This window comes from Strix uralensis, chromosome 5, assembly GCF_047716275.1.
Source record: "Strix uralensis isolate ZFMK-TIS-50842 chromosome 5, bStrUra1, whole genome shotgun sequence".
Lineage (NCBI taxonomy): Eukaryota > Metazoa > Chordata > Aves > Strigiformes > Strigidae > Strix > Strix uralensis.
In genome coordinates this window covers 83,766,376-83,838,464 of record NC_133976.1, presented here as the reverse complement: position 1 = coordinate 83,838,464, position 72,089 = coordinate 83,766,376, and the positions used below count along the sequence as shown (strand labels likewise).

At 38.9% G+C, this 72,089-nt stretch overlaps 2 long non-coding RNA genes across 2 annotated transcripts; one reads left to right on the top strand and one right to left on the bottom strand.

The window, feature by feature from the left end:
* Positions 1–20,881: 20,881 nt before the first annotated feature.
* LOC141943849 (uncharacterized) lies at positions 20,882–34,569 on the bottom strand. Its single transcript, XR_012629074.1, has 2 exons — positions 34,111–34,569; positions 20,882–21,253 (listed from the first exon to the last, which is right to left on the bottom strand). It is a non-coding gene; the product is annotated as an uncharacterized LOC141943849 (long non-coding RNA).
* A 3,824-nt stretch (positions 34,570–38,393) lies between these two features.
* On the top strand, positions 38,394–70,080 carry LOC141943848 (uncharacterized). The gene is made up of 3 exons (XR_012629073.1): positions 38,394–38,471; positions 38,643–38,852; positions 69,973–70,080. It is a non-coding gene; the product is annotated as an uncharacterized LOC141943848 (long non-coding RNA).
* Positions 70,081–72,089: the final 2,009 nt, after the last annotated feature.

Below are 72,089 nucleotides of genomic sequence, written 5' to 3'. Positions count from 1 at the left end.
TAGCAGAGTGTTGACCGTGGTGGGTCTCACTTTCAGACCTCAGAACATCTACACTCAAGCTGAAAATAAGCATTCGTGTCACAGTGTGTATGTGGATCTCCCAGGGCGGGGAGGGGAAATGGATCATTAAACTGTTACTTTTTACAAGATTAGGATTATTAGTCCCATTTTCCCAGAAGACTTCTGCCTACATAATAATTTCACACCAATGTGAAGTTCCTGTGAATTTCCCATTGCTATTAAATTGTGATATTCTGGTTTTGTTGTTTTTTTTTTTAATCTGTGATGTTCTGGCAGCAAGACTGCTGAAACTGCCTAATGAAACAGGTGCTGTTTCTCTATGTATGCTAGAAACCTTGATCCTACAACCTTATGCTCTACTTTCAAACAGGAGTTCTTTACAATATCAATGTCAAAGCCTAGAATGGTGAGATACAATGAACATTTCAATTTTTATAGTTAAAAAAGCAGTTTAGTGGTGACTTTAAGGCTAAAACAGGAATGCAATCAAACCACCAAAACATGCAATACAGCTCATAGCCCATTAGTTAGGGGAACCTTCTGGAGTGTGGGAGATGAACCAAGATCAGATTGACATCTCCTATTTTTCAGGTGAGTATCCTAAATTGAAGTTAGTGAGTAATGCAGCTCACTTTATTCAAGAAAAATCTGAACAACTTCTCCCCTAATACCAAGTAGGGTTTGTTTTGGGGTTTTTTTGCTTAGTTATTTTTTACACTGCTGTGTAGGGATGGAAAAATAATTTCATGTCCAAATCTGTTTTGAAAAGAAAGATCTAGGTTGATTAAGGTTTTCTTCTCTTCTGTAATTACTGATCTTGCAGCATTGTCTAATGTGTTATATTAATATATAGAATATAGATTTAAATATTATAAATATACATTTAAGATTTTTGTATAATATAATATAATATAATATAATATAATATAATATAATATAATATAATATAATATAATATAATATATGATATGATATGATATGATATATGATATGATATTTATAAATATATATTTTTATTAAAAATCATCCTCCCTAAATTATAAACTGAATTAAAATGTTTTTAAAAAATTTTAAAATAATTTTTAAAACACTATTGTTTCTAGTCATTGTCTTTTAATTCTTTAGTCTGGTTTGGTTTTTTCCCCACTCTAGTACTATAGAAAGTTATTTAAAATTAATTGTGAATGAAGACATTCTCAAATTCATCTTCTTACTATAACAGACACCCAGAATGTCAGGGAAACTGAAATCAGGGAAATCAGGAGCACCTGTAATGACAGTCACCAAGGATTAGCTCAGGTGTTGGGAGACTGTAGAAAAATCAGTTCTGACAGTGGTTTGATTTGGTTGCTTTTGCTTCTTTTCTTTGTGTCTTTCCATCTTTGCATCTCTGTGAGCTGGAAGGTCAATTGCCATTTCCCTTTTCACAGAAAAAGCATAAAATCTCCTTGCTCTGTATTTGCAAGGAGATGTTTCTTTTGTGCTTTCTTTCCTTTTTTTTTTTTTTTTTTACACACACCCCCCTTTGATTCCAATGTTTTTGAAAAAATGGGAAATATATGAGGCTCAGAGAAGTCAAGACACAGACTAATATCTTGGTGTGCTTAAAAAATCATACAAAGTAAATAAGATTTCTTGATGTCCAAATCATGAATCATCAATTGTTGGGAGTTTGACCTCATAAAAATTTCAGTGTCATTTAAAAATATATCTGTATTCTTCTAAGGGCTTGAGTTTCAATCAGTCAGGCCTTAAAATAGGCTGTCCTTTTATTTCCATTAAACTACAAGCACATGATGGTTATCTGGATTTCTAAATACCTGATGTATCAATGGAAATAACATAAGTCTGGAGATGCTCTTGTGGACAGAGATACCCTATCTCAGAAAGTCTTTCTGAAACAAGTTGTACCCAGACAAGACTTCTGCTGCTTTCCATCGGGGCAGCTCAAATCTGAACCTTTGCACAGTCATGAATGCCTCTGCAGGGCTGGGTCCTTAGACACCTACAAATTATAAGATGTACTGATGAGTACAATCTGCATACACTTTGCAGCATCTAGGTTATGAAAAAAATGTGGCATTAAAATTCCCCACACAGGATTGCCTTGTTCTTGTTCAACAGCCAGCCATGAGAATTTTTCATTTCGCATTAATGTGTAAGAGGAGGATGGGGGGTGTTTCCACGGCATTTTTTTCCATGGGGCTGAGAAACGGGATACAGGAATGAAGGTTAAAGCTGAGACTCTGGGCCCGGGGAGGGAGCTGAAGGCCAGCCCAGGGATGACACGCTTAATGCGAGGCATTCTTCTCGGTGGAAAGACTTTGGCACACATTCCAGAAGGGCTCGAGCTGGCATTGTGACTTGGAAATATCACAGTCCCTCGCACTTTGAGAGGGTACTTAAATTGACACATTGGCTCCCTTCCAGGAATATTACAGTGTATTAGTAGAAAGGCAAGGCTTTCCTTTCTAAGAAGTCATTGTAATTTTTGTAATTCAAGATCTAGCCAAAAATGGGCACAAAGTTACACTGTATAGCTTCAGTCCTTTATGACTCAGTTTTTCATGTTATATCCAAACAGTGGGACAGGCTGCTGTCAGAACATGCTGGACTTTTTATCCAAGTCTCCATATTTCACTTGTCATAACAACCTGGACTCAAGGAGATACTTGCTTGCAAGTCATTGCCAACTGAGTCTCTTCTGCTGCTGACACATCCTCAGCCCTGTCCCCCCTCCACCCAGGAGTCACCGAAAGCCCCCAGGTATACACCTTCCTTATGTCTTTGCTGCTGCCACAACATTAACTCCCACTACTAATTCTTGTCAACATGTGAGGTGATCTCAGGGATCCCATAAATTCATGCTTCACCAATTTCCTCTGCTTTATAATTAGGCTTCCATCCATTAAATAAATCAAATACATATGCTGTCTGTTGGCTCAGAAGTAGCAACAGAGGTACATGGAAAGCTTACAGCTATCTCTTGCCTGCTCATGCTGCCTAGCAGAGCAGAGTCAGGCTGCAGGGTCCCAGCAAAGGGGAGGCAACCAGGGACTTACTGTGCAGGGAACTGCTCTAACAATTCAATGCAAGGCATCAATCTTGCAGACACATTACTGGTGTGATGCTTTCCACATGTAAAACACTTTTGTTGAACTGCTGTTGGTTTAGGTACTCACAGCGTAAAAGAGATAGTCATCCCCCTCTAGCTGCAGGAATTACATTTCAAACTGTGGGTGAATAGGAGGGACAGTATTTATCTTCTGGTACAAAGTCTGCTTGGTAGAGAAATGGCAATATATTGGAGAGAGAAAAGAGCAGGGGATTCTTGTACACACTAAGACATCTAAGCTTATATTTATTTATATAAACGTTTAAACAGTTGCAGGAATATTATCAATAATATAATTTTTATTTCTGAGAGTATCTGTTGAAAGCTAACACTTTACTTAGACCCCAGTCATATTTGAATAATATCCCTAGCTGTTTGAACAGTGTCCAGTTATTCCTTGGACCAAGAAGTAGTTCAGTTGCTCTAAATTGAAAACTGTTTTAGCATCATTTTGATGGGACCCCATAGACCCCAATGAGTCTACATTCTGAGTTTTCACAGCTGAAAATGGAACTGGGTTTTGGTTAACAGAATATTCTTGGTTTAGTAACCTGGTCCAAACAGTGACACCATGACTGTGCTGTTTCTAATTACCTCAAAACCATCCCTGATAGAGGAATGGCTCACGGGATTAAGAATAATCGGAGAATTATGACAACAGACAGCCCCTGCCAAACCCCTTGGGGCATTGTACAGTCTAGTTAGAAACAAACTAAAATACAGTTAAAACCACTTCATAACAAGCTCTTAAATCAAGCAGATAAAAGCAATTAAGTAAACACCAGGGAGGGAGAAGAGTGATTAAACTAAAGGAAAACATTGGCACAAGAACAAATGGGTATAACCTAGACAGGAATACATCTAGGCTGGAAATTTGATAAGCATTCCGAAGTTTTCAAGGACAGAGGTTCTTGCTACAGCCGTTCAGCAGAAGCAAAGGGGAAGTAAGGCAATAATCCAAGCTGGTTTTAAGGTAGAGTTCCATGGGTTTGTTACAGAGATTGTATGATGTTCCCTGAGATTGCAGTAGGTAGGGCTCAATGACCCTGGAAAATCCCTTTCAATCTGCTGTCCTATGGTTCTAAAGAAAGGGAATTCAGAGTTAAAAAAAAACAAAACAAAACAAAACAAAAAAAACCCCAAACAACAAACAAGCCAACAAAAAACCCCCAGACAGACAAAACCACCACCAACAAAAAAAGAGATGAAAAACTAGTCCAGAAGTTAGCTGTCAATCTCTGACCTCTTTTTTCTTGTAGGATGGGTCATTTGTCCAGCAGCCGGTGGCTGCAGACAGGCATTAACGCTACGGGAAGAACTGCTCAGTAGAGACACAATGCTGACTCTGAATCTACCATTATCATTGTATTTTGGCCCAGCGTGCTGAAAACTGTTCATCTCTAGGAAGGCTAAACCCTCCTGAATTGCACCCTTGCAATGTTCAGAAGGGCCACCCTGTCTGTCAAGCATCACCGTTCTCTTTACTTAGCTCTAATGCTGCAGATCCAGCCATTTTGATTGAATGGCTGCTCTGGGCATCTCACTTTCCTCCCACATCACTCTCCAGAGCTCTTCATTTCAGCTCCTCCACCTGAGCCATTTTATCTCTGTTGAAGGTCTCCTCTGAGAGACTCTTTTATTAATATTGCTTATTCTGCTAAGTGCCCAGGAGGATCATCTATCTTCTTCTGTTGGTGTGTTCAATTAGCCTGAATCTTAAGAACACAATTTTTCCCACATGTTACCCCTCCTCCTTTCTCCTTCTGTGTTCTCCTCTTCTCTTCCCCTCTACCCCATGTCATCTTTCAGGAAGCAATATATTGTGCCCTCCATTTACATCTCTGGCTTCAAGCCCATTTTGAAACCGAAATCTCCATTAGAAATAGAGACACAAATGATTAAACAAATCTTAAAACAGGGACAGGGTATAGGAAAGTAATTAAATACTCTGCAAACGCTGTAAAGCTGTAATGAAACTGCCATGCCATCGAGCTAGCAGCTTGTGGAAGGTGCTACCCAGGGAAGAGTTCAATCCTGACGTTCAGCCACAGGGCGGAATTCCTACTGGCTTGAATTGCTCGTCTGCAGCTGGAGGAACTTCTTGGCCGGTGTCACTCCTACACGCTCTGGGCACGTATCAGGCTTTGACTTTTCCATTAACCTTATCACCTACCACATAACAGCCAAAGTTCTTCTAGAGCTGTAAAGATCCACTTAGCCATAGCAAGGAGGGGTTGAGGGGGGAGAGGGGCTGAGAACACTGCATGGTAGATACATTGGGTTACTCCAATTGTATTTTAAAGAAGAGGCTTTACGTGCTCAAAAAAAAAATAAAATCACTTCTTGACAACCCCCATTCTGAGCGAAAGGCAGACACCTCTGTTAAAATATTTTGGGGTTTTTAGGCCTAATATGCCTTTTCTGTTTTTAATTTTGTTGTGCATGCTGTTGCTATTACTGGACCACATCTTTTTCAGGGAACAAACAGTTTTCAAAAATATTGAACAGTGAATTCGTTTTCTAGGCCTATACCTCTTAACAGAATCAAATCATGGTTTCCTATAGCAGTCTAAGTCACTCTGCTTGCTGGTGTTGCAGCTTCTGCTGGTGGTCAGGAGGAAATACAGCACTGGTCTGCATAAACTAGGTCAGATATTGATGTCAGAATGATCACTGAATGAAAAGACTACAGTCTCTTTGTCTTTTATTCTTTCCTCCCCACTTGCTGGGCAGCGTAGTGGGGGAAGGAAAATGGATCCAGGTGACCTACTATATCACTTCCTACATATTGGACGTCATGTGGAATAAGGCAAAGCTATGCTTCTCTTTTGCATTGGGAGGGAAGCATATATAGCTCAGCATGCAGGGTAATCAGTGATGTGCTGAGTCCTTTTCCCATCACAGCTGATGGAGACCTGGGAGCAGATTATGACTAAAAAGCCTGAACCTGCTCTCAGCCTGCTCCAGTAGCATCACAGCTGTGCAACTCTGCTTGCATCAGGTCAGGGACAGAGCAAAAGCTGAATCCACAAAAACCCAGAAGGAGAAAATCTTGCTGAAATCAAAAGTATTATACTGAAAAGAGTAATTTAAAAAAAAAAAAAAAAAAGGGTTTTGTTATATAATTTTTAGTTCTTTTCTATACTTTCTGTTTTTCTTTGTGTGTAAGTATGTATGTTTAAATTGACCTTTTTACTAATTTCTGTTTAACCTGAAGAAGAAAGAGCTTGAATTTTCTGCTTGTTTTAGTTTTTTTGTCTCCTCAAATGCAATTTTTTGATGCAGACTACAAGGGGAAAAATATAAAAGAGAGAGAAAAAAGAGAAAATGATCTGAAAGTCAGTTGTTAAAACAGGTTTTTTAATAAAGAAAATAACAGGCTTCACTTCTTAATTAAATGATACATCATTGCAAGTTTGTTTGTAAGGAAATTTCATCCAAAATTGGGAGAAAAGTATTTATCCAAAGGGTATCTCCAGAAGACCTTGGATACATTTGGATAACACAGTCAAAACAATAGAAAACTTAATTGACTTCTGTTTCTGTGGAATGCTCCCCTGCATTATAGCATCTTGAATTAAGCTTCATTCTCTGTTTGGTAAATTCTGTGTTTTCAGGCAGCCATTCCATCTGTCTTAGTCAACTTTTACTTAAGCTATGTATCTCTCTCTTCGCTATGTGTCAGTTCCTCCAGCCCCTTGATCAACATCATTTTTTCCCTCTGAATTCCATCCAGTTTGTCTCTGGTACATTTGTATACTGAGGTTCCATCAACGAACAAAGGAACCTAAGTGCATCTTTGTAAATATGTCTAAATGCTGTGCAGCTGGAACACATTAAGAAAAAAGATTGAAATTACTAATTTTCCTAAGGATTGTTACAAACAGTGGTATCTTACCTTATGTGCAGGATGTTTAAAACTTTCCTCTCCCATCTAAACACATAGGGCTTAACTTTACTCCTTAAAGTAATTCCCTCAAACTCCTTAGGATTACTTGTATGAGTAAAGATAAATCATTGAGCAAGTTCTTACAAGGCTTTGTACATTTTGTATGTGTGAAATGGACAAGTATCTGCTAGATTTGACATACTATGTTTTGATGTGTCTTTCACAAATTGAAGGAATAAGTGTTAATGGAGGTGATATTCCCTGAATAATTACCAGAGCCTGGGAAATAGTTTATAACACTCATTATATTAAAATAATAAAAAAATATTAAATTCCCTTTTCTTTTTGTACATTGTTTCTTGGTGTATTTTTATTTTCATGTGACTTCCAATTACATTTTAAGCACTTTACAAAGGGGCTTGGTTTGGCTTGGAATCTGAAATCAGTTTTTACATAAGCTTCTTCCGTTGCCTTATTGCTTGTTCTTAACTCATCTGGCCAGCTTTAACTTGCTTTGACTTCAGAGGTCATCTAAGGAATTGCTGCCAAACCATGCCATATAACCTAGAATGTGACAGGTAACCAGATTCTTCCTATGCCTGTCTTCTCCCTCAAACATTACTTTTCTTTCTGGCATAGCTGCAAGATGCTGGTTTTATGCCAGCAAAAATTCCCAGTACAAATATGGGTCTTGTTCAAAGCAATTTCTACAATGCTAGGATCATCAAATGGCCTGAGACAGTCTCAGTATCTTTATTTTTAAAGTCTTCTTAATTTTCCTGCCTTTTTTTGCCATGCAGTTTTGTGCCTGCAGCCGTTTAGAGCAACATTTTTGCAGGCACATAATGAACCTGCTGAAGATCTTCCTTAGATCCCAGTTTGTCAGGAGACCTTGTTCTAGTTCTGTTTAGGCAAGCCCAGGCTGTTTGTTTTCCTAGACAGATTTATTATCTTTAACTGTGTGGTGGCCCCATTTGTGTACAATGATACTGAAAATACTAAATCATATACCTCTAGACCAGAAGCCGCAATACTGCTACCAGATTCCTTACTTTACACCTATCTTGGGTCTATTAAAAAGAAAGTAATGCTCAGCATCAGCCATGTCACTTATCAAAGTACAATCATGCAGAAAACTGAGTTCCTGTTTAGTCTGGAACAGAATTATTTTGAGGTTTTTTTCAGATGATAGTACTAAGCAGTTTCTTCTGAACTGACCTCAGGCCTTTCAGTTTACAATCTAATTGTTTAAGACATTTCTGGCTATTTTTATTTTTTTTAAAATGGTTTGCCATGGCAATGACTTTTCTTTTGCTAACTGTCTGAGGTACAGCCCATAAAATGGTGGACTTAATTTCTTGTGTATCACTGTTAATAATAACTTTATCTATTGAGGAAGCAATTTCCTGAATCACAACTTTATCTTGCAATAAAAATATATTAGTGGTCCTTCTATTGCATGATGATTTAACCTATTTAAAAATCCTCTGATGACAGATACATGATCAGAAAGGAGGATTTACCTCTTCATACAAGGTTTCATGGAATTTTTTAAAAACTAAATTAAATCAAATCTATAAAAGGATATAGGTTGTTCCTGGACAAATAAAATATACTTTCTCTAAAACTAGGTAATCAGTCTTCAAGCATCAGTTAAGCCCAGAAGTTGTATTTTGGCTAATGGACATTAGATGATAGATATTAATGAAACATGAGATTTGATGTGCTAGGGGAGACCAAAGATCCATCTGGCCCAGTATGCAGGGAAAGAATTTCAGTACAGGGATGTGTAGAGTAATCTGTACTCTGGGATGCTGTATTATTTTACAATCATAAACAAAAAATTCCAGGTCTGGAGGCTGTGTCTGTAAGATTGTGTTTAATATCTGCCTAGTCTCCAGGAATTTCTCTTGTACTTTTTTAAGTGTGTCTAAATATTTTGTGTACATAATCTCCTATAATAATGAATTCTGTAAATTGATTGTGTATTGTGTGCAAAAGCATCTCCTATTTTTCATTTGAACCCTGACTCTGGTATTCCCAAGTTCTTGTTCTATAAGAAATAATGAATGATCATTCCCCAGTCACCTTATTCACATCATTCATTACTCAATAGATCTCCATCACAGCTCCCTTCTGACATGCCTTCCAAGCTGGAGACTTGTAGTCTGTTCAGCCTTTACACGTGTGGAAGCCATTTCGTTTCTCTGACCACCCTTGCCAACCTTCTCCAGATCTGTTCTAGTCTTTGTGGAGTTCCCCCTGAAGTGCAGTGACCTGAACTCTGCACAGTATCTCAGGTGCCTACACAGTGGCATAATAAAGATTTCTCTTTCCTTCTCACTGCTCTTTGATGCTTTCAAGATAATGCCCTTAATGTCACTCAGGTATCTTACCTGGGGTCAGGAGCAGGGGATACTGGTCACACCAAGAACCTACCTTTATTTATGAATCCTGAATAAAATTTTTCCCATGTACATTATTTTACATCTATCAGAATATCATTTCAATATTTCTCCCAGCCAGCCTTCTCACTTCTGGCTCATTTGTGAACCTGCTGGTGACCCTGCTGGTAATTTCCTGCAGTCACATCCCTCTTGACTCTTTCATGAAATTATAAAAGGTCTGTAAGACATTACATGCAGCTGAAGTATGCAAAACTTGATACAAAATCTAAAAAACATCTGAAAAATAGAGTGAATTTCCATCCATATCTCTACATATTCCCTCGTGTATTTAATCTGTGTGCGTGTGTGTGTGTGTGTGTGTGTGTGTGAGCAAGATATAGACAGAAGCTTTATACAATACAATAAGGATCGTTGTAACTATTTGACTATGGACAATGATCCGGGGGAGAGCAGTGCATATGTTCAATATCTTCATCAATGACAGAGATAGTGGAATGGAGTGAACCCTCAGCAAGTTTGCAGATGACACCAAGATGAATGGTGTAGTTGATACACTTGAGGGAAGGGATGTCATCCAGAGGGCCTTGACAGGTTTGAAGAGTGGGCTCATGTGAATCTCATAAAGCTCATCAACACCAAGTGCAAGGTCCTGCACCTTGGTCAGGGCAATCCCCAATACCAGTACAGGCTGAGGGATGAAGGGATTGAGCAGCCCTGCAGAGAAGGACTTGGGGATACTGGTGGATGGAAAATTGGACATGAGCTGGCATGTGCACTTGCAGCCCAGAAAGACAACTCTATCCTGAGGTTCAGAAAAAAGGGGTATGGCCGGCAGGTCGAGGGAGGTGATTCTCCTAGTCTACTCTGCTCTCATGAGACCCCACCCGGAGTACTGCATTCAGTTCTGGAGTCCTCAGTACAAGAAGGACATGGACCTGTTAGAGTGGGTCCAGAGCAGGGCCATAAAAAATGGTCAGAGGGCTGGAGAACCTCTCCTATGAAGACAGGCTGAGAGAGTTGGGACTGTTCAGCCCGGAGAAGAAAAGGCTCTGGGGAGACCTGATTGTGGCTTTTCAGTGGGGACTTATAAGAAAGACAGGACCAGGGCACAATTTTAAACCGAAACAGGGAAGATTTAGAATGGACATAAGGAAGAATTTTTTTATAGTGAGGGTGGTGAGACACTGGAACAAGTTGCCCAAAGAAATTGTGGATGTCCCATCATTGGCAGTCTTCAAGGTCAGGTTGGACAGGGCTTTGAGCGACCTGATTTATTGAAAGATGTCCCTGCCCATGACAGGTAGGTTGGACTACGTGATCTTTAAAGGTTCTCTCTAACTCAAATAATTCTATGGTTCTATAAGTCTATTTTTTCACAACTTTATTTTCAGCAGAGAATGACAGAAATAGAAAAAAAGAGCCAACCAAAACTTTAAGAAATTTGAAAAAACTTTGTTTTTCATATCTCTTACAGAAATAAATAAATATCAAGGATAAAAATGTACTTAAACACCAGACAAACCAGACTTCCTAAAGAATGTACTAAAATTTGTTCAATTTAAAATGAAAGCCAGTGGTTTTAAAAACTCTGACAAACATGGACAGAGCATTGGAAAATTCTTTACTTTTTAGACCTTATTTAACCCCTTCTCCTGTCAAGGTATCTGCATAAGAAATTCTGTATCTGTTAATTTACATTTAAATTATCTAATTCATTGCCACTAGAGGAAAACTCTGAAAGCCATGCTCACTACTGCATGGTTAGGCGTTGCCTAAAGACTCTAATAGATCAGCCTTATTAATAGTCCTCCCCTTCCTTCTCAAAAAACCTCCCTTGTTCTTTGCATTAGTACACCATTTTATATGTGACTTACACATAAAAATCAGGCACTGTGAAATTTTATTTGTATGAGCAGTCCCTTCTAACTTCAACGAGATCACTTGAGTGAGCAAAAAACTGATAAAACATGTCCTGTATCCGTAATACTAACGGCATTTTTCAGACTGAGTGATTCTATAGTTTGAAAAATTTCATTGTAAATTCATAAGTAAATAATTTTAATCTGAATGTCCATGAATGACAGGTAATAATCTCTTAATAATTATACCAAAAAAGAGGTTTTAATTTTATTGCAGAGGCTGAAGTGGAATTCTAAAAGCCATCCAAACAGTGACAAAAGGAAAGCCATAAAAAGACAGCCTCTGATTTTGTAAATATCTAAATGTATGGGGAAAAATATCTGTTTATAAGGAATTTAAATAATACTAAAGCAATTACTAATTTTTAGGACTACACACAAAAATAGGGCAAAGAATGGTCTTTTTTCCTTAAATACAGTGCATAATAACACACAAATAATGTAATATAGAATAACAAGTTTCTAGTGAAGAAAATTAAATGCACTTTTGAAAATGTTTCTTGTTGAGATTTTTTTTAATAGAAAACATTTTGACTTTTTGAGAATCTTTTTCATTCAGAACTGAATTTAATTGAGCCTTTAAAATGGTTAAATATCCAAACTGGAAGACAAATCACTTCAGGATTGACAGAGCAGCTTAGTTTAACTAAAGTAAACAAGTTTCAGGGTTATTAGGGAAAACAGAGAAAATTTTTTGAAATCATTTGAGGTTGAGGAAAACAAAATTTAATTTTTTAATTTATTTTTTTTCCTCAGCACAAATCCAGGAAGTCAACTAGTTATACAGGACAATTCATAATCTATTAAACTAACTTGGAGAAATTATTCAGGGACACCATGATTTATTTATGAAGCTTTTTACTTTTGCTCTTATGGAAAAGGAGATATTTGTATACTCTGTTCCTCACCAGTTCAGAACATCATTTTGCGAGCTCTTGGAATGCTTAAGAGGAATTAAGTGTAAATCCAGCAAAGTACTCAACCATGTGCATAGTGTTAAACACCTAAATAATCCTGGTGAAATCAATGGGATCAAGCACAACCCTGAATTTGTTGGCATGCTTCAGTGCTTTGCTGAGTAAGAGCCTTAAAGAATATTTAGATGGGAGGTAAAATGTCTTTTTATCTTTAGTCAATTCAAGATCCTGGCTGTCTGAGTGATGTTAAGGCTGTCTTTCAATGACAGCTATCCTGTACTCAACATATTCTACTTCAGATCTGACCTCTGTTCACTGCTTGAGGGATAGATGAACAAAGCTTCCTGATTAGTAGGCTTTAGTACTCTTTGTTGGAAGGAAAAAAACATCAACCACATCTTATTGAGGGCAGAATGAAATTATCTTCCTATGGCATGAAGAATGTGTTTGGGGCACAGAGCCAGAAGGAGGAATAAATCTGCTAGAAAATGCCACTGAAATATTCTGTTCTTACGAAGGTGGTATCAGCAGGGATACCTTTGTGTGTTTGTCTAACCTCATCTGCCTATGACGAGACATAACTAGCTTAGGGTGCCGGTGTCCAGATGCCAAATTGTGTGAATTTCCTAAACACCTCTAACACATGTGGCTGGTCTGCACGGAGCTGGAGTTGCCACAACCTGGACCTGGCCCCCATCAGAGCACTACTAAGGTCCAGTTCACATGCAGTGTGGATCCCATGCCCCACATTTTCAAATACTGACAGGAGTGGGTGTCCCCTTCTCAAAATGTTATGTCTGCCAAAGGCAGTGGTACGGGGTTCACTTTTTATGGACAGATGAGTAACACATTGACATAGGAAGCCAAGGACGTGTCTCCAAGATCTGCCTCAGCATAAGAGAATCAAAACCCCACAAGCTCAGAAAAGGGCACTATTTAGGTTATAAGCAATAATAGGCATGTGTTTTTCTTGTTCTCTTAAAGCTCTATAATTGTACAGAGATTTATAAGGTTTGGGATGTGCAGTTATAGGAGGAAACAAGACTCCAGAGACTCCTGGTCATACATGTGTCTGGCTAATGGATGGTTTCTATCCACACTGAACATGCATTTGGCAAAACATAAGGATAATTCTGAAAACAGGCCAGAAAGCACCTTTAAACTGATAATTGAGAAGCATGTGAGAAATACAAATTGAAAGCAGAGAACTCCACTCCCCTACTTTGCAGAGGACTGCTCTTATGTCAATAGGAGATGGCCCCTCATGTGGCTGAATGTCAAATGAGACAAACATAGTTCTGCTCATCTGGAAGAAAAAAACTTTAATACAGGCTAGTTACAGTTCTGATGGACGGTCTTGTTCAGGTGTGCTGACCCTTGCTAGTGGGTTGACTTGTTTAGGGGGGTTCCCAGTAAGTCTGGGGGCTTTTTGACTGCGCTTCTCAGCATTCTTTCTCACTACAAGCAGAGATAAAATATCCAGCTCTGTACACTTCATCCTTTGGAGATAGCCCATATTACTCATAAAACAAACCAATTCTTCATCCTGCCTTTTGAACAAATACAATTGGGTTGACTTTTATGTTCAAAAAAGGGCTTAAACCTCCCTCCACCCAGCATTAATTAAATGTGGACCTTTTGTTGGATAATTATTTCTTGTGATATTCAACACTACATTCAATTCCCATTTCTTTTCCCAAATATAATTGAAGGTGCTGAAGGTACTGCCCTCTCAAATGCTAGAGGTGGTTTCTATATGGGGATAATTAGACAACATTTTCCAAATTGTGTCACAATGTGGGGCTTCAGCCATTCCCACCTTTGTACCACAATGACAGGGAACTGTGTGCTTTTAACTAGGACTAGTGGGAAGTTTTCTCTAAATAAATCATATGCTCAACAATCACCCCACCAATCGGCAATGTGGGGGTTGTAACAAGCAGTATTACACAAAAGAAATTTTCTTGTGGAATGGTATCTGGTTTATTTCTGTGTTTACCCATTTGCTGTATGACCTACTGTGTTGTCAGACTATGGCAGGAGATAGGAAGATGACTTTGTTCACATTATCTTAGCTATTGCACATAGCAGCAGAGGAAAGGAGATGAATTTCCAACCTTGATGAGAGGCATGACACGTCTATGACTGGAAGTCATCTATAGTGCCATGGAAGAGAGGGAAGGAGATTCATGTAGCAGGAAAAAGCTGGGAAACACCTGAGAAAGGCAGGGACCAGCAGACAGTCTAACCTCAGGGGTGGTCAAAAGGCATAGATTTTCTAGGAAATTGAGAAGAGTTTATGGAAAAAAGGAAGATACTAATATCTGCTGGTCTGAGAACAAGTCCAAAGGGAAGAATCTGCTTCAGAAAGAACTGATCAGTTGGCCAAGGGAGTTTTATTTATTCATTCTTAAATTTTGATTTTATCTTATCTAGAGAGTTTTCTGTACTATTAAAAAAAGTGGCTTTGTACTAGTTATGTATTCTGATAACACTGAAGTTTAGATCTGAAAGTCCTCTTACTGTTTTCAGCATGGCCACTCAAAGAAAAAGGTAGAGATAAATTCATCTTCAGCCTCAGGTTATGCGGGGTTCTTGCCATGCCTGCCAAGACAAATTTTTAGCATGCACTTTTTACACAAAATTAAAATCTCCTAAATATTGAAAAAAGAACATTTTGTTAATTTCCATGAGCAACTCCCTTATTAACTCTACCCTTTATTCTTGTGGAAATTAATGTCAGTCTTGAACACATGTCTTAGTCTTGACAGCTGGGCTCAAATGTGTCTAGTGTAAGGCATGCAACAGTAAAAGAAATAAATAATAGAAGTTTCTACTGAAAATGTGGATGTGACAGCATAATTAGAAGGACTTCTAAACGCTTCTGAAAACATTACTATCTGGGCAGGTAGGAAGTGCTGGGTTACGTGCGTTGGAAATAAAAGGTGCTAGAAATCACAATCAAGTAGCTCTTAGAATCGCTCAAAGGAAAAAACTATGTGCTGAGAAACTACGTAAAATGGAAATTATTTAGGTAAAATGTATGCAATCTGTTGTTGAATGGGAACATTTCATTAGCATTTCACAGTCTATGAGCTGTCAGTGTCTAAACAGATTCTTCTTTAGTTGGTATGTCAGGAGCTAAGATATTTGAGCAGGAGGATCAGGGCTTTGCTCCTCACATGTGAGCAGAAAAACATTCTATACCACTGAAGTTTGCATCTGGAGTTTCCCAAATGTCTGTGTATGGAAAGCAGCATAGTTGCAAAATTGCAAAGTTGCAAATAAGAAAAAACATTTAGCTTTTTGAAGAGGGTAAAAGATTTTGAAAATGCAGCTTTAAATTCCTCTTGCTTTTATGAGCTGATAAAAGACTCCAAAAAGAGCAGGCCTGATTTCAGGATTGGAAACTGCCTAAAACACAAGTACATTATTGTAGTCCTGGTTCCGTGCATTGTGAGCAGCTTGGTGTGCCAAGTTAGTGGAGGCAAAAGATTTCTCATCAAATCTGGGAGCAAAAACTCGTGTTTGTATCTAGCTAATTCTTTTAATTATATGGTAGCAAATTTGTTTGTGATATTTCATGCTTTAGCCACAAAGATGAAGTTTTCACACTTAGGGCATTTCCCTTGTTCAGGTGTTTAAAACAGGAAGCTAGCCACCTCTGACTTCTTCCATAATCACTAAAAAGAGAAAGACTCCCCCAGAGGATGATATAGATCAACTGTCTGTCTTATATTCTCCAAACCGTTCTTTGGAAAAGTGTTATTCTGTGCCCTTGGGCAGAGAGCTTAGGGGGAAATGAGTGGTACTTAAATAAATGCCTCACTCTAACACAAGGCGTCTGACTTTCTTGGTCCCTGACAGGTTAAGCACACACAAACTCTGCAGTGACAAATTTCAGTTAACCTCTGGCCACATTGCCCTTCTCTAAACAGATGGAAGGAAAAGGACTGCAGTCTGTCAGTAGATTGAATCCTGTATATTTACCCAAGTAGTATAATGTCATAGAATCATCATAGAATCACAGGATGGTTTGGGTTGGAAGGGACCTTAATGACCATCTAGTCCCAACCCCCCCGCCATGGGCAGGGACACCTTCCACTAGACCAGGTTGCTCAAAGCCCCGTCCAACCTGGCCTTGAACCCTTCCAGGGAGGGGGCAGCCACAGCTTCTCTGGGCAACCTGTGCCAGTGTCTCACCACCCTCACAGGGAAGAATTTTTTCCTTGTAGCTAATCTAAATCTACCCTCTGACAGTTTAAAACCGTTACCCCTTGTCCTATCACTATACCCCCTTGTAAAGAGTCCCTCACCATCTTTCCTACTTATTTCCCATTTAGCTAAACAGTAACATCTATTTTGCTGTGTCCAACATCTCTTGCCCCATTTTCCCTCCCTGTACTGTTCTCTTTGTTCTTCTTTTCTAAATTGTGTGGAGTATCTAACACAGATCAGAGAGAGTGCAGACAGTATATCCATACACACGGCCCCCCAGCTTCAGCAGAGCCTAAATGGCTTATTAAGCATAATTTAGAAATGTGTTTTCAAGAGAACCACCTGAGAAAACTCAGTGTGATTAGCTGCCTGCAATGCTTGGTATATATTGTCTCAAGAGAAGACTACACTTCAAGTTTCACTATCTAGCATTACCAAGATCATCATTGTCTACCTGTAAAAGATCCTCACTAGATATGGAGGGCATAAGCAAGCAAAACTCACTTGACTTTCACTGACCTAAGAGCAATATGGTCACACTTCTGCGAAACTGGTGGATTTGTTTTCATGACTATGCAAGAAGGAAGCATTGTTACATGAGTCTGGTACATCTCCCTAGGTTTGACTCATTTGTCTTTGCCAAGATATGGCATAAACATGCTGCATACTCTGATTGTTTCTTGGAATGTGCAAGATTATATATGTTCAGAGCCTTTTTGATAAATTATTAACTAAAAACTTTGTTTCAAAAATCTTAGACATTGTTCTGCTTTATTATTATAAATGTATAAATATTTTTTTATATAAATAAATATATAAATAAATATAACCTCATTAAGTGTTTTAAAAAATGCTTTTGGTGTTTCTAAGCACTACCATAAGGAAAAGGTGCAGATCGCCCCAAAATTCTGTCTAATGACTTGGCATCTAATTCTCATCCACTTTGCTTCAGCACTGTGAAACTGGAGGATTACAGCCTCTAGAGACCTTGTGTTGAATCTGACCGTGGAAGAAAAATTTGCTGTTGTCCTGAAAGCTTTCATAGAAAGCAGGGCCTAGAAGAGTCTTCAAGAGGCCACCTGAGCCATTCCCCTGCTCAAAGGCCACATCAGCAATGCCAGCAACACCACACAAGAGATATTTATCTAATCTGAAGAACTTCCCATAATGGAGACTTCACAGTCTATTCCGGGGATTAGCTGTAATACAGCTGATCACTGTTTGGATAGTGTTCCACCTTTGTTGTGTTTGAAGTCCATTATTTTTCATCCTAGTTACAATGCCCAGGGAGAAGAGGTTATGTCTCTTTTTGCAGCAACCCTTTTACACTTGAAAGTTGCTGCTGTGATTGCCTTTACTCCTCACTAGGATGAACACCCCCAGCTCTTTAGATCTTTGCTCACAGGTCACGTATCTAGGCATCCAGGTGATCTTTCTGCTCTACTCTGGACTTTCTTCAATTGCCTCCCATTCTTTCATGAGCACAAAATGTTTATTTTCACCCATGTGCAACTAAGAGCAAAAGAGGAGCAAATGACTAACAAATCAATGCATCTGTGATTTGTATCTCTTTCCAAGGTATTCGATGGCACAGCAGAAAAACAAGGAAAAGAAAATTAGAGGCCTGACATTTACTTGAACCGGTCCTGCCACGTGGCTCCTTGCATACTGAGAGACTGTGTGTGGAGGAACAGCACGATCCAAGTTTCCAGAAGTGCTAAGAAATAAGCACTAAAAAGCGGTACAATTTTCACTCACAGAATTATTGCCTTTGTGGAGTTCAGGAGGCGGCAGGGAGTAGAGGGATGGTTTCTTGTTTCGCTTTTTTGCCTGTGGCAAAACATTCCTCTATTAATTCATTGCTGTTTATAAAGTGGTTTGACTTCCTCAGATGAAAGGCATGACATAAGTGCTTGGTATTAGATGATTATTAATTATTTTTATTCCTTACTATTTTTCAGGCCAAGGACTTATTATAGGTCTCATAAAGTTTAGCACTTCAGCCTTTGTACTTTGAATTAAAAAAAAAAAAAAAAGAAGAAAATAGAAAGAAGTTCAATCTCTGTAACATAACAAAGTTCTCTGCTGTGCAGTCCTCAGAGAATTTATATTTAAAGGAAGAAGTAGAAACAGAAACCAAAGGGATCTCAATGGAAATAAAAAATGGAACATTTTTAAGAAAGAGGTCACTGCTTGTCAGATTGATGTAGTTCCAGTGATTTTGTTTGGGTAGTCTGTGGTTAACGTTTTCAAATTCAAGCTCTAAGTTAATAAACCTTTCTATGGTACCCTCAATAAACCTTTATTTGAGGACTTGAAAGCTATTGTGTATGTAACATGGACAGGCAGTCAAAACCTGGAGATGTGGAGGAATAAAGTTATGTGAACACATTAAAAAAGTCTAGGCCAGCACCTTGGCTCATGTAAATCATCTTTGCTACTTGGAAGTGAGTAAGGCTATGTTTTTTTATGTCAAGTGAGTTTATAAAGCTGTCAATATTAGAAACTTAACTTACGCACCCAATCCAAACTGAAATAACAAAATAAAGAATCAGAGAAGTGATTAAAGGATATTATTCCTTCAAACTTCATGTGCATCATTGTCACCTCGAACTAACAGAATTGTCATCCAATTGCCCTTTTTAGTTGATGAAAGTAATTTTCCCCTTCAGGCATATTCCATTTGTTGTGATTGACACACAGGTTTCCTTATTGTCTTAAATCACTAAATAGGTATTTGCTGCTATTGTCCCTGGAATATATTCATTTCACCGCTGACTGGAATTTTTCACATACAACTAGAGCAACTCATTTTCTCTTCATGTAGAATGTGCTTGCATTTGCAGACTCAGTGGCATTTTTCCATTGACTTCTGAATCAGAATCCAGTCTCTGCACTTTGTAGGAGGAATCTTACTAAAGACAAAAGGCAATGCACAGCACTGTTAGTCCTATTTGGCAATGCCTAAACTTGTTTTACATCCCACAGGGAAAACTGCAGCCAGCCTCATCTGAGCTGGGAGGGAGCTGCAAGGGAACACTATTTTTAGAAACCTTTCTTCCTAGGGAAGCTTTCTAGGTAGGGTTTACAGTTCTTCTCAGTTGCTAAAAGCAAGTACAGGGTAAACTGAGCTCACAAAGACCTTGTTGTTAGCGTTGGCTGCACTCTTAGCCTGTTTTTATTTTGACAACAAAAGAAAGAAAACATTTACTTAAAACTTTAAAAAGCAACTCTAACATCACTGTGCCTAGGGAACATGGAGAAGGGCTGCTAGCAGCTCTAATCAGTTCCTAATTCAGAAGTGATGTGATGCTGTTAGACTTTATGCTTTCATGCTGTGTAACTGGCTGTTTCACCCTTACTTATACACTGGCAGCTGGATTTGAGGAGTGAGCAAAGGTTTTAGCTACTTTTACAGAAAGACAAGGCTACTGGTTTGCTGAAGCATCCCCTTCAGCAGATTGCCTGACCTTGTCATGTCCTAAGGATCATTCTGAATACAAACAAGCATTGAGGCAGCTGGAGGAAACACCAAGGGTTTCCAGACTTTCCAGACACAAAAGAGTGGACTAGTCAGTATGTTGTGGGGTATGCCAGCTCCCATCTACAACTGGATACTTTGAAGTAGTATGTCCTTTACCTCAAAGCTCTAGCAGCTTAGTCCTGGTCCTTAGTTAATGGCTAGTTTCACTTCCTAAAGTGGATCAAGAAAGAGTTTTCATTTCCTGGTGCGTTGAGTGATTTCTGGAGCACCACAGTCTTTCAAGATATTGAAAAGCCTTTCTTTGGGATCTGTCTGTGAGCATGGAGATTCCTCACCTCTCCCCCTCTGCCCCCCATTACTTATTAGAGTGAGCAGATTATTTTGCCATGGGAAAGAAGTTTTGGTTCTTGTTGGGTATAATGTGTGTGCCACTGTATGAGTGTCATGTTTAATTCACTGGATGAACGCTCTGGCCCCCAAATTCTGCTTTTGGTTCCTAGATTCTCACATATGCAACCCCAAGAAGGTCCTCCTCAGACCATCCCCATATCTTTCACTCAGCTGAATGGAAATGCCTCTTGTTAATGGCCTTTCCAGTGCAAATTCTCAAACTTAATAACATTTCCTGCTGTAACTACCAGGTACATAGCTCTTAAAGAGTCAGAACTTTATAATCCCTAGGCAGTGTTTTTTTCCAGTTTGGTTACAAATACAAACCACCCCTCTGAGAACTATAAGCAAGCTCAGTTCCATGTTTCCACATTCAATGTTCTTGTAGTTATCAGAGTAAAAATTTGTTGGGCTATATACAGTATTGCAGCCAAAATTAAACTGCACGTAGAGGTTTTCCAAGAAGAGTTAATCCTAAACAGGTTCCCCCCAGGAATCAGTGAAAACATGAAAACAAGAGTTTGTAACAGAAGAGTTTTAATCTGAGCAATTGTGCAAACTTGAAGTCAAGGAAATGTGTTAATCTCAATACATATAAAAGCATTCAGGCTAACAGTATGATGATCCTATTTGTAGACTGCAATCTACTGAGGCCAGTCTAGATGCCTGAAGGCTGAGGACACCGTCCCATGATACATCTGGGAATCCAGACTGTCCCCTGTCTTGCTGCTACACACTGTGCGCTGACTCAGTCCCTGCTTTGTCGTTGTCCTGGACCCATTTGTCTCCACAGAGAAACAGAGTGTTCTTTCCTCACACACATCTTCATGCAGCTTTTTGTGCACGTGAGGCTGGTTTCAGAAGAGTGAGAAAAAATGTCCAAGATGAGTCCCTGTGTAGATTAAAAAAAGAGTTTTTCAGGTCTTACTAACAGGTTCCTCTTTTTTTTTTTCCTATATTTTGTATATAATTTATAGTCTATGTACTGTGGCCTTTACTTATGCAAGTACTCCCTCTGCCCTTCACCAGGTAAATAAGGTTTACAAAAGAGATATCTCTACATGTACACAATCAGTATCCCATTTTCTTTCTCCATTTAACTACCTCCAGCCAAATATTTAGGCTGAGCAGGGTTCAGTGTTCACTTCTGCATTAACATTAATCTACTCATATGTACAAAAGTTGCAGCACTAGGTTTTAAAGTACAATGTCCCCCTTTTTAAATATTGACACCAAATCTGACTGCAAGCCATAAGAAACTACGGGGCGGGGGGGGGGGGGGGAAGAGGCTCTATTTTTCTCTAATTTTCTGGGGAATAAAAGAATCAAGGAGACTCAGGCTTACTGCTTATGGCAGTGAACAAAATTTCCTTCAGGGCAAAGCCACGGGACATTCACTGTAGAACCAGGTTATAGTCAAACCACAAGTTAATGTGGAACAGCAATAATGTCATTGACTATAGCTAATGATTTATAAAAACAGTTAAATAATACTAATTTATGTTTCACGAACAATTTCATATAAAGTTCCAGATTAAACTTAGCTAAAAAACAGAGTAGCTTTCAGCTGCAGGTTATTTTGGTTTTGTGTCCTTTAAATCAAGTAATAATTAAAACCAGGAGGACTATATTAAAAGATGAACAAATGAATGACTGAATGAAACTTATAATGTGAAAAATTTTGGGTGTTTCTTCATCTTTTTTGCTATCATGATGTTTCCCTTAATATTAAAGAGTATGACACATTTTTCTTAAAAGTACTCAACGACTTTTAACTCGGTAAGGACTTCTTTGACTGTTGTTCAACTTAAGTCAACAGCCACTCTGTTGAACTAACAAGCAGATTGCAAGATAATGCATTATAATACCTGTGATGAGTCATTGAACACAGAGACCTGACTTTGTTTTAAATAAAAAATAGTGCCACTGAAGTTAATCCAAAGCCTGTCTTAGCCTACAGAGAATGATCAGTGCTGAAACTCACGATAAATTAAAGAATCCATCCCATCCTGCAAGTTTGTCTGAATTCTTTTAATCTCAGGAAGTACAGTTGCTATTGCTTCTTGATTATATATATAAGAAGGAACCTGGACATGCTATATTCAAATTCAGAATAGAAACCTTGGACAAGAAGACAGTGTGAAAGAATTCCATCACACAGAGTCTGTTTGAATGTTAAAGATAAATCTGACACCCCATCCTTCAGGTTACATACAGCTCAGCATAGGGCACACAGGGTTTATATGAACACAGATGTGCCTGGCTGAACAGTGCACCTCAAGTTGAAATTTTGATAGACACAGATAGACCTTTCGATGTAGAAGTTTTAAGAGAATTTTAGAAATATATTCAAAATTTTCTTTCTAGATTTTTATGGTTTTTTTATTATTATTTTATTATTATTATGGAGAGAGACATAAAATTGGCCTTCATAAGAGAATTCTGAAATATGAAAACAGGTTTTAAAATATTTTCAGAAAGATTTAAAATATTCCCTTAATTAAATAGTAGCATAGGATAAAGGAGCAGCATTTCTTTTTACCAAAACTTTTAGCTGAAAAATTAGCTTTCTTTTTTTTTTTCTTTATAAGTAGAAGAAGTATGTCTAGCTTCATTTGTTTATGGACACTCATGAAGTATTTATACCAGCAAATATATGCTTCTTTAGTAAACAGTCACCAGTTCCAGGGAATAAGAGGCAGGTCACAGGTGTTAGTTAGCTGTATTGTTTTTACCTGAAGTATATTAAATTATGGAATGATTGAGAGACACAGCAGAAGAATGTTTTTCAGAAAACTTTTTTAAATAAAAAGTTGTAGTACAGCTCAGAGTTTCAAACCATTATTTGGAACTAAACAGATTTTTAATTCTTTCTGTGCTCCCCTCTTCTGAAGAACACATGGAAATTGCCAGTGATGTAAGAAATTTCCAAGGTTCTTCTAATGATCTCAATTGATGTCATGACTAGAGATGAGAGGAAGTCTTTTCTTCCTGATCTTTTTTTCACTGGGAATCATGTTGTCTGTAAATTAAAATAGGTATTTTGAGAATTTTGGCTCCAAAGATTTGAAACCTGCAAATACTATCTAGCCTTCATTCACTCAAAGTTCCCAAATCCATGGTTATTACAGACAGTTTGTGGTTTAGCTGTTCTGAAGCCTGGGAATGACTGCTAACTGCAGAATCTGCAGTAATGCCTGTCATCACTCTGCTGTAGGATGTTAAACACTTACAACCTGAAACTAAATTCTTTGCAAAGCCAAATGATTCATTGCATTGAATGGAGCCTTAGAGTGCACAAGAATAACAGGATGAGACTCTAAAAATGGTGCACGTAATAAAGGTGAATCTCACCCAAAACAATATCATTCCCAAGTGTAGTAGAAGCATCTCTGCTCTGACACTTGTCAAGTGAATGCAGAAAAAGAGGGGAATAAAAGTAACAAAAAACATAAAGAATATGGATGTGTGTCCAAAAGGGCCCAAGCTGTACAGCTTCATCTCTTTTCCTCTCTATCTGTCCTGTGATTGCAAAGTGGAATAGTTCTTATTTCACCTGGTTTCCACCCAATTGAGAAGAATATCTATAAGGAAATATCCAGAAGCTAAAATTATATAACTATACAAGTTTTAAATTATTAAGAAAAAGCCTTGGATTGATATATTAAATTTTTCAAGCTGAAGTACAAAAATATGACTGTGGGGAATTTTTTATAAAATATCATAAATAATTAAACAACGTGTTTTTAAGAACTGGATTGGGTTCCTATCAAAAAATCTTGTTTGAAGTAGAGGTATTTGGTTTAGGTTTTTCTTTCTGATACATTTTTTATTCATTCCTGATGAATCCAACATACTGAAGCCTCACGCTTCTCTAAATGTCACTGAATGGCGGGCTTAAAAATAGTTCTGCACATTCAGGCCCTTAAGGAACAGTAAAGTTGAAATGGCATGCCGAAGAGGATGAGCACAGGAAGCTATTTAGAAAGGTTTCCTGCCTCTGAAAAGATGGAGCTAAGGCCAGTTGGAGGGGAAAGGTTAAGTAGTAAAATGTGAGCAGGCCAACTGATTACGTGGTTGTGGATAATAGAGCAGCATCATACACAATATCCCATCACATAGGGTTAATCTTTATTCTCCCTGAGGTTTGGTATATTGCAAATTTCAGTTTTCATATTCCTCTTTCTGGGTTACTAGAGAGAGATTTTCAGGGCCTTTACTTTGATTTTGATTTTGTTCATTTGTTAATGATGTTGCAGCTGTGGAGTGACTTCAAATTAGAAGGACTATCAAATTTTCTAGTGTGGCTTAGAAGGAAGGCTCTATTTAGAAGACAAGTTAAAGTGTATGGGGATTTCTCTAATGGCTATTCTGAATCAGCTAGACTAATAAGATATATTAGGTAATAGTGATCAGGGAGGGAGCGGGGGCAACATTGCTACCTAGATGTCTGACACTGAATAGAAACAGTGGTTAAAGAGGAAGGTGAAGGTGGAACCACACTCTAGGGTCAAGCCATCATCCAAGATCCCAACACTGAGACCAGTTAGAGCAAGTGTCGTGTTTTTCTCAGGCTTGACAGTGCGGTCTCACACGAACAGTGATTGGGGAAGGCCTCGGTCAACTCTAAGTGTGTGTGTGTTTGTGTGTTTGTTTGTAAAGCTGTTCTTGGTGCAGCTTATCCTTCTATTAACCTGCTTAGCAAACAGAGCTCAGTAGGGTTATGTTGCCTGTGCTCCATTTTGCCCCTTGACGTTATGAAAAAACATTTTACAACTTGTGTTTGGAGAGACTGTACAGTCATATGTCTGGTTCTGCTAGGAGCATCTGGAAGATGCTAGCCAACTTAAATGGTTGCTATCAGATACTCCTCCCAGAACTTCTCTCAGAATTGACAAACAGTCCCCTCTGCAAATGCATTTGGTTAAGGCAAAACAGGTCTCTGTATTGCACTAACCACTGAGTGCACATGCTCTGCTGGGTCATTTATTTATCCTGTGTCTTGCAGCAATAAGCTGCTTGGTTTTCTTTGGGGAATGAGTTCTAGGAAATCTTGTCTTTATTCTTTCTTTTCTGGAGCTCCTCAATCCTCAGAAGATGTTCTCAGAATGTTGTTTCTTTGTTTTCATCTCACATCTTTCTATGTAAGCTGCTGATTTTATTCTTTTCAGTGCATTTTGTGCCCTATTCCCATTCAGACTGTCTTATTTTCTTGTAGGTGCTAACTCTTTCATCTCTCCTTTTTGCCAGTCTCCACAAATCATTAATTAAATCTGGCTGACAGTCAACCTTAACCCTTCTTTCAAACTTTCCTCCCTTTTGATGGAGTTACCTCTAGCAAAGTGTTGCCACTTCTCTTCACGCTCCAGTTTTAGACTCTCCTTTGCTGTGATGCTTACAGGGAAGTTAGTGGTTCACATGCTGATCTGTCTGCTACACTAATCAGCATTGCTGCATTGCTTCCTTGTGGCACTCTGTTTTTCTTGAGTGATGTTTTCTCTTATATTATACAGAAATGATAGGACTAGGGTAGGGCTGTACTTACACAGTGTGGTGTGGTCCATAATTTGAACTCCTATCTAGTGATGTAATAATATGTATGATGTAACAAATAATAAGGACATTGATAAGAGTACTGGTGAAAGTTGGTAAAATGTTTCAAATTATCCAAATTTTGACTGAATTTTCAAGTTCAGAAAAATAAATCAGAGAAACCATTTTTAACCAACTACAGATTTGTTTGTATTTCATGGTTTATTTTTGAAATTGCAGAAATGCCTGGAAAATTATTGCAAAGCTCCACCATTGCTTTAAGCTACCTACCATTATGTTATCCTTTGTTCTCTGTTAGACTTGTAAACATTTCAAAAATATAGAATTGCTGCGGCCTCAACACAATTTCCCTTACTTGCCATATCCAATTTCTCTTCTCACGATCCCTTCTCTTCAATGTTCAGGATCTTTCTTCAGGGTTAAGAATGGGACCACTGAGCCTTTACTGGCCTTGTTGAAGATGGGTGTTTTGTTACAATCCAGTCGGTAGGGTAAAATGAAAGGATGATATGATTCAGGAAAAAGACAGACCGAACAACATAGGCCAAAACACAATAGCAGCTATCTATGATCGCCATCAGACAGAGTTTTAGATGAAAAGCCCGCTGTCATAGCTTACTCTGTGAGCAGTTCATGAGTAGCCATCAATCGTGTCTGGCAGCCCAAGCATCTATAAAACATGAATGTGGTCATCTCAGAACCAATAACTCAGTAGATCGTTTCCTACATGGCCATGCACTTATCTATTCTTGTTATGCCTCTATCCCAGTTTTCCTCCTCTGTGCTATCAAAGAGCTTTACTTACACTATTGCTCACATTTTGGAGCTATAAAAAAGTATCCACAAAAGTAGTGATCTGTACAGGTTTTATTATCTATGCTTCTGGCGGGATCCTGTAACCTACAGAATCAGTATCTGAATAAAGTCCACAGGTACTTGTAACTCCAGGTTCTATCCCTAGCTGTCTGAATTGACATGCTACTACTGTCACTTTTTTTATTTTAATCACTAAGAGTCAAAGGGCTGTCTTCAGTTGTCTTGCACTTGGCTGAACATGTTGTCAGAACCTATTAAATGTTGATAGTTAACAAGTGCAAAAACTAAGCTCTGTTTGCAGCTATCTCCACTCAGCTTATGGGTAATGAATTTCCACTTAATGATGAAGTTGTGGCTTGTATTAAAGAGGAAATTTACTACAGCAAAACATGAGGAAGATGAAAGTCCTCTTGCAAACATTGTTAATGATTCATAGGACAGCATGTTAGATACTTTTATGAAGTAGTAGTTTAAAACAGTAATGCAGCTGGCATCACAAAGAGAAGCAGACCACATTAAACATCAGATACAGTCTAAGACAGTGAGTCAGAAAAGTGCACGATATAAGCTTTTTTTCTGAAATTTCTAGGCATCTGCCTCCCTGGCTCATTACAGCATCTGAAAATTGCTTAAAGAAGCAATGATATAAAACTTCAGTGGTATTTTATAGCTATAGAAATTTTCTCTGACAAATGGAAGACACTTTCTGAGATTTATTGGCAAATTAAAAAGTAAAATTTGCATCCCACTGTGGAACACTAAATATTATTAGACACTTGGAGAGAAAGAGAAGATGAAAATAATATAATATGTGTCCTAAAGAGCTTAAGAAGTCCAGTATTTAATGTTTTATAGTAAAAAAACCACCCACATGATAGAGCCCGTACGGAGCATAGGAAGTGGTTTCTTCAGTGCTTGTAAGCTTCTACATGTTGTAAACCTTGTTCTCATGAAACTTATAAAATTTGTAAGTCCACAGCTTGTAAATTAGTTATTGTTGTCTGGACGACCAGAGTGCCCTACAAACCCTGCTAAACAGTAGCTCTCCTGGGACTAGGCACTGTTCAAATGCTGAACATGAAAGACCAGAGACCTTTGTCAAGCCAGCACACATGGCTATAACTAGAACTGGCCAAAAAGTGTCGTCAAACCCTTTTCTGGCAGCCTGACTGAAGAAGATACAGCATTTATTCTTCAAAAAAAATAAGCACATCCATGGTATTTCAAATCTAGACAAAACTCCTCAATTTTCCTGTTCCTTTACATAACGTCAAAATTTGGGGGTTTCATTTTCTAGTTGTGTTTCATTTTATGAGGTTTTTAAGCTCTCCTGGTGCAGGTTGTACATTATTTCACATTGGTGTCTTACAGGTATCCAGTCAATGGTAGATATTTAGACACCCCTTGTAGTTAATGAAGCAGCACCTCCAGGAATGTATTAATTCATCCCAGGAAAATGGGATAAGCTGCCTCTCTAGGTATTCTTCCATCAGCTGCAGAACAAGTTTTGGCAGACAGTGTGCCCTTAATGCCATACCTATATGTCTGCAGTTATGCAAGATCAAACCAGTTCTTAATGTGATTCCACTGATTATTTTTTGAAACAAGCATTTGGCATTAACCAAGTCAAACATTGGACTGTTTCTTATGGGACATTTTTCAGAGATTTTGTTTCATCAGATTAAAACTTCACTGAGATTCTGAAACAAATTTTGAACCATTTACTGATTGTTAGGGATGGAAATTATATTTTCCTTTCAGCAACAGGTGTAACAAACAGGCAGAAGATAGGTCGTGGTGATACGCTGAAGGTCTGGGTGACTTGATGGAGGTAAATGATGCAAACTACAAAAACACTACAGCAGGACCAAGCATTAAGGTACCTTATCCTAAATCATGGTGTCTTCTCCTAAAAAAAAAATATTTCCACAGTCTTTTTTTCTCCTAAGAAATAAACTCCCTCCCTCCCTCCTTCTTTTCGTACTAATTTAAGGACTTAACAGCTAGGCTTCTGAAAACAGGGGAATGCAATATTATATGCATGAACTATTCCATGAACCATAACTCTGTTCTTCCAACCTCGAAGCTATCATTTCCTACTAAAAACTACCTACATATAACCGGGAGACATTCACTGAGTTAAGTGTAAATGAACTGATGGCCAAGGGAGGCATTAGCTGCAAAACCTTGACAGTGCTTGGATTGTGAGGGAAGGTCATTTGGGGTCATGTCTAGCCACCCATCACTGCTACTGAATAAAAAGCAACAGGTGCATATGGGTACTTCAAGAGGTTCAGTTTACTGTGTTTTGATGTTGTGTTGGTGTCCATTTCAGCAGTGATGCCTGGGATTATTTTACCAGGGATATTGTCAGTTGTGAGCAAGTAAAGATGGAAACCTGAAGGAAAGGGTGCTAAAATGGAGTAGGTAAGGAGCTCTTATTTGAGCATGTGCTCAAAGTGTACAGCAAATGCAGCTCATTGCATCTCTTTCAAACACTAGTTTTGCTTTAGAATGGTGAAGGTGCTGGATACTAAGTCCCTTCTTTGTGGTCATATGCCCAGCCGTCTGGCAACAGGAAGACTGAGGGAGAGTACATGCATTTGGGCATTTTAGGAGATTGTCTGAGAACAGCAAAATTGCAGCTGTGTACCATCAGTCTTAATTTCCTAGGTTTTGTGCACTTGAGTTTTGCTAAACTGTGTGATTTGAACTGCCAGACAGACTTAATAGTGCATTTATAAAGGGTTGGGGGTTTTATCACTAATCAGTTTGTTCATTTTTTTCTCTCTTTTTTTCTTTTTTTTCTTCTTTTTTTTTTTTTTTTAAATCAGAAAGGAATACTGTTCTTCACAATTAGCAAAAATTTGGGCTTCTGAAACATTCAGTAGGAAAACAGGCATTTTATGACTCCTAGATGCACCTGCTGTTTCCCTCTCTTAGTCAGATTATGGTCAGTAGTACCAGAGATGCTTACTTACCAGAATAAGTTTAATACCATGCTGTGGTTTGCATCACAGGGTTTTCTCCAAGCACACGAAGTACATTCCTTTTGGATGAAATTATCTTGGAAGGAGAGGTTCCAGAGCACACCTAATGAATGCCAGCTACAAATTCAGCCCATGGGACCAGGCTAGAGCTCATTGAAGCAACTCAACCCTGAAAGGTGGGCATCAGGTCCTGCATCGAGCAGGGTGTCTGTGCCAGGGGGCTGCAGGGATGGCCTTTGTGTGAGGAGGCCATGAACTACCTCATGTCTGGGTAGAGCCAGTGAAGACACGTAGGCACTGTGTCCAGCCTTCCCACTGTCCATTCCTAACCCAGTCACTGTGACCATTCCTCTCCACTGACTGCAAATGGAGATGGGGTCTTACTGCCCTGCAGAAAAGGTGGTCAGGGTCCACTTGTTTAGATGCTTCAGCCTAAAGGCAAAAACCTCTAGCAGTGCATCTACATAGAGTCCAAGATGGGTGTAGATCACTTCTCCATGTGGCATGTTCACCCTAAGGGTTTTGATTATAGCCCAGAGCCAGTGAACATAGCACATCTCCTTGAACCATCCCGCTAGCACCACAGTGGTCTGTCTGGGAACACTCTTACATAGGCTTGATATAAGTGTTATTTCCAGCCCATTTCTTCTGGATATTTATCATCCAAACTTGGGCTTTAGCAACTTTTTTATCATGTCTTCTCCTGAATGACATATGGAGTGTGCAGCAGCTGAGATGAATGCTGAAGAGCTGAAACAGACTGGCCATGACAAGGGCCCTTGGCTGAGCCCTAGGTGAGCCTAAAACAAGCAGCAAGGAAGGCAGTAGACCACCTAGAAAGTTTTGTTTTATACTGGAGTCTGTGCCTCAAGAAACCATTGCTGGGTAGGTCAGCCTTCATCCATATGGAGATACCAGGAAATGCAAGCCTGTGGGCTGATTTTAGAACACATAAAATCAACCTTATAGTGCAACAATCCCAAACTGTTGCAATACAGCATATGCAGTGCAAGCACAGCCTTCGTGGGAGAGAACAGCAGCCTCCTTGATTGAGTAAACACAGAATGTGACTGGTGGATATAAGGATTAGCTGAAAGTGGTGAGTAATGTTATCAAAGTCAAACTTAGCCAACTCCGAAAATAATATGTCATTGTATTAAAGCATTGTGGACACTATATGCCCAAACTCATATAGGGATCTATTAAATGGTTAAATTAGGGTTACAGCTGCTACCTGTTTTTCAGAGCAGTATACAGTGATTGGCAGATAATTGTAAATCTGAACAATTGCATTTTTTCCAGTTTCCATCTGTCTGACCATATCATGTAAGGATTGATTCTGATTTTATACAGGTATTGGACCAATATAATTCTACTGCTGTTAGCTAATACATGTCATTTTTTGTGGATCTCACGAAGGAAAATCAGAACCAGTTCCAAATCATATGATTTAAATTGATGTGGTCTCTTCCTCTGCTTCTACGATGTTTCCATGTCAGCGCGATTTTACTGAAGTCTGTAGAGCTATACTGTGTTAAAACTTCATGGCAGAGTGGAGCATCAGTATTAATGAAGAAGCTCATTAGGAAAAATTGTCTTTCAGGTTTACAGAATTGGAGTGTTGAAGACAGAAAATTTTCAAGTAGCAGTCTTTCAAATGGGGGTGATCGGAATCCAGTTAATTCTTTGAAGATAGACAGAGTTAATAAACATAGTGGAAATTTTAGAATTTTAGAGCAGATGAGTGTAAACTTCAGAAGACCCGCAATAAGTATAAAAAAGATTTTTCTGATTTATCTTTAATGAGAAGTCATGAAGAGTAACAAATAAAATCTGAAATTTTTGGGGAGAAGAAATTGTGTCACAGCTGTAAAAATATGAGGTCAGCCCTCTGTTTAGCCCAGTTATATTTAATTGAAGATGCTTGAATATACATCAATGAGTGTCAAAGGGTCAAAAAAAAAGCAGTTACATGAGGATAGATCATATTTGCCAAGGTAAAAAGAAAGGAAATTCCTACAGGGAAGGGAACACTAAACCAGCCACAATAAAGGAGTCAAATATTATCCAAACATGGGTAAGGGGGAGACCAATTTACCACTAATAATCTAATTATAAATTAAAGAACCATGGGTGGTGGAATCAGGAGTCCTGATGAAGACTGAAGAAACAGATTAACTTATTATTAAGGAATATTTTCTGTCTTTTCAGAGTTAAAATGCAAGAAAAGAGAAGTATTTAAAGCTGGTTGGGGTTACAATACTAAAAGTGAGCAGACTGAAAAAAAACCCCAAAACCTCTCTTTTCTGCCACTCCACATATTATCTAAGGACCTGATCAATCAGATACATGCAGCTGTGAATATGAGATACTACTATGTATGAGCATATTTAAGTCATCAATGAAATTGCCTCTAGTACTAAAATCCATATTGAAGATAAACGCAAGACTGGACCCTTGGGTCATTACTTTACAGAGATTTATGGGTGCATTTAACTTCATGGACATGAATAATCCCATTGATTTTTTTGAGACTGCCTACATGTGTAAAATGAAGCACAGTTTTAAATCTTCTCTGAATTATGTCTTTAGATTATAATCTTCTCAATCTATTCATCAGTTTTCAGAAGTGGCTTGATCCTCATCTACATAAGTCCTTTATAATTTGACAACAGTTAGTGTAAGGCCTATACTTCCGTAGGATTCTTGGCTCACTTTTGAGACCTGATTTAGTGAAGATACATATCACTTGGAGAGCAACATATGAAGTGTATATACATTATCTGATCAAGCACCTTTAGGGATCTGGTATGTGAAATTGATCCTTGAGATATATGGTTGAGAAAGCATAATCCCAACAAAGCAGTAAATGGAAGATCTGTGCCACAGTAGTGAAGCAGGAGGTAGGGAAATGGTGGAAGACAGACGGCAGCAGCCAACCAGTTTGCATTCACCGTGCTAAATGCTTCTTGATTCTCATGTAGGTCTGTAGTGAGTGAGGAGACCCACAGAACAGGCAGCCCATATAAAAGTCAAAGTGTTAAATCTTAGGAGAGTGCATGCACTATTTGTTTTATTCTCTATGAATTTTTATTGGAAAAGAGGGAATGGTGATAGAGTGAGTGCTCTGTTTCCCTATGGACCAGTCAGCAGAAGGTAGCAGTCATTGTATGTGAAGATGACCCTTCGATTTACATATGAATCATGGAGACAGATTGAAGAGAAAGTCACAGTGAATGTAGATAAAACAACTGATCTGAGAAGCCCTATACTTCATGTGTGTGTCCATGAGGGAAAAGAAATCTAGCAGAGGGTTAAGAACGGGCCCAGGCTTGCTCTACCTTTCTATAAAAAGGGGAAATCTTCCAAACCTAAATCAGAAGCAGAATCTGAAGGATACCCAAACACTGTTATCCCAGAAGGATGCCTACTGAAATTCAAACTTATTTCATCAGGTTCTACTTGTCTGGTAAAAAGTCCTGAATTTTTATACCGTTTTTTTGGTTGGGTTTTTTTTAAGCAATAAATGTCCTGGTTAATGTGTTTTTACCTGGGGTGTTAGTTAAACTGAGTAATAGAAAAGTAAAACTTCAATCTAGAAAACACATATACTCCTCATTATGCAACAGGGGCTGAAAATCTGAAAGGTTTTTCTTGGTTCTAGTGATAAGAGGAGGTCCCCAGATACTCCTGTGTACTTTGATGCACTGATTTAGGGTGATACAGGTTTTGATGACAGACAAACCACCCTTGGAGGAATTCAAAATTTCAGTGTCACTAGAGAATTTTATCTGACATCCTAGAAATTTATTCTTTTCCACTTGATTTTCCCAAAGTCCAAAGGTAAACTTCCTTTACTTAAACTCATCATACATCTTAATGAATAAACTAGGTATCATGTGAAATCATCAAGCAAAGCCATAAAAACATATACAAGTAGGTATGAGTACAGGAACAACAAAAGCTGTCTCAGTTCTTAATGCATTCTTGATGTGTTTACGTGTTCATTATCATTTGAATACCCTCTTTCTACTGATGATAAAGGTGCATTCTGCATCTCTAGAAATGGTGTCAGATTTGTTTCCTATCAAAAGCAGAAGTAGAAATTTTGACCAATGCCTGATATATTTATAGGACTGACTCTTCTATTTCAAAGCCATGAGTAGTTCAAAATCTTAGACACTGGATAGTTCAAGTTAAGTCTGAATTATTCTCACATCAGCTTTATTGATTCGCCAATTACAGTCTTTAGTTAAAATATGCAGTGTATATCAGCTCTGCTTTTATAATGACATCAGTTCTTTATGTGAAGCAAACCTTGCAGCAACATATAATGTTTTTATTAGACCAAGACACAAAGCTGCAGAAAAAAAGAAAGCTTAGTACTCACAAGTTTTCAGTGCCACATTTCCAAAGGACTTTCCTGTCACCCAAGCAATATGATTCAGGTGTATTCTTTCTCCAAAGCTCTTTCTTGCAGAAAATGCCGTGCATCCAGTCATGGTTTATATTCAAAAAGTTTTGTCTGAAGTGCTTTTTTAAAAAAAGCAAAAAACAAACAAAAAACCCACACTAAAAATATCACTTAATACTACCATTGAATCTCTAGCATTCTTATATTGTATACAAAAAAGTTAATTAGAAAAAATCTAAAGGTAAAACTTACTTATCCAATAAGATAAAACTGTACTAGAGCAAAAATTCTGTTTCTCTGGACATTATACAGACTAATAGATAACACACAATAAGAATATACTGGTTCTAAATTCTGCTCCATGCAATCTCATGTAACATGCCTGATACCAACCGACTCTGTGTTCTGCAGTGTGTGAATCAGTGCAGAACTTGGCCCACATTCTCCCAAAATGCAGTGGATTGATGACATTGCTAGAGCCTCTTGCAAAAAAATCTCTGCAACTGAGCAGAGGAAAAATGTAGCCAGTTGAACATTAACTGCATAGTCTTGGATTCCATTCAATACTGGAATAACTGGAGTCAAAAAAGGAATGGGGAAAACATCATCAATAATTAGCAGGGGGATCTGTCCTGAATTAAAATTTGCATACAACTGCATACAAGCCTGTTATCATGAGATTTTATTTAATTGGAAAAAATAATAATTGAATTACTAGATTACTTTTACCATTTTGGGTTTTTAATAAAACCCACCTATTCTGTTTTCTGTTTTTCCTTTCCCTTGCCAACTCTTCACCTAAAAATGGAAAAATGATATTGTACAATGTACAGTTTGCCAGAAGAACAGAGCAGGAAGGCACGAATAACTTACATGTTTTAAATTGGTCCTTTAATCAAAGTCACCTATTCCAATATGTTATTTTTTCACAGGAGAAATACAAAACCACATTGCATAGGATTTAGATTTCATCTGTACTAACAAAACAGTCCCAGACTGGTGCCCCAGACTTGCCCCACAGGCCAAGCACCACAGCCTGGCTCTGTGTCTGTGTGCTGAAACTTTCTTCCTCCCTGAAACAGAGTGGCTGCATCTGAAGAGCCTCTTGGATGTAGTTTTTGGGCTATGACCTTACCTGAACTACATCAGGGATAGCTGGCCTGAGCCAAAAAACTGCTAGGGAGTATACTTACCATTAAACACTCACTGTAGAGGTCTGTGAGCTGGTTTTTGAGCCTGTTTACTTACACAAATGTATAAAAATCTATGTCATAAATCAGGGTGCATGCATTTTGGGCACATAAAAATGTATAAATTGAAATGCTCCTTTTAAAAATGTATCCACAAGATTCAGACCATTTATTTCAACACAGACAGATCTTTTTTTTCATAGAAGAAAAGCTGATGCTTTAAGTTGATGGCCATAATGTACCATTAAAAACTGTGTTCAAACAAAAGTGCTGATGAATGACAAAAAGAAATGAAAATGCTTTCTAATAAGAAACAACTGGGCTAAAAGCAAACATTTCAAAGACAGATTAAACTGTGTGATCCATCCTAAGGCTCCTGCTCTGGCACAGCCATAGCGCTTTAAAAAGAACAACTGAAGACTTTCCCTGCCAACATCCTTCCATCACAGCCAGTGAATTCACTTGCAGTTCGTAGAGCATGTTTTGCACGTAGCAGGACACATCCACAGTGCAGCTCTGCTGTGGCAGAGCAGCCAGATGGAGGTTTGAGGTGCTCTAAGGCTGGCTGTGAGGGTCTTAATGCAGCAGGCGGGACACAATGCAATTTCTTACAGCAAAATCCACTGTGAGTTTGGACGTGACGGCCCGTTCTGAAAGAAGTGCAGTCTCAACATCAGGTCAAGCTTCTTCAAAAGTATTACTGAAGAGGTGAGTAGCAGCCTGGAAAAAAGTCTCAAGGCAAGGCTGGTTCCACACTAGGACTGGCATTTAGTGTCAGCTAGGGTAACATTTCCTACCTGAAGTGTCACTTTGACACCCCTTCTGACATCTGTACAGACTCCCATTCATAGAACTGCTTTGGAAGGACTCTTCTTTCTCTCTGTAGGTTAGCTGCAGAAGGTGCAAGCTTCCTACTTCTATCCAGCTTCATCTCACCAAAGATAAGAGTGATGGGCAATGGAACAAATAATTACTGTACATTTCACACCATAAAGGTCAGTATATGACTAATTTGACAGAAACTGTTGCAAGCCCATTACAAACACTGTGATCAATTTTATAGAGGAGTTTTGAATCTACATATAATGCAGCTATATAGATCTGTATGTAATCGGATTCTTAAAGGTTGCAGTTGGAGAATTATGAATGTGCTGTGGGAGTGGTAACACATGAGCATATTTTTCCAAGTGAAAAGGATGGGAACTATTATAAGTAAAGTGTTGAGCTATGTTCATGCAGAAACACTAATGTTTGCAGATGGATTTCATGTGGAAGGTGGACTGTTACAGTTTTAAGCCTCACTGATGCAAGAAGGTGTCAACTGAGGAACCAAGGGGGTTTCTATCAGCTATGAAGTAACGTAAAACTAGGAATAATGCTGGTTTTCCTGTATTTCCTCCATCGAAGCAGAACACCTCCCACCCCACATTTTTCCACATCTGTGCTGCCTCCTCCTCTTCGCTGTTTGTTTTCCCTTGGGATAGCAGCAAGGAAGCAATTGAGATAAATGGTCCGTGGAGGAAGAGGTGACACAGATGAGCAATCTGACAGGAATCACAGTGTTTTTCCTATACATATGCAAGGTACATATGAACTTATAAACATAAGGCTGTTAGTTCTCTTCTGTATGGTACTGGCTGCAAGGAAAGGAACCAACTACCTGTGGACATTGGAGAGCCAAGTGCCTTGAAAGAGGAGGTCAGGAGGAGGAAGAGTATGTGTATTTTTACTACTCCTATTGCCTGTACATATGGATTTCAGTCAAAAAAATACCCCAGAATTTGGATTTGTAAGGTAAAAGGCCTAGTGAAACGCAGATCTGACAGCAAATATGTGGGAAAAGGAGACTTGCCGTGTGAAAGAGGAAGCCTTTAATTCTTGCCAAGGGCGAGGGAAACAAGAAATCTCAGGAGTTTTCAGTCCGCAAGGATTAGTTTGTAACTATTTTATGGTCTGTCAGTTTATCAGAACTGGAGTGTGTTTCCAAAGCAGAGAAAGAAGAGGGCAAGTTAATAGTTGTAATAGATCAGCTATTGTGAGAAATCAGTTATTTTTATTTTAGGGTATTACTCCAAGTAAAATAATTTTTCATGTTGTAAGTATTTAGTGTTACTGTGATGAAAATGTTAATTAAGTTAGGTTTATTAACAGAATACAGCAGCCTGGGTTTTATTATGGAGTTCCATATGCCATATTTGGATGATCAAATAAGAAGTAATTTAATTAATTTTAAAAGATATTAAAGGACAACTTTTGGGAGTTGTTTCCTAAAGTAACACTGCAAATAATGATCTTCATCTTGTTTCTGCCATGTGGGTAAATGAAAAAACTTCTCTTTCGTTATAATAACCTTGATTTTTGCAGTCAAATTTCCTAACATCTATGCTCTTTGATTTGGGTGAACTTGCTCGGACTGATTTCCATATAATAACATCAGTAATGAAAACACTCGTGTTTAGAGGGCTGAACCTAATAAATCCAATAAGCAAACAAGCTAAAGAGATAGAATACCTGGAAAATCACTAATTACTTACAGTTGCTGTATCATCACAGAAGTTACTATTATTTTCAAACAGTATCTCCAAAAGGTTTGAGGAGCTTCACCCTCCACACACACACACACACACACACACACACATACACACACACACACACACTATACTTTGTCCATTGCTGGGGCAAGGGAACAGCAATCTGTCCTTCTTCTGTGGTTTGGAAGCAAGAGAGGCAGGTGTATACAGCAGGAATCACCTTTCCAGCATGCCATGGGAAGGCAGGTGATGTAGCAGTGGGAAGTATTTACCTTCTCCAGCTCAGTAAAGGAGAATGGGGCAGTCTATGTTGTCTGCACAATGTGAAGGTCTTAAGCCTGTCTCTCTCTGAAATCAGTGAGGGAGGGAAAGGCTTTTGTTTCCTGCCTTATGTACAGAAGTGAGAGAGGTCGTATTCTCCCACTTCCTAGCCTGCCAACCAGCCAAAAATTAGAGCCCCACAGGAAGACTGGTTTGTCACGTCGTGCTGTTAGCAGAGGCTTCAAGGCAGCCCATCTGCTGCCACTGTCATGCTGGTGCTGTTATATGGAAGAGCTGCCAGAGAAGACACCCCGCTTCTGGGCTGTTTATTGAGTCCTTGGGAATAAGAAGCAGGGTGCATTCAGAAGGGCTGGAGTAGACTGTGGGAATGGGAAACCTGAAGGATTTGGGGGCAGGGAGAATGTGAAGCTGCTGGATTTTCTGGGAAAGTGTGCATGAAATCAATGGGCTGTTGTGGGGAGGGAAGAAGGAAGAATTTGTAATTCATATATTTGTTCTCTGATAGGGAAATATAATACTGGTGGATTTGCTTTTGAGAGAAAAAAAAAATACTATTTGAGAAGAAGGTTACTTGCATGACCAGAAAATGATTGAGGGAACCCCATTTTAAAAGAACTGGATGCCTAAGCCTGAATTAATGAACTAGGAACTGCTGTTGAAACAATGCAAGGAATTTCCGAAGGAAAGACAGAAGGGACCTTGGAAAAGCAAGAAGGTAGGAAAAATTATCAATTTAATGATCAAGTTCAAAACAGATCAGAGATACTTTTGCTAGTTTGTTTCCTTTCTCTCTCTTTTAAAAATCCTTTTCCTCAGAAATAAATGTTTAAGTGGAAATATATGTGATTGTGACCCCGTCAGTTCTTTGGTTTGTAAGGGAGGAGAGGAGGACTGGATTTTGTTTACTTTTTGAAAAAGAAAATACATCATAACTGAAAACTGACAAGCAGGCTATTGTTTCACTTTTCAGATACATGACCACAGAAAACATTTAGGCTGAGATCTCACAAATTTTCATAACATTTTCCTCATTTTTTTCACAGTTTACTTTTGACACCTGAGAGTTACCAATATCTCTAAATGAAGAGGGGAAAGTGACAGAAATGTAAAAATTATTTAAAATGGAATATCTAAAAGCTTTGTCCAGCTCAAATTCTAATGTGTCTGTTCTCCTGTGTTATTATCACTGGTATTTAAATCATACTGTCATTATAATGTCTTTGCTGTTGCTGCAGAGTGAATTAGGAGGGGGATTTCACTGATGCCAGCTGCAATTAAGCATGAAATTTCAGTTTTCATTTTGCCCCTTGTCTCACTGTTCATATGAGTTTTATCCAAACTCTCTCTGGCCAACAGGAGCCTTTTCCTTGGTTTCGTCTCACACCCAGATCCTCAGACAGTTTCTTTTACAGCAAGACCTTCTTTTTGGTCCCATTTATTTCTTGAAAGCCTGGACAAAGCAGTTTGTATTTTGTAGAAAGACATGTGATAGTGCTTAGACAGCAGCAGGCTTTCTAGCTTGATTGCCTATGGAAATCAGATTGGTGTTAACAACCAGTTTTGATGTCTGTTATTGTCCTCTATTTTCATAATCTTGAAACCCTTTTCCATTTTCAGCTAGATCTGACAGATATCTTCAGTTTTCAGAGACACTGAACTGCAAATCTCAATAAATTAGTGTCTGGGACAGAAGAAGGTCCAAAGCAGTCTTTACTGAGAGAAAACCTGGAGCAGAAGCTCAAGTATAATCAGAAATCAGAGTGGCAACAGAGGAGCAGGGCAATGTTAATGCTCTAGTCATGAAAAAAGCTTTGGCCAGAATTTGTTGTTCAGAGGAGAGTTCAACTACAAAACCTGGAGCTCAAGGGAATCAGGCTTCAGGCATTCTGCTGATCATGGAATGGCTCATGTTCCTAGGAAAGACTTGTGACTGAAGTAAATCTTGGTAGATACAGACTTATTCTTTCATTTGAAGAGAATGAAAACATTTATTCCAAAAAGTCAACAGGAAGTGAAAAAAAATGCAGTTGTTTTCCTGAATTTTCTAGGCAAGCCTGCAAAACCCACACATTTGTTCACCTTTCTCTGAAGTCCTTCCATTCATTCATTTGGTTAATGATCACATATTTTTTTCTTTTTATTTACAAATAACAAGTAAGAAGTTATTGATTCCTTTTATTAAGTCGAAACTCAAATGTTGCAATGCAATTGCAATTGTTGCAATTGCATTTGCAACTCAAATGAAGCAATTTGTACCAGAGGTCACTTTACTGTCACCATTTATAATAAGAGATTAGAGACTGTGTTAATGATAAATGTGGAGTAGTGAAAATGCATCTAATTCTATATGGCAACTTTTTTTTACCTGTGTTTTCATCGTTATTAACCTACGTACAATTCCTTTTTTGGATGAAGCATCTCATCTTTTGAACTCAGAAATTGCTCTTTTTTTTCAATTCAAGTGTTCAAAGAAATGCCCCAATAAGAAGAAAAATATGAGGATAAATAAGTGCTGTACCTTGATAGGAACAGTCAAGAGGACAAATACAAGGTGTGGAAAATCTGAGTAGGTGGCAGACCAACAAAAGGGAGTTTGAATGCGAGTCAGCAGATTTATCCTGCTGCAAAAAAAAGAATCCTTGTAATGTATAAGTGGGGGTGTGCTATATAAGGTATGGGAAGCAATATTTTGCCATATGAATAAAGTCTTGTCTAGGGTACTGTGTCCAGCTAAGGGCAGATAACAGTTCGAGAAATGTCTGTACCAATTGGCAAGAATTCAGAGGTGATCAACAAGAATTATTCGAGGTCCAGAAAACATGACTTGTGAGAAAAGATTGAAAGAGTTGGGTTTGTTTAGTCTAGGGAAGGGAAGAATGTGGAGAGACGTGATAATAGCCACTATGAACAGGACAAAACATGATGTGTTTGAATTGCCTCAACAGAATTAGGGTGGGCATTAGCAAAAGAAGCTTTTTAATGTCAAGATAGTGAAGTGCCGGATTAGCTTGTTTCAGGAAGCTATGGAGTCTTTCACTGGAGATTTAAAGAGCAATTTAGACAAACATTTGCCAGGTGAGTTATGAGACTCAAGTTTGCTTATATGTAACCCTGCCTAGGGTAGGAGAATAGACAGGATGACCTCTTAGAGGTCTAATGACAGCCTACTTTTTAATCTCTGTTCCATGGCAGCCTACTTTTTTATCTCAATTACACTAGAAAGTAACTTTTCTATCATTGTTTAAAATAATAATTTTTAATCTTTTAAAATATTTTTAAAGTGAATGGGGCCTAATCCTCTGTTTCCTCACACACAGTACTTCCACTTACATGCACATAAGTGCATGCAACCCATCATTATCTTGACTGATTTTTATCCTGACTGTTCATTATTCTGAACATTTTATGTCCAGAAACAAGTGACTTTAAAGGTTATATTAGATTTAGCGTTATCCCTTCATAATAATGATAAACTGTGCAATATCTATTTTTAAATACATATTCATTATAATTTTAAAAATTGAATGATTCTATTAATAACTGGCTTAATAAGCTTTAGTAATCTTTAAAGAAGCTTTATAAGTCTGATATATTTTTACTCAAGATAGCTGCTTCTGGGGTACATTCAGTTACACTTTCTAACATGAAAAGAATGTAGTGTTCTGTTACTGTTTTTTACTCCTTTTAGCTGTGAAAAATAGGTAGTTAAAAGGCAGCTGAATTGGTCTTTGGAATAAATATCCCTTCCTTTTTATCAGTTTTAAATTTCTGACTTTTAATTTTACTGCTTTCCTTCTGCTCCTGAATTATAGGTCAAAATTAACAAAACTACACCCTTTGCATTCCTTATGCCAGCCCTTTCTGGTGCATCCCTTCTCATTCACCTCTCTAAAATCCACAGACCTACTATTTCCAGCCTGTCTTGCAGATGTCCCTTTGTCTCTGTAAGTGTCAAAACAGGGTGTTGACTGGATGCCTTCTGAGCAATAGCATGTCACATGCACTGAGAGGAGAAGCACAGCTGAGAACAGTATCTTTGGAGCAGCAGCAGAATGGGCAGATGGCTTTAATTTGATTTTTTGGACCATTTTAGCTAGCCAAGTACACAAGAATTACATAGAAGACAGGTTACCTGGCATTTTCTGTTATCTTAAATGTAACAGCAACTACTAACAGCAATGGAAAAGCTTTGCAAGACCCTTTCAGGAGGATGATACAGCATAATCTGCTTCAAACACTTAGATTTCACCTTCATGGCTAACAAACAAAAATTGAAATTAAACTTGAAGAACACAAATTGAAGAATAGTAGGAATGTTGTAACTAATACTCTGTGGAGAAACAAAAGCAAATGAAATAGGGAAATATAGTACCTTCTTAGTCCATCAGACGTAGCTGGAAAAGAGAAACAAGCTACTGAAGAAAAATTCATACAACTAGGTCTGTCAAAGCATGAAACTTAAAGCTAAACATAGATTTTAAAATAATTTTAAATTATTCCATTCGGACTGATAATTTATTTGAAATGAGATGAAAAAGAATAGTTAAATTCTTTGGAGGAGAGGGTTATTTTGCTATGTATCTGACATAGAGAGAGCTCACCATGTGGGTGACAAGATTGTAATGAGCTGTAAAACCAGTATCTATATCAGGTCAGTGTGCTTTAGTATCTAATAGAATAACAAAAGTCTGTTTTCCAGATGCACATTTGAAAGATGTGCTTCCTTACAAAATCATCTCTGTCAGCTCAGAAATAGAACTATTATTAATTGAAAAATATTCTGTCAATAATGGGGGTTGAAATTTATCTGTTGTTGAAAAGTTCATCCTGGTGCGAAAGAGCTATTTTTTTTTTACTAGCTTTTAGTACACTGGATAAGTTTGTCTTATTTTACATGCACAAATGTAGGGTTCACGGATTCAGCAAAGGCTGTTTGTTTTGGTTGGCATTAGTTTTGCTAGTATATAAATAATTTAAAGTCTATTAATGAGGACAACAGGGTGATTTTGTACCCCAGAGGCAGCAACAGTGATCCAGGTGGCCAAAGGAGACAAAGCAGGGGTCTGAACCTTAATGTCCCTCAATGGCATAGTTGTGCTGTCTGTCCCTCAATACGTATTGAAATGATAGGGCTGGTCTTTCTTATTTCTCCTAAGAGGGGAAGACTTTTTTCCAGTGCAATTTTTATTCCAATGTGCTTTTTCTTCCAAAATCAGCAGGACAAAACAAACGCTGAAGCTTCTAAGATGTGAATAGAAATGGAAATCCTTGTCTTCCAGGCAGCTCTAGCTGGTGCCTGTTGCCAGCTTTGGGGAAGATGCTCATATAGCTTCAGGAATTTAACAGCAGGAAATAACCTTACATTGGAAAGATATGCACCTATATAGCATCTGTGTATGTGTGTATGCAATTTGAAGAGTTCTGTGATGTACAGTTCACCAAAAGCCATCTTCCAACAATGAGGACCCAAAGTATTGGCTTGTGCTCACCCGTCTTGATGCTGTTATGTTGTCTTGGGGTTTTGGTCAGCCTTGAAAACAAATTTCATGGCCACTATATGAAAAAAAAAAAAAAAAAAAAGTAAACTACCATATTGTTAACATTCTCCAGCTGGCTATCAGTTCCCTGCATGGAACTGCAAAGTGACATTTAAATTGTGATTTATTTTTGTAAATAAAGAGCAGGCCCATTATGCCAGCCCTATAAGACTCTGGGTGTTTGCAATGGTCAATTACTGTGGAAACTGCTTAAATGAATAAATGTTTGGATAAGGATCTGGCATAAACTCCTCCATTTTAAACAAAAATAATGCAAAATATCATTAGACCAAGACGTCCCAACCACTTCATCTGTTTGTTGCTAAATCTATATCCTTCCCTGGAATTCTTCACTGCAGATCTACAAAGGAATAAATGAAAAACTGCTGTTCTGCCACTTAACCTATAGCAAGCAGCCTTTAAAAACAACTCTTTTCATCTGTTACATTCCAACCATATTTAGCTGTTTTTATCAGAGCTGTGTGGTAGGAAATGATCTGCGGGGGTTTTGTAACACTGAAATATGAGGATATGCAAGTACTGTTTTGAATCCAATATAATCCTGCACATGAACTTGTCCCATTGAAATTAAAATCATAAAAGCATACCTGTACACACCCTTCCTGAATTCAATTCTAAATGCCTCTGTTACTGTAATCCTGCTTGCTGTGGCAAATCTTGCTTCTTCGGGGAAAATCATAGCTTAACAAGAACCCAGTATATTGCCATTCTGTACTAGTCCCTTCAATCTTTCCAAACAGTGTGAATGGAACAAATTAGAAAATGCATAGATAGCACAAAAATTAAACCAGTACATTTTAATACGTATCAATGAATACAGAAATACACAGAGGCATAACTTTACACAAACTGAAAGAGAGACTCTGAAGTATTAGGCTGACTATCTCAGAATATACATTTTAAAAGCAATACCTGCTTTATGTGAATTCAAATAAAGTAAGACATGCTATTTGGTCTATTATCATGTGACATTGAAGCCCACATGCAGCTTGTTATCAGACTAAGTTACTAATTCTCTTTTCAGTGTTCAATATTTTTACTAGATCTATCTAGATTTACTTTATTATTATTACACACACACACACATTTATTTTATCCCATTTCCAGTTACAGCTTTTGTTCTTTTCTTGCTGTAATCACAGGCTTCCCAAGCAATGAGGTTCCCAGTCAGTGTGCTATTCATCATATTATCTACGTTCATGTTTCTTATTTTTAGTTGCAAGGAAAAAAGCTTCTTACTATGGCAATATTGGTTCCAGAGCTCCTAACTTCACAGCACAAAATGTTCCAATCTGTCAAGGAGCCTCTAACTGTTGCTCAAATTCATTCTATTTATAGTGAAGTTAACACAGTCCATTTTCCCATAGGTTTATATCTTAAACTTGATCCCTGGTGTGGATTTTCTTGTAGCTAAGAAAGACTGGAGTCATGCTCCATCTTTCCCCTGAGTGAAGGCCTAATAGGGTCTCTTTCTGCTGTCCAACACCTCATTTTTACACAGTGTTTCAGGCCTTGGCATTTTTGAAATCTCTGGTTCTCTGAAAAAATATAGTGAGATTTAATCTTTGAATTTAAAAGATTTGTGTTTGGAAGGGAAGCAGAAAAGGCAGAAGGGAAAAGCAGATGCACACAGACAAAGACTCACAGATATGCAGGCCACAGAAGAACACTAATGTCTGGAGAACCCCCAAAACCTGAACAGAACCAATGGTCCACCCTGACCCAGGGGTGTTGCAGGGGGACAACTGTCCCCATCGTCTGGATGTGAGACCCACCAGATGTGTCAATGGGAGGTGTTCTTCCTGGACACCTTACAGACTGAGGGGATTAAAGGGATATGGGACACATCATGGGATGCCAGTAAGAACATTTTTATCATGAGGAGAAAACAAGTTCTGGGAAAAGGAGGGATCAAGATCATTTTGGATCTTTGGAAATTAGTGTGGGAAGACAGATAGAAAAGATTATAAAAGCAGGTGTCACATGTAAACAGGTTGCTGGCCAGTACACTTGTCTGGCCATGCCCTGTTCTTGGTCACCACACTCTGTCCTGTCTTCTTAGTCAAGTCTGTTCCTGACTATTTTCTTGAGGAAAGGGATCTCTATTCTGTGTGCATGTGTGTGTATGGAGGCCTAAGTGCCAGCCACTGGGGAGGTCACCATGAGACATGGGGTCCCATTTGTCTCTGGTGCTGGTAACTGGAGAAAGTGAAGAGTGTGCCTATATTGTGGGTGTGTATGTCAGAACAGTTATTGGAGTGACAGGATACTGTCTGAGAGACAGCTCCTGGGAGGCCAGCTACTAGGTCTGGACAAGCTAGCAGAGCTAACTTGTTGCATGTGTGTCTGTACATGATGCAGCTGGAGGAAAAGGGGATCCAAGAGCCAGCTACTGGGTAACAAAGATTGTCTGAGGCCAGTTACTGGAGAGATGTGTAGTGTGCCTGCGTATATGTGTGTGTGTGTGTGTGTGTGTGTGTGTGTAGGTCAGAGTACCAACAGCTGAAGCGGGGTTGCAGGTCTTAGTACTTTGTTTGCCCAGGTGCTAGTAAGTGGGAAAATCTGGGGATCCAGAGACCAGCTACAGGATAGACTGTCTAGGTTCAATTACCATAGGGATACACGTATATATTTTCCACTAATAGGCTTTCATCCTGATCAGCCAGAGAGGGGAACAGGATCATAAAATCATTTAGGTTGGAAAAAGGCTTTAAGATCATCAAGTCCAACCATTAACACAGCCAAGCCCACCACTAAACCATGTCCCTAAGCACCATGCCTACATGACTTTTAAATACCTCCAGGGGTGGTGACTCAACCACTTCATTGGGCAGCCTGTTCCAGCACTTGATAACCCTTTCAGTGAAGAAATTTTTCCTAATATCCAATCTAAACCTCCCCTGGTGCAACCTGAGGCCATTTCCTCTCATCCTATCACTCGTTACCTGGGAGAAGAGACCGACACTCGCCTCGCTACAACCTCCTGTCAGGTAGTTGTAGAAAGTGATAAGGTCTCCCCTCAGCTTCTTTTTCTCCAGACTAAACAACCCAGTTCCCTCAGCTGCTCCTCATAAGACTTGTGCTCTAGACCGTTCACCAGCTTTGTTGTCCTTCTTTGGAGGTGCTCCAGCACCTCAATGTATTTCTTGTAGTGAGGGGCCCAAAACCGAACACAGTATTTGAGTTGCAGCCTCACCAGTGTCAAGAACAGAGGGACAATCACTTCCCTAGTCCTGCTGACCACTGTATTTCTGATATAAGCCAGGATGCTATTGGCCTTCTTGGCCACCTGGGCACACTGCTGACTCATATTCAGCTGTCATTAAGTACCTCAACCTTTTCCTCATCCTTTGTCACTATGTTTCCCTCCACATCCAATAAAGGATGGGGATTCTCTGCCCTCCTATTGTTGTTAAAGTATTTATAGAAATATTTTTTACTGTCTTTTACTGCAGTTTCCAGATTAAGTTCTAGTTGGGCTTTGGCTCTTCTAATTTTCTCCCTGCATAACCTCACAATATCCTTGTAGTCTTCCTGAGTTGCCTGCCCCTTCCTCCAAAGTTCATAAACCTTCCTTTTTTTCCTGAGTTCCAGCCAAAGTTCTTTGTTTAGCCAGGCCACTTTTCTTCCCCTGCTGCTCGTCTTTTCTGCACGTGGGTATGGCCTGCCTCTGCATCTTTAAGAGTTCCTTCTTGAAGAATGTTCAGCCTTCCTGGACTCCTTTGCCCTTCAGGACTGCCTCCCAAGGGACTCTGTCAATGAGCCCCTTAAACAGGCCAAAGTCTGCCCTGTGGAAATCCAAGGTAGCAGTTCTGTTAACCCCTATCCTTACTGCTCCAAGAAGTGAAAACTCTTATCCTTTCATGATTGCTATGCCCAAGATGACCTCCAACCACCACATCACCCACAACCCCTTCTCTGTTCACAAACAACGGGTCCAGTGGGGCACCTTCCCTAGTTGGCTCACTCACCAGTTGTGTCAAGAAGTTATCTTCCACACACTCCAGGAATCTCCTGGGCTGTTTGCTCTTTACTGTATTGAATTCCGAGTACATCTCTGTTAAGTTGTTGAGTTGATGAGGCCATTGGTGCTGTTTGCACTTGCATGGATGCTGTCTGTGTTGATCTGTGTGGCCAGACATCAATATATATGTGTATATGTGCATGTATATGTATAGCGTGCATACGTATGCATGTGTGCCTAATGGGAATACTTGCTCAGCCTTACTACTGGCTGGACTTGGACACATGGAATTGTGACAGCCTTGCTTTTGTTGGGCTACCAGATTCAGGAACTCTTAACACATATTATTGCATTTCATTTCCTTAGGTTATCAAAAACAATAATATAACTTCTTAGAGCATTAACAAAATGTGTTAGTGTCCATTTTTTCTCCTCATCTTTGTTTTTCCCTGGAATCAATAGACTTACAATCTTTGTGTGCCTTTTCTCCTTCTTTTTGGAAATGATTTGACAGATGCCTCAGCTGTTATTGCCAACATTTCTTTGCAGGCAACTCCTTTCCCATGAGAAATCATCTTTCTAGACTCAGTACTTATTACAAGATAACTCCTGGAATGTGCCAGTATCCTAGGCGAGTAGTTGGCACCTCCTTGCTTGATAATTTGGTCTTTCTTTTCCTAGTGGTTACTCAAACTCTAGGATCTTTCTCCTCTTGACCATATGCACACTCAGAGTTGATACACAGAAGAACTGGCCGGTAATAAATAAACAAACATTGTTTCGCCATGAATGCAGCACTGAAGATACTGGAAAATAGCAGTGACATACTGTGATATTTTTAGAGCAGAATACTAAGGTGCTGCTATTGGTGCTCTTGGTCTTAATTTGTGATTACCAGGCTGATTGAGGGATGTTTTTCCTCCTTTTTTTCACAGCAGTCATCTACGAAAAGGTCTTGTACTCAAACACTTGAGTACAAGAGAGAAGGAGCTGTCTGTTAGCATCTGATCTGACTCCTCAGGTGCTTCTTCACTCAACTCCCCATCTTTTCTCATCATTAGCTATGAGCTTTTAGGACACCTGAGTCTATAGAAATGTTGGCCCAACAGCCCAGACCTCTGCTGTTGCAAGCAACTCTGTTACATGTAATGCTATACATAAATTGAACATGGTCCAGCTCAAAAATAATTCACTTTTCATAGCTACTTTTCTTTACTGGAAGCAGCGTTAAAAACTAAAGTGCTTGAATGATTAAAAGTATGCTTTAACGATGTAGCTTCAGTGTCCTCAGTGCCTCTTAAAATTAATTTAATTTTCAGTGTCTTTGCTCAGATACCTCTTCTTCCCCTACAGGCCTTCTAGCTCCTTTCATATTTCTAGTCAGTAATTACAATCCCTCTCTGCTTTGTTTTACTAGGCCAGACAAACCCTTCTCTGTTATTTCTTCTCTGAGGGGCTTGTTATTCCTGATACTCTCTAGTATCTCTCCACTGTGACTTATCCAGTTCATCTTTCCCGGTTATTTAAGCTTACCCCTCCAAGAGAAATTTAAAGCTCCTTCCTCCAGTGGTGCACACCACACAGTACCTGAGCAAGGACACAGAAATAGTTCAGTTATGACTCATGATGCTGAATAATTCCACCTCATCATTAACTCAAAAAGTTTGGACAATTTGTGATTCCGTGGATATAACATACATGTTCACACAGCAAATTACTGAAACTGACTTAGATTTAATGTCTTCCTTTTAATCTTCCCACTACCTGTAGGGCTAATTATAGAGGACCATACTGGATAATTAAAATGCTTCTATTTTTTAAAGATATCCTTCTGTGTATTTTTTTTAATGAAGGTATTTTAACATTTGAAATATGGAAGTTTATGAATTGATGTCTTTTTATTTAAAAGTACAAGATGGCACAAACTCATAAACGTCCCTGTCTTGAATATATAAAGTATAGGAATGCATATAAATCATCACAGATTAAAACTATAGAACATCAAACAAGGTGAATCATGCTAATTAACAGTTATGATAGCGAAAACTCTTTCATCTTGTTTATTTGTTTTATTGATTTTTGGAGTAGCTATGTGTGCTAGAGGCTTGTGATATGAGAGAACAGCACAGTCCAGCAGTCCTTCACACAGAAATAGTTCTAAAGGACATTCCAGAACTAGGGGCTGCAAAACGATAAAAATGAAATTTAAAAATATTACCAAAAATATAAGCATGACAAAATTCAAGCAAATAAATATGCCATATTTAGACTTAGAGTGGACAGAACTCAAGACAGAACACAGAGTCCATACATGAGAGAGATCTTATGAAGTACGAAGCTAGAAAAGAACAGGAATTAGTGGTGTAGGAGGTTGGATTTCTCTTTATTTCCACCTCCTTGGGTCTGTATTTTTTATTTTATTTAGAATTATTGTTTAAAAGAAATGGTTGGAAGTGTGAGATTATAGAAATATTGAGCAGACACCCAAAAATTATATTTACAGTCTGGAAATGAGGAAGGTTAAGGCAAAGCAATTCCCAATAAAGTACTTAGTCAAAGTGCAGGTCTGAGCTCAAGCATTGAGGAGAGAGGAAACATGAAAGAGTGAGCAGAGTAACTGTGATACTCTAAGGAGCTTGGTGCCACTGGGGGTGTCTTCTGCCTTCTATGTGCAGTAGGAGTGAGGACTCCTCTGATGGAGAACACACAGAAGTGGTACTCATAGTCCAGGCAGCTCTTGCTCCAGTGTCTAAGGGTGGATACAGAGTAATTTGTTTTGGACAATCCCAGAGCATACCTTGCATCTTCACCAAACCCAAAAAATTACAATTGAGACAAAGTGGATTCACTCCATTTCCCACTTGGGTACTATGAGTAGAAGGAGACTGTTTATGTGTAAGCCTTTTGACATCAAGCTATATTCTTAAATACACCTCTGCAGCCATTTTAAATTCAGGTGTCTTTAGGCATCACAAGGCTATGTGCTTTAATCCATATCACACCGTAGGTAAGCAGTACAATCAGGAACAGACAGATTTGCTGGTAGGACCACACATAATTAAACCCAGGATGGGTGGCTGAAATGTCAGTCACCAAAGAATGAAATAAGAAGATCAAATGTGCTTTTCTGAATGCTTTGGGAAATAAAATGTTTGGGTTTTTTCCAGCACTCCAATCCCATAAGCATCTTTTTGTTTTCAGTGCTTGATGATATTTGGTTTCAGTTTGCGGTTTTGCTATTGTTCTTTTAAATGAAGTAAAGAAATATATACTAAATAAAATGGGGAGTGTACTTGACCTCTAACATTTCATGAAAGGGCTTGTTATGTTTACCACATTTAAATGAAAAACAACTTTGACTGGAGCAGCAAAAGAAAAGACTAGAAGGAACAAGACAGTTGGATGATAGAAAGTTTTACTAACAGCTAACTCTTTTCAAGATAGGCTTAGATTATGGGACCAAACATTTAAGCAGACACTTGGCAGAGATCTACATTTACTGGAAACTGAATGGTTTACAACCATGGTATGTCTCTGAGACAAGTATCCTGGGCTGTTTTTACTCTTTTCCTTCCCTATTTTTTCAAGCACATCTTGACGACTGTGTCGACCTATCTACCTATCTACTACCAACCTACCTACACAGTTAGCTCCTCCACTTTCAAATACCCAGAGGAATCACTCCATGATGCTGTATATATCAGCCTTGAAGATACAAGCCAAAGCTAAAAAATAATGGAAGATGGAAAAAGGCAACACTCCGGAGTGTGTAGACTCGGGACTTTGCTTCCATTTCTACAAAGGAATCCCAAGTAAAAGACCTACCTGTGTGTAGGTTTTGAATGCACCAGAGCAAAGTTATGTTTGGCTCAAAAGCACTATTTTCCAGTTTCTTCTTGTAGGGATTCCATCCAGGACTCTGTTTTGCTTAGTGTTTTACTGTAAATTACGTAACCCCCAAAAGTCTACAAAAGAAATAAATAGTTCAAACCAAAGTCCTTCATCTGCTTTTACAAACCTTCTAGAGAATGGTCAGCCTTATGTTTGCATCTGCTCATGTTTGTTTGAACCAAGGTCCTAGTTCATTTGACACAAAGTATAATGTAATGATATGGCTTAGCTTATGCTGCTTGACTGAGTATCCAGCACAGAAAAGCTCCAAATCAGGTGAATTTTATGATCATTTTATGAACAGCATGGAAAAAAACCCAATGGAGCAGCTGTGTAGTCTTGGAACTCCAAACTGGTCTAGTAGCTTGCATGCTGCTAGTACAGTTGACTGACTGGTAGGATTGAGCATATATGTGATAGCAATGACTTTTGTTAGTAAGATCAAAGCTAAGGCAATGACAAGACTACCCAGTTCCCTGTGGCAAGATTCTAGATGGCAGACGTAATGGTGAGAAATAATGCTGGTTTTCTATGTGACACTGTTGTGGGAGGGCCCCTTGAGTCTTTGTGTGGGGTGGATTATCTGTCACTGAGACATTGCTGCACTTGAAACTAAAAGTCTTAGAATTTTAGTTCTAATTCAAATCCTCAGACTTACAATATCTTTGATCCCATAGAATCTCTACAGTCCTTACAAGCAGAACAAGATCATGCTTGGAAACAAGTGTGCAAATCTTGTGATTTGTTTTGGACAAATGTAGCCATTTGTATATTGTTTTTTATGTTTGTTTTTTTTGTTCATCATTGTTCAATGAACATGTTCAGAATTTTTTTAATCATCTACTTGCCAGCAAACTCTTTATTTAAAACTGTGTCTAAGTGTTTGGTGTTACTTTTTTTTTTTTTTTTCTGCTGTGCAACAGGGCACTTAATTTGCCTGGTTGGACAATGAAAACTTTTATAAGAAGATAAAGAAATAAACTTCAAAAGAGCAATATAAATATCCACCTGACATATATCTGAACAACTATATGTTTGTTTGTTTCTTTCTCTCTAAGAACAGATGATTGCTCATATAATGGTTAATCAAAATATCATTTTTAAAATATCCTACAGTGTTTGCCCAGTTGTAGTTACAAACATTATCCTCAACTTATAAGTGACAACTGATGGTCATCTATCACTAAGTATCATTCCTTATTGTTCCTGAATATATTATGCTCCATAATGTTGAAAATGCAGAGTAATCTGAGCGGGTAAAACGTATTTAACTACACTGAAATCCTAAATCTGTTTGCCAGCTCCAGTTTTACGAAAGGTGACAGTAGAGTTTTAGTGATCATGAGTGATCGGTGACCCTATTACCTCATCAGAGAATTGCTGCTGAGATTTCTTGGCCTCGCATGTGGAATGACTCTGAGAAAAAGCACTCTCTAAGTCCTCACCATCTCTCCTTATTCTCCACCATCTCTCCTGGGGTCACTTGCTGCTTACCTTGTGACAGTCCCTGGGCATGAATCACAAATCTTGACACTCTCTAGAGCTTCAGTTGTTTTTCTCACTGGAGCGGCATTTTAGTGGTTAAAATGGCTTCATTTTTCTCTTCCACATGCCCATCATGTCATGTCAGTGCACAGACTACGTGCCCTCAGAGTAAAATGCACTTAGTTCCCAACAAAATGAATATTGCCAATGAGCATAGGTGCTAGAGCAGAGGCAACAAACCATTTGTTATTTGAAATGTGCTCTGATTATCTAATATTTCTAAATCTCTATTATGGCTCTTGATCTAATCTAGCCAGAAAAAGTATCTGTTTCATAAAAGCATTTGCAATGATTGTGAAAACTAAGGTGGCTCCCAGTCTGCCTGACATATCTGTGATATTTCCCAGGTTTGCATTCTGGAAAACTTTGAAATGAAGCAAAAATTCCTCCAAATCTTTATGCGCAACAGTATAATCGCATTTTATATATGCAGTTATAATATATATATGTGTGACAAACCCTCCTGGACCACAAAGAAAAATGCTGATCAGGCTTAGATTTTCCCCATTTAAACTTTCTGCTCTTACATTCTTGTTGCTTTCTCTATTTCCCACTTGCTGTACCACATCACAGACTTTGGTGCCCATAGCTGGAAAGGGTTTAGGCACCGCTTACTCAATTTCAGATTGATTCACACCGTCAGTTTCAGTGGAATTACACTGAGAATGAGTTTGACCCATTAGTTTTAAATAGTGCTTTTATAGGAACTGTGCAGCTGGGGGAATATGTCTGTGTCCAATTATGAATTCCACTTGGGTTAGGGAAGATTGTTACAGATGTTGCAATTACTGTGAATTAAGTCGTTCATTGAGCAGCATGAAACTGGCAGGTCTCAAAGACCTGTACCTGGAATGGTGCTCCATGAACCTCAGTCAATCTATGCTGGTGTGACTGTGAGTAATGCCACTGGTTGTGCTAACTGTTGCTGTCCATCCTTGCCTACTCATCCACAGAAGGAGCCGGGGAAAACAAATTATTTCAGTGTGGGGAGAAAAATGACATTGCAATAGGCTTTAAAAATGGTGTATGTTCTTCAGCTAGAAATACTGAACTGTTACCAAATGCTGGAGAGTGAACAGAAAAGGCAACTTTGTCTTTTGTCTTGAAGATACTGATCAAAATCCACAGGTTATTATAAGAATTATGAAGGAGGGCAGAAATGCTCTTAAAGTTCTGCTTATCCCCCTACACCCTATTCATCACTCTCTTCAGGGATTCCAGGAATGGTATAGTATATGTGTGTGAAGGTATGTGGATATGATCCTCCATTTAAGAAATCCTAATCTTCAGTATTTTATCTGGCACACAACCCTTAAAGAAAGTAAGTAGAAAAAACAGAGTCAATTCACCTGATTCCCTCCTGTTAGAGGGAATTATATGAGTAACCAATTCAGCACGCTCAGGTCAGTGAGTCTTCCTGAAGGGCAACTAGGGCATAGATGTCCCAAATACAGGAGTGGCATTCAGAGGTAGGAACTATACTGGTAAATTTGCTATGATGGTCATTAATTAGCTCCAGGGAACTTATTAGACCAGTAGGATTTGGGTTGCTGTTCAAAAGAGAAAAAGGGTGACCGACATTTGGCAAGCTTTGCTTTTTTGCAGATAGATCCTGGAGATTCGTTTTCTGACAAAAAAAAAAAAAAAAAAAAAGAAATCAACTGGGTGGTGGCAGTAACATCTTGAAGGGCCACCTCCCTGCTCACAGTGATTTTTCAGCAAAGCATAGTCCCCACCCATCATAACTTACTTCACAGTCACACAGAATGTATGTTACAGCTTCTACCTAAAGTTTTTGCACCTTTCTGCCAGATCCTTTTTGTTTTCATATACACACTACAGGGAAAGGAAGCTGTGGCAGAATCTTTGTCCTATACATACTTCTCCTCAGATCCTCCTACCTCAATGCCAGTGGTCAGAGCATCAGCAAAGCTTGCCAAATTTCTTTGTGAGTAACTCCCAGATACCAAATCAAGTGAGACTGCTGAGTGACTTGCAAAATCCTAATCTGGTCTCTGACACTAACACCCTGTGTGGCTTTAGGCAAGTCTCAACACCTTTCTGCTGCTGCCTTCCCATGGTTAAAGTGTTTATTTGTCTGTTACGCCAGCTTTTAGGGAGAATTCATTATTCAGCACAGTCATAGAACATAGTGCTTTCCTTTCTGGTGCAGGGAGTTGGAATAAATCAGGCTACCAGAAGTGAGAGCGTTTGAATACAAATGATTATTTGTTGCGCCATTGCAAAAACTATTCACTCTGTGAGCTAAACTGAGCTACTTAAGGTCCTAATCCTCTCGTCTAAATTCATGTTATAATGAATGGTGGAGTAGTTACCTTTATGGACTAATGAACCATGCTGAATTAATCATTTCTATCAGGATTATCAAATGGAGTTAAACTCCTAATACTGATGAAAATCTTAGACACCTGCCATCCTTAGGCATTTTTAGAAAACTTGAAACATGAAAGGACTTTATGTCTAGGATAATTTTAGGTTTTAGAACATATCAAACACTACATAAACAAATCAATGCAATGCAAACAAGAGAAAAAATCATCAACAGAAGCACAATATTAGAAGCTGTTGCTGAGCACAGGTTAATCCTTTAAAAGTAATAGCTCCACTTGAAAAAAAAAATAATTGGGGGTATCATCTGGGCTGTAAAACTCACAGCTGTCACAAGTGATAAGCTTTTAGTTTAGTGGGAATGAAAGAACATAGCACTCTAAACATCCATCACCAAACACTACTCATCACATATCGCAGAGCACTCTGTTACCTTACAACAAGTACAGACCAAATTCCCACAGTATGACTTGCCGTAGGAAGATCAAAGATACCACCAGTTCCTTAGTTCCTGCAATAACAGAGAACTTGTGAGATGAAACTGCCAGATGTAGCATGAGAATAGGATGCATACGTATGCACAAGAAATGTTAAATCATGAAACATGTCACTTCTAACAGAAATGTTGGCTGGCTGAGGAATGAAAGCTGTGCCGATGGACTCCATCAGGCTTGTGCTCTAGAATGCACCAGGTTTGCAGCACTGGAATGGGCAAGGCAGATGTTGACCACATATGTGACAACAAAGAACAACATCTGAAATTCTGAAGCCAGTAAAAATGACAAAAAAAACCAGAAAATCATGATGCAGCAAACAAGTGTTAAGGGATACACAGGTAATAAACTGTAAACTGTATGATCTCATGAATACACAGGCTAATAATTTAGGAATTTATATGACCAGACACTGAGAACCTTTTGTCTCTATACTGTAATAACAGCTTCGGGAGCAACTGCATAATATGAAGACCCTTCAGAAGAAAAGTGACACGAGGCTTGGAGGACCTCTTTAAGGATAGTAGAGAGTGGAAGGTGTGACATTAGCGCTGCTGCAAGGGCATCTCACAAGGAAAGGGAATTATTCCCTGTTTCCAAAAATAGCCTAGAAATGCATTTATCCTCTAACTAAGAAGGAAAAGGCAAAGCTAGGCATTAGTAAAATGGCTATTATAAATGGAGTAAGTGGGTAAAGGAATTGATTCCCTTCTGATTCCCTTACTCTGAAGCAATTCAAAACCAGACACATGAAGATATTAGGATGATTAAATGACAAGATATTGAGTAGTCTTGCAATGTGGCAGGATTTAGACTGTTTTACTGAAGAGGGGTTTGGGTATTTTTAGGACTACCTCTGACAGTTTTTTCTAGCTGTGATGCCTTAATGTACAGTCCTTTGGATAGACACGAATCAATTTTATGTCCACATCTCTGTAGGAACAATTAAGCACCCTCACATCTAACAGATGAAAGAGAAGATCTGCCTAGAGTAGAAAATGGCTATCCATTTTCTGCAGCTCTTTGCAAGTGGTAATTAAATTGTGCAGTAGAATTAAAATTCATAGAATCACAGAAACTGGAGATAGAAAATTGCTGCTAAGGTCATTTTTGTCCATGCCCTTCCTTCTGCCAAGTGCTTTGTCCAGCACTTTGTAGCCAATTTGAAATGCTCTCTACTTACCTAGTGCTTTTAAGAGACCTGCATTTGATTTATGTGCAGTAGAAAATTATACCTTTTCTCTAGAGATGGACAATTTGCCTCATTCAAACAGTTGTGTAATCAATTTTCATTTACCAATTACAGCTCTTCGTTAACACGCAGCCACCAGGGCACTTGGGAAAGCAGAAAGTTAATGAGATTGAGGATGGGATCATGAGGGTCTCCTGAATGCCTTGTTTTCCCCTGACAGTCTAGTAAATCTTTAGTTAGCTGAGTGCTTCTGAAGGAGGAAGCAGATTTAGAGGACCCATCTGAGGCATATCACCATTCATCCAGCTGCAGATTAGATGGGTCAGCTGCTTCACAGGGGCAGACAGGGTTTGGCAGGGCAGAGAGGAAAGGACTGGTGAACCAAATTTACTGGAAGTTGCTGGGTGTTCACTGGAAGTGCAGAGCACCTCACACTGGTGGGAACTGAGGTGGTTATCAGTCCTTCAGTTTCAGAGTGGAGTAAATGCTGTCTGAAGAAGAAACTTTCTTTTAACATGGCAGAAAATGTGAATTTTACATGTCCCTGGAAATTATCCTGTTTCTAGCCTAAGCCTGCAAAAACTAAAGTGACTTTGCTCTTGCATAAGCTCCTCCCACACCCCCAAGGCTTGAGTCTTAAACAGTCTGTCTGAGGCCCCCATCACCCCTCCCAGGGCTTTTCAAAATGCTTCGCCCCAGGGACTGGAGAGTGTCTTGTCCAAAAACCTAAATGTTTATCAAGCTTTTTTTCAAATAGATATAAATCTTCTGTTCAAGACACAAGCCCTAAATATAAAACTAGGCTTTCCCTGGGGATAAATTGCAATAGTGTACAGCTGAATTCCTTTTGAAATAACTGGCACTGCCTTCAGTCAGAAATAGGACATTGAACTAGGAGGGATACAAATGTGATCTGATACAGACTTCCTAGGCCTGGCCAACCCCCTCCTCATATGGCTTGTCTTGAGAAAGTTCCTGCTTTTCAAATGGTTGTCCCAAGCCTAAAATCCTTATATGGCCTAAATTGATGTTTCTGGTGACACAGATTGTCAGTGACGATCCCGTGCAGCACCAGGGTTTCGTCTCCACCATCTCCACCTCCTGCTGAGTCCCCCACAGCAAACCCTAAACCGCCTCTGACTAATGGGCATCCAGAGCTGGAGCAAGTTAGCTGTGTCAGCAGGGCAGCACCCTGCTGCAAGAAACCCTGTGGCGAGAGGAGTGCCAAGGGTATGGCACTGTGCTGTACTCTTGCTAGTACACTGCTCGCAGGACGAGCCAGCCTCCCCTCCCAGTGATGTGTGGTGACATCTGCACCAGGCAGCACACTCGTATTTCTGTGCATCTCCTGTGAACCAGCGAGACTTCCAAAGTGGCTGACGGGCTGTTGTGTTTGCTTTGAGTAGGATAAAGATTTCACATCATTCCTCAGGTGCTTAAAAAATTGTCTTCAGATGACTCCAGAAATCCAGCGTGTTGGCAGTCCCATTTTCAATACACTTTCAATTGGGTCCAAATGACCCAAACGTGGATCCATTCTGTTTCTATTTCATTTTTAAAATACACATTCTAACTAGTATATGAACTCATATTGCTCTAAAAAAAGGGGGCACAGCTGAATAAATACACATTTCAGGGATGACCTAACCATAAATGTGGTTGCATTGTCTAAATGAAAAGCAAAACATAATGACACTGAAGATGATGATGCAGCAGACTGATTCTTATAAACCTGAGCTTTCTTGTCTTCTTTCCTTTTCTTTTAAATAATGTCAGCAACAACACAGGAAATTAAAAAAAAAACCAGTTTAATGAAGTAAACAATTTCAGTTCAACACAGTATTTTTTCACATGTTGTGCATAATCTCTGGTATTTTAGCAGAATTTCTATTTTAAATTTACTTCCTCTTGTTGATGTTGGGTCAAGACTATTTCAAAATGTGAGAGAATAAAAATGTTACTGTGGTTATATGGTAACGGCTGACTAACTAAAAAAATCACGTAAATTCCTAAAGGAAATTTCAGTGAAAACAGAAAAAAATTCTGCCAAAGTTGCTCATATGAAAGTGTTTTCTTTTTTCTGTTTGGATCTCAGAATGCCCATAGAAGTCTTCTGAGGCAGAAATAAATCCACATCCTATAGGAGCACGTCAAGCTCCACCAGAACTACACCCATTCTTCTGAACTGCAGCAGACCCTCAAATAATTATTACTTCTATCATCCTCCTGAATCTTCACACAAAGCCCAGATTCACTCCTGGGTCTTAGAACATGTGAGGAAGACCACTGTCTTTATACTGACCACCTGCTTGCTCTTTATTTGGTGTCTAAGAATGTCACTATGTCACTGTTTGCTTCCGATGTAGGAAGGGGGAAGAACAGTTTGGGAAACCTTCAGCTCTGTGTTGGTTTTGGATTTTCTGTCAATTTTAAATAAAATTCCTCTGTGGCATTCTCTTTCCAATTGGAAAGAGGATTATTTGGCATGCAGAAATGTTTGTTTAGTGCCTGAAGTCCAGCCAAACTCAGTTTAAGGGCCGACGTGGATATTTTAGAAGGATTTATTTGGTACATTTTTTTTTCCTTTCAAAGAAATAATTATACATTTATTCCATGTCTTAGAGAATGTCGTCCAAATTTTAAAATCGAGTACACAAGGGCAGGTACCTCAGTCCCTCGTGAGAATGGTCTCATGCAAACAGGGAGTGAGCGAGGCTGTGAGTACAAATGGTGCTCTGAGAGAGGAGCACGGTGAAAGCAGCACCACCCTGATGTTTGCTGTGAGGACTGTGACTCAGATGCACATCTGAGTCACAGTTTCTCCCTCCCCTTCCTCTGGCCAGGGAAGGTACTGATGTTCTGCTGCTACCTTGGAGACATAAATGATCATATTCCCTCTGTGCTGCAGAAGCCAAAGAAGCAAAGACTTGCTCCGGGTAGTCTGATTAGGGATGAAAAGAAGCGGCATGACTAACATCAAACTGAGTGCTAGAATCAGAGACTAGTCAATGCAGGTTCCCTCTGCAGTCAGCGGAGGACAGGTTCCTCCAGGGCATGATTCAAGGCAGGAGACTATGCTAGAAGATACGAGTTTGCGTGGGAGTGGATAAGTCTTACAATGGACAGAGTGTCCATTAAAACGGACAGTCACGCACATTCTGTCTAGTAGTGGTTGAATCTTGTATGTCAATAATGATTGAAATCTAAGGATTAGCAGAGGCAAGCAGCAACTCCTGCATATTCAGACAAGATTTAATTGCTTAGGAGAACATCCTGATTAGAGTCAACAAATCAATATACAGCAATGTAGCTTAAATCTAAGATAAGTCACTGCCAGCTGAAAGATGTTGTCTCTGTTAGTACATTGGGAAATTCTGCCTTTTAATGAGGTTTGGAAAATAATACCAGTCATTTTATCAATGTTGAGAGTGCCTAGTCCTTCCTTCTGGTCCTTCCCTAGCTTCCACTGGTCTTCCCACTCCTAGGACCTTGTATTTAAGTCTTCAGTCATCTCTTTCTTTGAACAAAGATATATGCCTCTGTTCTTGATAGCTCTATCTGCAAAAAAAAAAAAAAAAAAAAAAAATAGCTACCAAGGTTCTTAATTACAATGTTTGTTTTGTTTTGTCTTCTAAAAAATAAGATATGATTCTTTTAGTTGCTTGAGTTACAGAAGATGTCTTTGATGGTCCCATGTTTTACCATTTTCCCTGGTTTTCTGTACCTGGGATTCTGGTTTCATCTTGAGTCTTCCTCCGCTTTCTGGAATTCTTTTCTGAATTGTAGAGTTGTGGCATAAGATCCTGCCATTTCACCAGCTTGGCAGTGGCATATATCAGTCTGGCAATCGACACAGTGAACAATTCAAATGGTTATTGTTCAACACCATTTATAGATGCCCCAGAATCAATGGGAGATGGATTTCTTCTGTTGAATGACAGATTAGTAATCATATCCAGTTCATTTCCTGAGATACTAATTTTTAGTTCTTTGGCCACTAACAGACCAAATTCCTTTCAGCAACTGAGTCAAAAACATAATGTTTTCCCCATCACCAAAGTTTTCCTGACACACTATAATAACAACTCTTGAAATTAAATCTTCTGCCAGTGGTTAATGACGGCCTTACTACATGAATAAATTGTAGCATCTGAAGCTTCCCTTACCTCCTTTGGTACTGCAGTGCCTACAAATAGCCTTGTCTTACTCAGGAAATATGAAAGTGAGATTCAGAATTATAAAGAGGCAGATTATGTGTGTACACACACGTTTCCACACACATTTATATCAATTCTAAAATTATATGTTTATTGCAAGCCACTCCTAATTTTCTCTGAGGAATTTTGTAGAGGCTGGAAGAGATAGTGAAAATTTGGTAAAAAAACCAAGAGAACAGGAATGAAGCCTGAGAACAAACCAGATCTGATTTACTAGTCATAGTAAAAGTGAAGAAAAATAAATAAGAAAAATAGACATTTAACATGTTTTCTGCAGATGCCATATTCCTTCAGACTGATGGTCTAATGTCACCCTTATTTACAACCACAAAAAGGTGATGTTTCACAGTCTGTAATTAAGAAGAGGTTAACTTTTCCAAGCTTTCTAATATATTATATTCATAGACTTGATTGTTCTGATTTATTTATTCACCAGCTGCTAAATACTTTTTAAAGCTATTTTCCTGTGTGCTATCTGAGCCCCAGTCTTTATGAGGAAAAAGGTTGGCCTCAAGTCAGATTTCTCTAACATGAGCCAGGGTTTTACAACTCAACTTGATCATCCAGTGAAAAAGGTGAGTCATCTTTTAAACCAGAAAAAAAAAAATAGTACTTGTTCTGATCTGATTTTGATAGTCCTGATCCATTTATCCCACCGAAATTTTTCCTGTTGATATCTCAGAGTAAAGGAGGTCATTTTTGTGCATCCAGAAAGTTCAGAAATGCTGTGAAAGGCAACAGAACAGAGAGTGGGAAGAGTTGAAATCACTGTAGTGATGAGGTGTAGCCACAGCATTACATAGCAAAACACATTTTCTTAGTTCTGCTGCTTATTGTTCCAGTTCAGGACCTTAGTGCTTTAGAGCTTCCCCCCAGATGTGGAAAACCCAAGTTGAAGTTCATTTTGCCCTACAGCATTTGACCCTTATCTGAGACTTCCCAGCAGGAGTATCCTAATCATCCAGCTGTCTATAGCTTTTCAAGGGCAAGGGGAATGCTCTTGGCAAAGCGATGCCAGCCTATAGCAAAGAATTCAAGATTCACTGAGCTCAGAGAGATACATACATATGCAGAGTATCACTTCTTACCTTGTTTGTCTGTTTATTGACTATGTTTTACACTGGATAAAGTGTATAAGGAGAAACCTATCAGCTAGCAGGGAAACTGAGAGTTCTCCTTTCCCAAGCAACTCACAGCCTGTTGTCAAGACTGAACTTTGCTTCATGTCCTTTCCTCTAGAGCTATGAACCAGAGTGGAACAGCTACTGCAGGAGAGCCTTGGATGCCCTTTCACTTCCCAACAGTTAGTTTATAGATTGGTGATTAAGGCACTCTTGCAGAAAATAGGAGATGGAGTGTGAAATACCTCAGGCAGGGGTTACTCTATGCAAAGAGACACAAGGTACCACTGTAACTGCATATTTATCCTTCAGCTGCCCTTTCACAGGAAAGAGCAGCCCATCATCAGGTTTGAATGAAAAGACTGTAAAGTCTTCAAGCCAGAGCAGCTGCACATTTGTAGCTATTCTTCTTGAGAAGGCTCAGGGCTCTGAAGGAAAGCACCTTCTCTGTCACTAATGTCAACTGTGCCTGAATGTGATTTACAGCTTACTCCTTTCCAGGGCTTTTCCTTACAGTTTAGATGGCTTCCCACCCAAGTGAACTGGCTTTGAAATGGAGTGATACCACAACACAGCACTGAAATCCTTTTAGATACATTGTCTAGAGTGTCTAGGTGACAGAAAATTATTGTGACTTCCATTTGCAAGAGTTGATGCACCTGCTGATAAGATCCCGCAGTGCTGACCATGATAGCCTCCAAGCTATAAAGGCAAGCCACAATCTCTCTGTTTTCATTCCTCATCTTGAAAATCAACATACTGTGCAGAGACGCCTAGAGAAGAAATACAAAAATGTAAAGCACTCAGACACTACAGTAACAGAATTGTCTAAATAACAAAGATTGATAAATATTTTCAATAGAGCTTAATAACTAATTCATATCATAGTTTACACAGCAAAGTTGGCCTCTCCTGTCTGCAAAATTTTCTGCAAACCACCAGAATTTTACTTGAATTCAACAAGAAATGTTCGTCTTGAATCAAGGTACATGGATATATTGCATTAATCTCTAGACATGAAGATGACAGTATGCTGTTACAAGCATGTTTGTTTTTTTCTGTACTGTAATAAACTGTTTTACTGTTTTATATCAGCTGTATTTAACTGATAAGAAAGGAAAGAAAGAAACTCTAATACTTTGGATTAGAGTTCTAAAAAGTTTGACTTCATTTACTGTTGCCCTTTCCATAATGAATTAGATCGATTTTCCTCACTATAATCCTGTTAAAAGATCTCTTCTGCTCTTAAAATACCCCTATGATAGAGCAATTCTGCTATACCAAAAAGCTTAATTTTCTGAACAGGAAAAGATATATTGTCTCTCACTACATTGATAGTTTTCCAGACTATGCAATTTCTCAAGAAAAACTGAGTTCATGTCACAGTGACTGCAAAAATGTTGCACTGTTATTAAGTGCTACTTCCTCAGAACTGTCTCAAATTCCTCCAGTGGGAAGTAAACAGACATTTCTCATGATGACTCCCATATTTTTTTTTAATAAACTTTGAATGTTTCAGCTATCTCATGGCATTCAAATGCTGTGTAGATCTGCTGTCCAGGAACTGCAAGTGTTTCACCCTGCTTAGCGTGAGGACGCAGTCACTGATGTGTGCAGAGGAAGGGAGCATGTTGAATCTTGGAAGAAAATACTCATTGCAACAAAGCATGATTTCAGATTCTTGTTCCTTTAAAAATCTGCAGATTATTATGCACCCTTCTACTGCTGAACAGGACAGAGGAACCATTAAAGCCTTAGAATTTGCAGGAAACAGCATTGGCAGTGCTAGCATGCCTAGAAAACCTGTGCAACTTAGATAAACAGGTTTGTAGGCTGTAGAAACTATTTTAGGCTTTCTTTTTTAAAATAGCATAACAAATTTTTTTTGCTATCATGCATTTGTGATAGCAAATAGCTCAGAGTGCTGTCTCACAGCAGGTTTGCCTTTACTACCTTTCATCTTTGCTTTCTACACTCAACCTCCTGTAACATTTTACACTGCCCAAGTCTTGTTTTTTCCAGACTGCTTGAACTTGTACTCCACATTTAAATGATTAGACCTGTTTACATGGGACTGGAGAGGACCTATGCTTGGACATAGCAACACAGTAAAACACAGTAAAATATTGAGTACAGTCATATACAAACATGAGCCTCAGATTTTCCTTTTAGTCTTGTCACATACAAGCAATAAATGAGCAAAAGGGATTTCCTGGGGGAAAAAAGTAATCATTGGCATTTAGAATGAAGAAGAGTATCTAGGAAGCAAAGGGAGGCACTCACACTATCCCACTCCATTACGCAGTTTGCTGTGCTTACATTCTTTTTTATTAAATAAATCAGCAGTTACTATCCTTCCAGGAAAGTGACCTCATTTCTCCTGAACCACTGTGATGGGCCTAATATAATGACTCTGATAGATGATGGATAGGGGTGGATTCTGAAATCACTTGAACCTGAAGGTGGCAAGCATTAAAAGCAGGACTGAACATATTATAGCAAAATAGTCTTTCGGCCTCTTAGAAAGCAGAAAATGTCACCTTGGGCACTCTTGTGTGATTTAGCAAAGGTGGACATAGAAAGCGAGACCCTCCTTCAGTGCTAAGAGTTTAGAGAAAGATTGGGGTTTAAAAATTAGTATAGTTGATAGCTGACTGAACTGAAAACTCAGCTGCTAAACTGAGTGTTTCCAGAGCTAAACCTGGGGGTTTTAGAGCTAATTGAAGATCTGTTTAACAAACATTGCTTAGAAGCTCTGTGTAGGGTCTCCAAGCCAGCGCAGCTGTACGTTTGTGACTGGTTTCAAAAGAGGGGGCTGGGGGAAGAAGGAGAGATGAAGGAGTTAGGACAGGTATTGCAGCTGCTCCTCATTAACCTCGCCAAAGAGCAAATGGGAAATCAACAAACGAGTACATTCCAGCAGAAATTCAAAGTGGAAGTGATAATAGGAAGGCTAGACTGACAGGTTCTGGCAAGTTGGGAGGGCATTGCTAAAAAAGCACTGGCGGCTACAGAGCTCAAAGCTAAGGGACTTACTTCTTTCCTGCTTCCCTCCCCTCTCCCATTTCCTCTCCACAAGAGCAGTTATTTTATTTCATCTATGAGAAACTGATTGCTGGGATACATTCACTTCCAGAGGTGCAAGGGAGCAGGCACAGGCGGCATTAAGTAGTAGGAGAAAAGCTGAGAATTGAAGTAACCTAAGGAAAAAAATTGGTTTGTAGCTGGGAAAATGAATATATGTGAATGAAAGGAAAAAGACAGCAGAGCAGTAATTGAAGGTCAGATTCATTCTGGAGGAGATGGCAAGCAGTACAGTGGGGAAGTGCAGTTCCCCAGTGGTGGGTTTTAGTGTGTGGATTACTGCAAATTGAGTGACTTCTGCTCTGACTCCTGTCAAGGGTAGCAAGTGCTACTTTTGCTCTGCACTGTGGTTAAGTCCATATACACTTAAACAGCAGCATATCAGGAAGAGCATTCGGGTACAAGGGACATAGCTGGAGAGAAATATGTTGGGGTACATGTTCATGCAAGAGCTGTCAGTGGGCTTGAATCTCATTTAAACGATATTCACTTCATATTATTCTATGTTTCACTGCAAAATGGTCTGTGCCTGCAAATATAACTCTTTATACATCTGTGAGGTTGATCTTTAACCTACATGGGCTCTGCACGCTGGGTGGGTCGGTCACGTTGTACTGCAGAACATGGGAGCTGTCACCAAGGAAGGAGCAGTCCTGAGACAGAGGAACAACTTTCACTGCATTTGTAAGAGGATTCAATGTTATTTCAGTAAATTCTCTTCCTGCAGGCAGAGTAAATGAAAGTATATCAGTGGCACTTTACTTCATAGCACCTCACTACGCTGCCTTCCCTGGAGATACAAGTTGCTTCTTGAAATCCCTCTTTTAAGCTTGTTGAGGTCTTGAAGTAAGTCTTACAGTACCTGAAAGTGTTTCCCCAGTGTTCTAGCCACAGATCAGCCTGCGGGGTTGAAAGGCATGCTTCTCGGGCTTGATGAAATGGGAAATACACTTTGAGTTTGCAATAAAATGAAACTGTTTCCTGTTCCTGCCTGTAAACATTCCATAGGAAATTGAGGCAGTTTTCACTGGAGACAAGGAAACTACCACTAACCAGGAAAAGTTGCTTTTACTGTGAAAAATGGCAAACTTCTGCTTATGGCAAATGCACTGAAATGTACACTTTTATTCAGGGATTGGAATTACACCCTTTTCTCAGAGAACAGCTGCATGTGCTGGTGGGAATGGTAAAATTTTGGCCTGAATCCAATTTGATAATACAGAAAGACGCAAGGAGATTTTTGTGTTGTTTTGTTTGAATCTAAATTCTTACAAAACAAAATTTGGTCACTGCAATATCAGCCTTGCAAGGTGCTGAGTATGCTGGCCGTCATCCAAAAGTGCACTTAAGCGCATGCTTAACTCTGAGGCCATAATTAGTCTTGCCAATTTCACTGGGGCTATTGACATGCTTAAAGTTAAGCATGTGATTAAGTCCACTGCTGCAAGAATGCTTAGCCCTTTGTAGGATTAAGCCCAGCTCTATGCTACACAAATGATCTTTTGTTTGGTCTTGAATGACTAGGACAGGCAATGGGAGGAATAAACACCGTTCTTTGAAATAAACATTCTGCTGATCACAGAGATAGTGCACACAGTATTAACACTGAAACTGTCATCACATTTTATTAGCAACATTTTAGCAGCTCAGCTGAGATGATTCAGTTCTCTGAACGGTGTCTCCATTACCTCTCTTCACCTGAAATACCCGCTTGATTATGTTCCATGGTAACTCTACAGCTGCATGTCCCATCGGCAGTCGGTGGTGTCGGTGTAACGGTGCTTGCATGGACCCATGTACACCTTCAATACTGTGCAGCTCTATTCTCAGAACCACCAGGTTAGCTCTGAGCAAGCTGCTGTGTCTGTCTGGTGCAGCACAATACCACTAACTTGTGTTGAAGAACAAAGTGATCCTGGTAGTGTGATGGTCCTGTCCCAGGTTTGAACTTCATTCACCCCTACCACAGTGTTTCCACTTCTGGTGCTATGCAGTCACGAGCGGACTGGGTCAGCTCATCCAGCCCATTATCAAGTCTCTGGCAGAGGCCAGTGGATGCTCAGGCAAAGCGTGTAAGAAATGGACAGAGTACAACAACGATCATGTCATCCTGGCAACCTCCGGCACAGGGTCTTCCTGACTTAGAATTATTGACAACTTGAAGCAATGAGGTCCACAGGATTTCTATATGGAGCTATTCTCTGCAGTGTGGCCAGTAAGTGACTGGTAGTGTGGCATTTCTCATAGCAGGCCTGCATGGTGCAGCAAATGAAATGTTAGTGTTTGCAGGCGTTTTTCTCCATAACATTCCCATTTTTGGTAACACAGACAAAGTTGAAATATGACAGAAGCGGTGGTAAAGTATCAGAGAAAAAGACAGAGGAAGGAATAGCTTTTGCATGCTGTTGAACTGTAATTGTTGAGGTCTGTAAGTTGAGTCACTGAACCATTCACGTCCATAATTAAAATTAAGCATTCTTAAAACATAATTAAGAAAAAGAACTAAAGCTTAAGTAAATCATCTTCCCATATTTTCCCTTTATGAAATTTTCCCTTCCAGATACTCTAAAGCCTTAGCATTTTTCCTTTTTGTCTTCAGTTTTAGTTTTCAGGCTTGTTTTTATCTGTTTGGTTTTTTAATTTCATTTTGTTGATTCTAACTACTTTTTAATGGTATTCATATAGTTTTACTTCTTTCACTTGAAATCTCAGCAATTACAGTTTTGAAAATTACTGATTCCAAACATGGAAAAATGGTAGAAAAATCAGCAGAAGTCAGAAAACAAAGCCAAATTTCAGTGAGGTAAACAGCTGTCAATTCCAATGGAAGACTTTTCAAACAGCACAATTTTTTGAAAAACTGCAGAATTAGATATGAAGTTGTTCAACACAGTCTTTGGATTCAAAAGGACTCCAACCGGTCTTGAGAACATATTGTTATTTCCGTGAGGTCTGATGCAATCCTTACCATGTCTGCAGGCAAAGTCTGGAGCTAATTTCTGCTCATGATTCACCAGAGCTCAGCAGCCTGGAGGGCACAGAGAAAGGCGCAGCACATCTGTTGTGTCAGGTTAAAAGATGAATTTCTGAATACTAAAAATACATTCTTTATAATTCCATCCCATCTTGATTCCAAGGACCTGACATTTGGCAAATTTTAATGAAGTGAACCTTGCAACACCTCTGTGAGGTCAATGTAAATATTATCCCTGTTTACAGACAAATTAAATTATAACTCAGATGGAGACGAAGGTCTTGATTCAGGAAGCATCCTACACAGACATGCATCCTTTCTTACAGGTGCTGCTGGCATCATTAGGGGACATTTTTTTCTAAAATAATTAAATCAGATTCGGAAGTCATTGCCCAGAGACATAAGTCTGTTTTTTGGCTCTAGGAAATGCGTAGACATTACTCATGGACAGCTCTGGAAACAGTTCTTCCTCATACTTAACTGGTCAGTCCTCTGGAAGAAACTGAAAGCAAGAGCAGTTGTGGAAGAACACTGGTTTTTGGAATATCAAAATTTCTTCCTTTCTAGAGTGAATTGAAAGCAAACAAACAATTCATAATTTCCCAGGTCCTGTGATTCAGAAGAAAATGGAATCTCAGGCCTGTAAGCCATTTTCCTTCTGAAAACTCTTGATGCTTTATCTTCTTAACATTTGCTATTGGTTTGAAATTGTATAAATAATTTTGCAACAGAAAATGAAACTTTCCTTTTCAGAAAGTGAAAAAGACTGGGCTGGAACCTGAACAAAAGAAGGCAAAGCAAAACTCTTGAAATGAATATTGTTGGGTGTTTTTGTCATGGGAACAAAAAAATCTCCATTGATCCCAAAAGATTTTTGTCTTCAAATTTCTGTTTTTGTCTCCTTCAGACTCTGGGAAATGGAGATATGTGAAACCTTGGCAGACTCGGAAACATTTAAAAAAGAGTTTGTTTATTTAATAAGTTTTATTAAACTTGTTATGCATCATTATCTAGTTGTTTAGAATATAATCAGTGGGGGAAAAAAGGGGAAGGGAAGACAAGAGAGGGTAAAACTGAGAACAAGATTGATTTCACCTACATTTAGCTGTCTTCACTTAATTTAATCTCTCAGATGAGAGAGATGAATCACCCCTTAGAGGTGCTTATACATTGACTGGAGAGAGCCCCACATGATTAGCTTGAGCCAGACATCTAATTTTCAGATAGCTAAAACTCAGTGGGACTAATCAGGCCCCAGTTCCTGCCTCTTCATTTCCAGCAGAGGAGCTGGAATTAATAGCTCTAAAGGACAGTCAGCCCTGTGGATCTTCAGCTCCCACCCTGGCCAGAAGATTTTGAAGAACTGAAAAATTTGCTTGTCTAATTGTAACAAAGAGATAAATATCAGTTTATGTGAATTATTGTTCTGTTTATTTCTAACTTCAGGTCTTGAATGTGGATGGTTTGGCTGTAAGTTAAATTTGGATGCAAGAACAGCAGAAGTCCAGGACAAAAGTCCATCTAGCTCAGTATCCCATCCCTGGGGAAGGTCACTAGCACATTCCATGGAAAACAAGTGAGAACTGAATAAACATCAAGTGATACTGCTCCAATATACTCTCCCAGTCTCCAGTAATCAGTTTGAGGATTACCTGAGACAGGGGTGATAACTCAGAGTTGTTTGTGTTTTGACTGCCTGAATGATTTTGTTCTTGTGAAAATCAGTTTTGACAGGAATAAAGCCTTTGTCATAGCATATGTCTACAATACCACGAGGGGAAGAGCATAAGGGATGGCTGGAATTCATGTAGACATATCTTGACTAATTGAAATGTCACTAACTTGCCATCTGTAAACAGTGTGGGTTTTGCAACATGAATTTCAGCACAGGATAACTAAATTCCTCTCTGTGCTCTGGCATGTGCTGAAGCAACTGTGAAGAGCTGACTGGACGAAAGCTACCTGGAGTTTGTAGTTAACCTCTGAACGCAAAGGTGCATTATGAGGACTAGAAGGAATTCTGTACCAAAGTTTGTCTTCTTCTGGAGTATCTGTATTTCATTTGAAGATAATTTCCAGATTCAGACAAATTTTGACAACACACAGCTGAATTTGCAGTGAGGCTGTTGCTACACTGTCAGCAATTTCACAGGTAACAGCACCGCTGACCTGACTGTAGCATCCAGACATGCAGACCTTAAAGTGTAATCCATGTGGATGCACATTAAAATGAGATGTGGCAAAGAACACCTCCTGACAGTGGCAGCCCAGCTGTGAAGAGCCATCTTTTGACTCCAGCAGATTACTGTCTAATTTCAAAAGTGAATCAGGCTTGTAGCGAATGCAGCTCGAGATGTCACTTAGTAGTCTGGGCCAACTGAAGCCTGACAATTAAATCTGCAGGCTGCAGGCCTGATTACTCTTTTGAAGCACCAATTTGATATTTGATTTGCTCATTTTCATGTGAGTGCTTGCACACATGTGTACCTATGGATTCATGCAAAAGATCAAGCAAGCATACACTGAGGTAAAACGACAGAAAGGGTTTACCTCTGTGAAAATCAGGGCATTTTGATGTCTCTGCTTGAAACAAAAGTATGATTCTTAGCTTGGACTATATATAAAAAAGTGAAGAAAAATTAAGTTAAAAGATATATGTATAAAACAAAATAATTAAGGTTCCCTGAAATATTTAAGGAAAGTTTAGGTGTATAGAATTATAATAATAATGTTGAGATGATGAGAAAGATGGGTCTGTATGGTTGTAAAAGCACTACAAGACCAGAGGAGAAAGAAAGGGAAGAGCTGGTTAAGGGTCGCAGGAAAACCACAAAACAATGAATAAATCATAACGTCTCACAGAGGCGGGACAGGATGCAGAGGCAGAAGATGACAATCACTGTCAGGCCCTGGAGACTACAAAAGAGGAAGATCCTGAAGTGGCACATGGCATTCAGTTAAGAAGAACCTCAGAGATGCAGAGAGGACTCAACAGCCGTCATTTCTTGTCATCTGTGCCACTGCAAAGACTACTGGACAGTTCACCTGGTTACAAGTGTCTTGGTGCCTGGCTACAGGACAGACTGCTTAGATACACCAGCCATGGTGCTTGACAGTGTGTGGCTCTGTCAGTCTGAGTGTGCGTGAGTAAAATTGGGTTTGTTTCCATTTTCTCTCACAATAAAATCACCTTCTGCCCCTATAAGTTCTTGCATTAAGAGTTGTTGCAGTGCTGCAACAGTATTGCAATGCATAGGCTGCAATGCAGGGTAAAGAATCCATATTTGATTTAAACCATGGATGGCCATTTGTAGCAGATGCGAAAATTTAAATGCCTTTTCATGTTTTTCAGATAAGAACATACCCTTTTCATTCCCTGAAAATCAAGTTTATTTGCAATGAGGCTACTTTCCATTTCCACTGATTTAATGTGGGATCTTGAGCAGTTAAAACGTAAGGAAAAAAAAAAGCTGTAAAATAAAGTGGTGGTGGTGGTAGTGTCTTGTATGAAGGGTTTTTTTTTTTCAGGAGAAAAGATCTACTTCTTGACCTGTTTAAATTCT